This window comes from Triticum aestivum, chromosome 6B (assembly GCF_018294505.1).
Source record: "Triticum aestivum cultivar Chinese Spring chromosome 6B, IWGSC CS RefSeq v2.1, whole genome shotgun sequence".
Taxonomy (NCBI): domain Eukaryota; kingdom Viridiplantae; phylum Streptophyta; class Magnoliopsida; order Poales; family Poaceae; genus Triticum; species Triticum aestivum.
Window position 1 is genome coordinate 170,595,342 of NC_057810.1, and position 72,089 is coordinate 170,667,430.

The following is a 72,089-nucleotide window of genomic DNA, read 5'->3' on the forward strand; positions in this document are numbered from 1 at the left end:
CTATTTCATTGTCCGCATTTGAGTGAACTTGATTCATTGTCAACATCGGTCAAGGTACATTGGTATAAGTTCTTCTCTTTCTCCCACTCATATTTGCTCGAGTCTTGTGATGGATAGGCAAGGCATTTCCTCTCCGGTCCTTGACAACAACGATGATGTGAACAACTACATCACCAAAGCGTCTATCTTCGATCTACAACAACAAGTGCAAGGCGCACAATCAAGATTGCGAGAGCACATCGAGAAGAAGCTTGCCGCACATAAAGAGGAGCAAGATGCAAGGATGGAGGAGATTCGGACCTTGATCAAGTCTTCTTCCCCTTCGTCATCTTCAAGGCGGCGACATTCAAGCCACAAGTCTTCGGAGCGTGAAAAAGATGCAAGTGCAAGTCGTCCTCGTCTACCTCTAAATGGCGACCACCATCACGTTCGTGATCAGCATCGTCATGAAGGGCAAGTCACCTCCAAGCATCATGTGCATGACGACGATGAACGACATCTACTACGAGCTCAAGCACGATAACGACACCATCATCATGAAGATGCTCCACAAGCGCAAATGTACAAGTCGAAGCTTCATGAGCACAAAAGGAGACCGTGAGACGACCACCACCAAGACGGCACTACGGCTACAACAACCACTTTGGCATCTTCGCCAAGTGCTATCAAGGCATCTTCGCCTTTGGACGTACGACATTTTCGCCTACTTCCCACGAGTACACCTACAACGACTTCATCAAGTCCAAGGCGACTACATACGAGCGAGGGCGACACTTCCATCTTCGGAAGCCCCTCAAGGAAGATGGCCGAGCATGGGAAATTCCCTTCAGTCATGGAGACGAGCTACGAGGTGCCACATCATATGGGCCTCCAACAACAAGACGGCGACAATACGGTCGAGCAAGGGCCATCCCCTTCGACCATGGTGACGAACGCGAACCTCTTCAACACCATGAAGACAGCGCCCATATTGGACTCATCCTCCGAGTCAAGCTACGCGACCGCACATGGAGACATTTGCACCTACACCTCTCCGACACCCACATATGTTGAGATGCCCCAAGTGCCATGTGAGGAGAGCCACTACCACATGAGTGACATGAGTGACTCCACCATACGTGACATTGAGAGCATTTCCTTTGAGAGGATGAGTGTGACCACCACTAGCCCCACACATGAGAGCATGCCACACATCCTATGTGAGGTTGAGCGCCATTTGAGTGACTCCACAAACCATATGAGTGAGAGCATCCTTGAGGGAGTGAGTGAGACACAACACTTAGCGAGTGAGATAGTTGACACGACATGTGAGGCCACTTTGATTTCTAATGACTTAACCTCTACTCCTAGTGTGTTTTCTTCTCTGGTGCTAGGCCTCCTACATGACAACATGCCTATCCTTGACGAGTCCATCCCTCTTTTGGAGACGATGATGGCCATGGTGGACGATGATGCACCCCCACATGGTTCCATCAAGATGAAGATGACAACGAGTGGATCTTCAACACCTCACCTACAACACATGATCTACGCTCCGAAGGTAACATAGGTGACGGTGCTCCTCTTGTCCCACTAGTGGGCTCTCTTGACATCGATTGCTCCCATGATGTTGACCCACCTATTCACATGCTTCATGCTAGTGAGACTTCTTCATGCCTTGACTTACCTATTTATGATGAATATGATGATGAGCATGTTGAGTTGCCTAGTTGTGATGCTATGCTTCATAGGATATCATGTGAAAATTCTTTTGGTCACGTCATGTTTGACAATCCATTGAACTCGTCATATGCTATGAGTGAGATCTCCCATATAGCATCATTACAATCTCAACATAGTAACTATGCATGCCCCATTAGAATCAATCCCATTTGCACTTATGGCATAGATGACGAGATGATGGTCATTGGCTTTTGTTTTTCATGTGATGATATTGCCATACTTCCTTTACATGATTTGCGCAATTCATCTACTATGCCACGCCATGATCACATTGAACCGAATATGCATTGTTTTGGATGTTGTCAATGTTCTCCATGTGATGTTTCCATTAATGCTCATGAGGAGACCCCCATAGTTTCCTCATACATATTAGGAGATTTTGATGCATTCCAGATTTTGCATGATTCCCATGATAGTGTACACCATATGCATTCCATGAATAATAATGCTCTAGATATTTCTCATGATGCATTACATCCTTTGAGTCTCCATTATGACATACATCATAACAAATCTCTCATGATGGATGACATGTTTCTATATCGCACATCTCATTTATTTGAGTATTGGATATTTTGTGCTAACCGACACAAGCACGTGCGCATAATGATGGATGATGTGTACATATACCATGCACACACAATTTTCTCTTTGTCTTTGTTTTGTGTAGGTACTTATGAACACTCGTCAACCTCACAATCCCATGAGTTGACGAAACGAGCTCTTGAGAGCAACGATAACTTGGGATCCCGTAGACTATCCTTACCACCGTTCCCTTCGCGCAAGGACTACGCGCATCTCTTTTACTTGTCTCTCACACGGCTATGGGCTATTTACCACTTGTCACCTTATGCTCATTTTCCCATGTTCACTTTGAATGTTATCCTTGCTTCTATGCCTTTGCCATGCAATGGTGACCCTTGCTTGCATCTACCCATGATTCACCATTATGATACTCCTATGTGTATTTGCATGCTTGGTGGAGATCATTGTTGCTTTTGCCATGTTTATCATGTGCCCTATGCTATTGATGCTTGTTGTGTTGGGAGAGTCATGATGCCCCATTGCTATTTACATATGGTCTCTCGTCAATACATTGATGATAATTTTCTCATATCTTGCTTTCATGCTTGTGCTATGCCATGTGAATTATTCATGCCCACTATTTGCACACATGACATGATTGCCACGATTCCTTCTAGTATGTTGCATCTTCACACTACTAGCTTGCTTGACTTGATTGCTATAATTGCTTGCTTGGTTGCATCACCCATGTTCCACTATCACTTGCTTTCTTGGGTTGATGACATATATGCTCATGCCTCTCACATGATATATCTTGATCATTGTGTCTTGTGTCCATTAGTTGCCTCTCTCATATCCACTTGTATTGAGTGCAACCATACTATGCTTATTGATCTTGGAGACTTTGACATATTACTTGTGATGCATGCTTGTTTAATTGAGCCTATTGCATTTGGTTGTTCTTGCATCATATGCCTCCATACTATGAAATACTCCCTTGTCCTCTCTTATGATGAGCATGATGCATACACTTGTTGGGTATCTTACCACTTGAATGATAGGTTTTGCATTTCCGCTAACCTCATTTGTTTCTCCGAGTGTTTATCATGTTCTTTCATTTTGGAGGATTCACAAGGCGGTGCCGTTATGCGACATATTGGTTATGTGAAGGCATATATGAGGTACGACTCCAACATCTTTGGGAACTTTCTTGAGGTGAACTCCTTTCCTTTGAGCCATCCTCAAATACGCATATTGGATGGGTCATTCTTTCATTGTTGTTTCCTTCTTGTTGTCTACATGATACATCTCACAAACGGAGGAGCGACATTGGAAATTGGCTCTATGGACCTTTACATTGAGGAGCGCTCGGACTTCTTGGATGTACCTTCGGATTTCCACTCATGCCACGACATCGAGCATTGGTACATCAACACTCCTTTGGCACGTTGCACTCACACCTACATATTTGTTGATTGTGCTCCCACATGTCATGCTCGATGGACATATCATACTTACCACAAGTTTGCACCTCATGCATGGATTGACTCACATTATGATTGCCTTGTTGCATCTTGTATTCTCATGTCATCCATGATATATGAGCTTGTGCATTTCCTTAGCAAATTTGTTGTGATCTACCTTGATGGCATATTCATACATCATGACCATATTGCCGACCATCAATTGCATGATAATATCCACATGTTGAGCATCCATTGCCATGTTCATGCATTTGATAAACCATCCCATTATGACATCATTTTGCATCGTGGTTGCATTGCTCATATTCATAACACATTTGTGCACACAATGATTGCTTTTCCTCCCATGAATGCTTTGCATCTCATTCTAGATCAACTTGATAAGCTTCATGCGCTTTGTCACGATCAATCTTGCCGCACGGACTCATTCTCACATGATGGACACTCTGTGTGCGCTAACCATTGTATTTCCGAGTGTTGCTTGTGTTTGCTCTTTTTGCGTGTCTCTCACTCCGGCGACACCTTGGACTACTTGGATTGCGCCATGTCTTCAACTTCGTCCAACTACAAGTGCATCCACGACAACCGTTTCCATGGTGATGAGGATCACGATCCGAGGTCGGATCTTTCCCAAGGGGGAGGGAGATGATGCGGAGCATCCCACGTCCATCCCCATGTACACTCCGACTACTCTCCAAGCCCCAAGGATACATACGACGAGACCTCAAACATACGCCATTGGACACAAGGTGAACTCGCTCCTCTTCGAACCGTCACTTTCCACATGTGAGACATGGCTACTACCTCATGCATGGACCTTTCATACACTCAGGTACAACCGAAACGACCATGGAGGATCCAAGGACCAAGGCCAAGCATGGAAGAGGAGAAGGAAGAAGAAGCCGGGAGCAAGCGGTACTACCGCCCAGGCCCAGCGGTACTACCGCTTATCATCACAAGCGGCACTACCGCTCTACATCCGCTCCACTTCCGCAAAGTCCGACAAACTTTGGAGATCGAACGGCTCCAGAGCGGTACTACCGCCCATCATAGCGGTACTACCGCTTGCGCGCCTCAAGCGGTACTACCGCCCGAAGGACCGGTACTACCGCCCTGTCTGTGCACACTGTATTGGGCCAAGCCCATGTACCCCTTCGCCCTCACTTACCCCTTCATGGCTCTAGACTATATATACTCCTCCACCTCCTCCTAGCTAGGGTTAGCGTTGATTTAGCTCAAGTTAGAGATAGAGCTTCGCTCATCCATCGGATCTCCTCCCCGTGAGAGACAGCGGCCTCCTCGGAGAAGATCCAATCGGATTCAAGACCCCCTCGTGGGAAGATCCCCTCGCGGATTCAAGACCTCCTCACGGAGAAGATCGGTTACCTATGTATCCTTACCTTTGTTGACTTTGGATCTCGTGTATCTCTTTGTGTTCTTTGATCTAGCACTTGTGTGACCGATTCCTTGTTGGTTGAGTGTTTTCCCTCGTTCGTCCCCGTGATTTCCTCGTGTTCTTCCGCGTGTTCTCCGTGATTCCCCCATAGGATCCACTCCAAACGTGAAAGATCGTCACCATAGGGTTCCGCCCTACATCAGGGAGTTTGGGGCCAGCCGCACAGGCCGGAAGGGCGGCGGAGGGAGTACGCTCGGTGGGGGCGGCAGGAACGGTGGCGGCAACGGCGAGGTCGCTGGGGTCGCGGGAGCAGCCGCCTCCATCACTGTTGTATGACACAGAGAAACAATACTCCTAAAAAAACTGAAACTTGACATCTAAACAGAAAGTTGCCATGCTTCACAACTAAAATTGTCATCCCCAGATAACTAAGTTGCCATAAAAAAGCGTCAGGGCAGAATTTGCTTCATGCCACGCGTGTGACACTTATCAGGGTTTTAGATAAAAATCTCAATTTCCGAAATTCCCATAGGTCAATTTTTCTTTAGCCACCAAATAAAACCAACGACCCTAGAATTCATTGGTCCACATCCCTCTACCCCCGCCGTCCTGCGCCCGTCGAGGCGGTTTCTTCACAGCGGCGCTCCCTCAGCTCCAACAAGCGCAGGCGCAGCTGCCTTGATTTGATCGAGCACCGGCTGCTGAACCTGGCGACACCACACACACGTTCAGATCGCTCCCGGCGTCCACGGGAGTGGTATCATGATCAATGGCCAATGACTCTTTTCGAGCCCCATGCAACCAGATTGCATCCACGGAGAGGCCAGAACAACACCGGCCAGTACGCGGCACGTCCACTCCGAACGGGCCGGCAAACAGGAGATCCAGCGGCCCGATGCATGCATGCAACGGCGGGTGCATCGAGCCTGCGATCGAGCGGCCGGAGACATCCACGCACGTGGAACCGGCAGCCATACGCCCGCCTCCATACGCCCGTACAAGCAGAAGCCGTACGGAACTAGATGATGGCGCAGCCCAGAGTCCGTGTGCTCCACGAGCTCTACGCAACTCCAGTACGTGCATCAGCTTTATCCCCTTGAAAGATCCAGTACGGACATGTATGATGTATCCAGTACGAGATCTAGGTCCTTCCAGTTTCGTGCCATAGATTAGAAACCACATGGACCGGGCCACGACCAATCCGACGGATCGGTGCATAGATCACTGGAGGGCACTACATTAGCATCGGCCACGGGCGTACCGAGCACATTACATCGACGCCATCTGCAGCAGATATTCTTCATCGAGCCGACTGCATCAAGCTGTATGACTACGCCATCTACAAGCCAACATACTTCCTCGACACGACACGGCACCCACATCTCATCGCCGCAGAGGAACGCCTTCAAGCTAAGCATCATCGTGACACGCCACTACAGTGTCAATACTGACACTTTATCGTCAAGGTCTTCGTCAAATGGTCTTCATCAACGTGGTTTTTATCAATAATCTCGTCAACACACCGCCACCGCCTCTACAACCTCATCCACAAGGATGGACACACGTCCTTTGACAGTACTACTGCAAGACGCGAACGACACCGACGAAGGCATTGACCGCGTCAAACGGCTAAGACTGCATCGACACACCGACATCAGTTTTGTGAAAGCCACTACAACACGGTTCTGGCAAAATCATTTTGTGCTCGGTGGGCTTCCTCCAGTCTTGGCAAAACTGGTGGTCTCACCTACAACCGCGTCCCCCAACATCCACAGGACGCCCATGATGGTACCTCTCAAGGTGCAATACGTCGCCCCCGATGGCACCTCTCCAGGTGCAAAAACATCGGCTACATGATTGCACCTCCGTCATACACAACGCGCATTTTGTTGCACCTCCAGGGATTGCGGTTACGCCAACTATGATGAATTCTGCACCGATCACGACTACTTCGACTACGGCTACATCACGATCGGCGACCTCGACATCAACCACACGACTATGTCTACAGGAACACATCGGTAACAACTCCGGTCAACAGCGTCCGCGTCGTCACTAGCGTCCACGCCACACAATTTCCCACATATTCCACCCGATCACACCCATTATGTTGCACAACTTTCTTCCACCCGATCACACCCATTATGTTGCACAACTTTCTTCCACCCTTTCTTCAACATATTGTCTCTGGTTATCCTTGAGAGCAATCCATAAGAAAATCCTGTGCTTGTGTGGGATAAGCTTGTCCCAAACATGTGGAGCCACCGGACATAGCACTCCTCTGAAGGAGGGAGAGAAGCTTGTAGAAAAAAGCAGTAGACAACTTCTCATTGGAAAAGCAGCAGGGCGTCTCGCATCCGTTTTAGTACTATCAGGTTGTGCACTGTCAAGGAGACCGGTAAGTATCCCAAGCTCCTGGGCCTGGGTAGCCGTGGCAGACAAATTGGGGTGCAGCTGAATAATCCATTGACCATCCCTGAACTGAGAAGCGACAGTGCAGTATTTGGATGATGAGAAGGAGAAGTGCGTCGGGAATGACAGCATAAGCCGGCCACAACTCAGCCAGTGGTCAAACCAGAAAGAAATCCTTGAGCCATCCCCAAGGTCACACTTGGTGGATTTCGAAAACCAAATGAAGTGACGACTTGAAACAACTCCAAATAGCAGTGTCACTGCAATGTTTGTCCAAGGAAATAATCTGCCGGCACTGAGCGGATTTAAACCAAGTGTAGCACGGGGCATTGCTATGCTGCAAGATCCTAGCCATAAACTTGCAAATCATCGCCATATTGTGAGCACGAACATCTCTGATTCCAAGCCCACCGTTCATCTGAGGCAATGTGACAACATCCCAAGCAACGAGACACTGTCCCCCTTTTGCAGAATTCTTGCCTTGCCAAAGAAAACCCCTCAGAATTTTCACAAGCTTCTCTAAGGACTGTTTAGGCCTGTAAGACAATAAGTTTTGGGGAACCAGCACAACCCTCTAGGGGTGGCTTATCTCATTATATATAATGGTTGTGTTACAATATGTACCATATACGTACATAGGTAAAGAAGCTATACATAGTCTAACACCCTCCCTCAATCTTAGCCACTTTCTAAAGAACTGAGAAGGGTAAGATTGCGCCTACAAGCCTTAAACTGTGGCAGCGGTAAAGGCTTAGTGAAGATGTCTGCAAGTTGATCCTTAGATGAGATAAACTTGATCTGGAGTTGCTTCTGTGATACACGTTCCCGTACAAAGTGATAGTCAACTTCAATGTGTTTCATTCGGGCATGAAATACTGGATTTGCAGAAAGGTATGTAGCACCGATGTTATCACACCAAAGAGTAGGAGGTTGTGGTTGAGACAAACCCAACTCCTGAAGCAAAGACTGCACCCAAATAATCTCTGCAGTAGCATTAGCCACAGCCTTATACTCAGCTTCAGTACTGCTACGTGACACAGTAGCCTGTTTCCGAGCACTCCAGGCGATCAAATTAGAGCCAAAGAATACTGCATAACCCCCCGTGGATCGCCTGTCATCTGGGCTACCAGCCCAATCTGCATCAGAGAAGGCCGAAAGGACCCGAGAGGAAGTCGGCCGAATATGCATACCAAATGTCAGGGTGAACTGAACATAACGAAGAATGCGTTTAACAGCAGCCCAATGAGTATCTCTGGGAGCCTGAAGATACTGACAAACCCTGTTAACAGCATAAGAGATATCTGGTCTCGTGATCGTCAAGTACTGAAGTCCACCAACAATGCTCCTGTACTCTGTGGCATCCGCAGGAGACAAAAGCTCACCATCAACAGCTGTTATCTTGTCAGTAGACGACATGGGTGTGGTGGTCGGTTTGCACTTCAGCATGCCAGCTCTCTGTAACAACTCCAAGGAGTACTTCTTCTGCGTAAGGACAAGACCAGTAGCACGAGAAGTGACCTCAACTCCAAGAAAGTAGTGAAGCTTCCCAAGATCTTTGACCGCAAAATCAGCACCAAGAGAGCAGACAAGAGCATCAGCAGCATACTGAGAAGAGCTGACAAGGATAATATCATCGACATATACCAAAAGATACATAGTGACTTCTGGCTTCTGTAGAAGAAATAACGAAGTGTCAGCAGTAGACGGCACAAACCCATGAGCACGAAGGGCAGAGGCAAGGCGGGCATGCCAGGCACGAGGAGCTTGCTTCAAACCATATAGTGCTTTGGAAAGACGACAGATATAGTCAGGACGATCAGGATCAGAGAAACCAGGCGGCTGTTTCATATAAACCTCTTCCTCCAAAAATCCATGTAGAAAAGCATTCTGCACATCAAGTTGACGAAGTGACCAACCACGAGAAACAGCAATGGAGAGAAGAAGCCGAATAGTGGTAGGCTTGACGACAGGACTGAAGGTGTCCTCATAGTCAAGACCATGACGCTGCCGAAAACCGCGAGCAACAAGTCGCGCTTTGTAACGCTCAATAGATCCATCCGAATGCTTCTTCACTTTGAATACCCATTTTGAGTCAATAACATTTACCCGTGGTGGTGGAGGAACGAGAGTCCATGTCTTGTTACGAAGAAGAGCATGAAACTCCTGCTCCATAGCCTCTCGCCAATGTGGAATGCGCAGGGCAGCCTGATATGAGCGAGGCTCAGAAGATGGATCCGCAACAGCAGCAGCCAAACAAGCAGCCAACCAAGCAACCGTACCATCCTTACGTTCCTTAGGTTTGAAAATGCCACTGCGACTGCGTGTATGTGGTCGGGACACAGGAACCACCGAGGTCGACGGAGCAGCCTGCAACGGGCTGGAGGACGGCGACGTTGACGAGTCAGCCGGTGACGAGGAGCCAGTCACGGTAGCCTCGGACTCGGTTGGCGAAGAAGGCCGACCCACCGGCGAAACCGGCAGAGCAGACGAAGCAGCTGGCGACTCCGGCATCACAGACCGGGCCGATGGCGAGCTCGGCATAGTGGGCGTGGCGCGGCCGGTGTCGCGGGCCGATCCGCTGATGAAGGCGACGTGAGGACCTGAGCCGCGGGCGAAGACGGCGTGACGGGCCGAGCCGCAGGCGAAGACGGCGTGACGGGCCGAGCCGCGGGCGACTCGGCGGCCGCTGGCGAAACGGACCGAGCAGTGGAGATGCTCGGCGCGACGGGCTCGTTGGGTGACCATGCATGGGCACGCGAATCGATGCCATGCAACATAGGGCGATCGACGTGCCCACCAGAAGACGACGATGATGATGGTGAATCCTCCAACAGCTCCAAACGAGCTCCACGTCCGGTTCCTGCACCATGGTTAGGTAACAGCAAAGGAGAGTATGCAACATCATCAAATTGGTCAGAAGCAACAGAGGATGAATGCAGGGATGGTGGTTCGACAGTGGACACAGGAAGGTTGGCAAAGGGAAAAACATACTCATCAAACACGACGTCCCGAGATATATAGACACGATTAGTGGGAACATGAAGACATTTGTAACCTTTATGAAGAGAGCTATAGCCAAGAAAAACACACTTCTTAGAACGAAACTCAAGCTTGCGCTTGTTATATGGACGAAGATGCGGCCAGCAAGCACACCCAAATACCTTGAGAAAGGTATAATCAGGTTGTTCATTAAGGAGAACCTCAATGGGAGTCTTCATGTTTAAAACACGAGTAGGAGTACGGTTGATGAGAAAGCATGCAGTGGTGAAAGCATCACTCCAAAACCGAAACGGAACAGATGCATGGGCCAAAAGAGTAAGACCAGCTTCAACAATATGACGATGCTTACGTTCGACTGAACCATCCTGCTGATGTGTATGTGGACATGCTAAACGATGAGCTATCCCAAGCGACTGAAAGAAAGAGTTGAGGTTGCGATACTCGCCCCCCCAGTCTGACTGGACATGAACAATTTTGTGCTTGAGAAGACGTTGAACATATTTTTAAAACTGAACAAAAATATCACACACATCAGATTTGCGTTTAATAAGGTAAAGCCAGGTAAAGCGACTATAAGCATCAACGAAACTGATATAGTAATTATGACCACTGTCAGAAGTCTGAGCAGGACCCCATACATCTAAAAACACAAGTTCTAAAGGATGTTTCACCTCACGACTGGACTCCGAAAAAGGAAGTTGATGACTCTTCCCCTGCTGACAAGCATCACACACTGCTACATCTTTATGACTAGACAAACTAGGAAGCTCATGACGACGCAAAATATGACGGACAATAGGTGTGGCCGGGTGACCAAGACGAGCATGCCACTGTGACGGAGAGACCCGAACTCCACTGAAAACACGAGCGACACCAGGATGCTCCAGACGGTAGAGGCCCTGGCACAACCGCCCACTAAGAAGAATGTCCCTCGTGCCCCGATCCTTAATAAAAAGATCAAAAGGGTGAAATTCACAAAGCACATTATTATCACGTGTGAGTTTAGGAACTGAAAGAAGATTACGGGTCACAGATGGAACTCGAAGAACATTGCGAAGCTGAAGACTCCTATTGGCATGTCTAGTGAGAAGAGATGCTTGACCAATATGAGAGATGTGCATACCTGCTCCATTGGCGGTGTGGATCTTGTCGGAGCCATGATAGGGTTCACGAGTGTGAAGCTTCCCCATCTCGCTGGTTAGATGCTCTGTCGCCCCAGAGTCCATGTACCAGTGTGGATCGATGGAGTAGGACTGAGTGTGTCCCTGTTGCTTCTGCGGCGCGGGACGATCAGCCATGGCGACCTGACGGGCATTGTTGCGTGTATCTTTGCCGTCATTGCCAAGACCAAGGAAGCTTCGCTGGAAGCGCTTATGATACTTGGAGGCCCAGTGCCCATCGCGGCCACAAAGCTGACACACACGTGGACCGCCAGCCCCCGGTAAGGTCGCAGTAGGTGGGGGGGCCGAGGCGGGCGACGGTGGCAGCCCCAAGGGAGACCGGGGTGATGAAGAAGAGCGGCCACCCTTGGTGGCGGCGTTGGCCGAGAGGGAGCCAGTGCCCCTGGTGCGGCGAGTCTCGACCCGTTGCTCAGTGAGAAGGAGCCGAGAGAAAACCTCGTGTGCCAGCATGGGTGTCGAGTTGCCCCGCTCGTTGATGATCTCGACTAAGGCATCATACTCCTCATCAAGACCATTGACAATAAACGAGTTGAACTCGGAGTCGGTGAGGGGCTGTCCAATGGAGGCCAATGTGTCGGCGAGGCCCTTGACCTTGTTGTAGAACTCAGTGGCAGTGGAGTCAAGCTTCTGACACTCTCCAAGCTGACGACGGAGTGCAGAGACACGAGCCTGGGACTACGCTGCAAAGGTGCGCTCAAGGATGGTCCAGGCCTCATGAGACGTCTTCGCGAAGACAACAAGGCCGGCAACTGCCGGCGAGAGCGACCCCTGGATGGAGGAGAGGTTCGCCTGGTCCTGCCCCGTCCAGACGCGATGGGCCGGATTGTAGACCGGACCGTGCACGCTGTCTACCAGCGCGGGTGGGCAGGGAAGCGATCCATCGACGTAGCCTAGCAGGTAGTGACTCCCCAAGAGCGGGAGAACCTGCGCACGCCAGAAGATGTAGTTGTCGGCGGAGAGCTTGATGGTGATGAGATGACCGAAGTGAAACGGCGGCGGCGAAGACAATCCCATCGAGGAGGCTGCCTGGGGTGCAAACACCATGGAGGCAGCCGGAGGCACCGAAGCCGATGCGGGAAGAGGCGGGACCGCAGCCAGGGCGGGAGCCGCAAAGCTCGCGGCCGGTGCGGACGCCGCAAGGCCCGCGGCCGGGGCGGGCGCCGCCAACCCCGCCAGCGGGGCAGTGTGATCCGCTTGCGGCAGGAGCGGCGGGACGACGCCTGCGGAGTCCGCAGCGGACGGCGGCGCCGCGGTGTGGACCACGAGGTCACGCCCAAGCGAGGGCGCCGGCGGCGTGGAGAAGACGGAGCCGATGCTCCTTGTCCCGATCGGAGCCGGAACAGAGACGACATCGAGCGGGAGGTTGAGCAGAGCCGCAAGAGAGGCCGGGAGGAAGCCCGCAGCAGTGGAACCGGTGGTGGCGGCGCTCGACATGGCGGCGGCGCGATCGGTGGCGCGGCGGCGGCGGTGAAGGCGGCGGCGGCTGCGGCGGCGGTGCGGGTATTAGGGTTTAGAAGCGGAAGCGATCGTAACCTAGCGTGATACCATGTAAGACAATAAGTTTTGGGGAACCAGCACAACCCTCTAGGGGTGGCTTATCTCATTATATATAATGGTTGTGTTACAATATGTACCATATACGTACATAGGTAAAGAAGCTATACATAATCTAACAAGGCCACAGGAAGCATGCCATGATGTAGCTCACTACCGGAATAACAGCCAATGCCGACGGCTTTTCCTATGCCGACGGCCGGTATATCTCTGTCTATGCCGACGGCAGCCGTAGGATAGGTCGGCCGGCATATCTCCGTCTATACCGACGGCAGCCGTCATTATATATAGGCCGTCGTCGACACATATGTGGGCCTGCCGACCCGGACTCAGACGGCAGGGTGACGCCGTCAAATCTATACCGACGGCCCCGACGGCAGGCCGTCGACATAGATATTATATGTTTTCTTTCTGCAGTGGGCGCCACGTGGCACAATATGGCCGCAAGCACAGCGTTAATCAAAGTAAGCCGCCCCCAGGAGAGGAAGGTTGCAAGCCTTCCAGATAACCGTTTATCCACCTTGCTGATAACTGGCAGTAGGAGACCATGAGTAATTTTGAGAGTGGAGAGCGGGAGGCCAAGATAGATACACTGAAAAAAGGAAACAGGGCACTGAAAAATAGCAGCAACTTCCTAGCAAGTAGCTTGATCCATGCATATAGGAACAAAGGTACTCTTGCTAAAATTAATTCGGAGGCCCGTGAAGCCTGAGAAGACATGAAGCACCCTTTTAATGACCTGGGCTTGTTGAACATCTCCCTGTAACAGCAAGAGCGTATCGTCTGCATATTGTAATACCGGGAAGAAACCATCAACTCCAAGGGGGTGCTTCAGAGCGTCCCCTTGCTTCAAGTCACTCTTGGACGAAATGGTCTCCCCGAGCATCCCGTTGATCATAATTCTAGAGGAACTAGAGTTCAGAAGATCATGAATCCATCGTACCCATCGTTCCCCAAAACCCTAGCACGAGGATTTTAAACAAGGCATCCCAACTTACACTATCGAAGGCCTTTTGGAAATCCAGCTTCAAGACAATCATTGGTTTTTTCCTCTTCTTGGCCTGCTGCACAAGTTCAGCAGCGAGGGCAAAATTCTCAATGATGCAACCTCCAGGCAGGAAGCCTGACTGTAGCGGGTGGACCAGTGTTGGAATTCTGCGCTGTAGCTGCATTGCCAGCACTTTAGTAACGAGCTTGGGCAGGCTGTGCACGAGGCAGATGGGCCTAAAGTCCCTGATGTCCATTGGGGCCTCCTCCTTAGGGATAAGAACAATGTTGGCAGAATTGATAAAAACGCATCAGATCTTCCTTCAGAACATCCTTGAACACCTTATAGAATTCATTAGTGTATCCATCAGGCCCAGGACTACAGTTATTAGGAGATTTGTGAATTATGGCAGCAGTTTCGCCCCAAGAGAAAGGCTCCTCCAAAATGCTCAAGTCTGTTTGATCGTAAAGCAGAGAGATATCCAGTGTAGGTAAAGACATGGAGGGCTGACCGAAAATAGTAGTGAAAAAAATCAGTGGCGATTGCCAACTTGTCCTGATCCCCATAAAATTCAATACCATCCTTTGTCAGTACTCTGATGCTGTTTTTTCCTATGGTGACAATTTGCAGCAGCGTGGAAGAACCTTGTATTTTCATCCCCTAGGTTACAGACTTACAGTCCGGTATTTTTGCCCGGCGCCTCCAAACACTTGTTTTCCACAAAATAACTTGCTGGGCCTTAATATTTGCATGCTTTCTCAGGGAAAACTCCAGCTTGGACAGGCTTCGTTTTTCTTCGACCGCGTCCGGATACTGAATAACATGCTTGCAATTATCAATGACTGACAAGAGAGGTGATCTAGACCTGTCCCACTTTTTAACGGCTGCTCTAAGCCTTCTCAGTTTGAAGCTGAACAGCGATGATGCAGAAGAAAAGGGTCTAGTTCCCTTTTTCCATAGGTTAACAACTAAATCAAGTACATCTGGGATTTCTAACCAGTGGTTCTCAAACATGAAGAACTTACACTTGGGTGGGTCCTTATTGAAATCCACACAGATAGTTACATGATCAGACGTGGTGGCAGTAAAAACCGCAGCAGTGGTGTTCAAGAAACCCAGGCTCCATTCAGCATTAACCAGCACTCGATCCAGCTTAGCGAGAGGCGGTTTCCTTCTTTTATTTGACCATGTAAAGCTCCGGTTGGTGATGTCAATATCATCCAAGGCATTTTCTCTGATCCAACTGTTAAAACTGTCCATTACAGCCCAATTTTTTCTCCCTCGAGATTTCTCATGCTCGAACCTGTACATATTAAAATCCCCTAGAATGATCCAGGGTCCATCGATGATAGCAGCAGTCTGATCCATTTCCATAAAGACCAAAGCAGACGTTGTTGCTGACCGATGGACCCTCGAAAGTAACATGACAAACTGCAGATACAGGAGCCACACTGGCAACAACACACTAACATGAGCCAAAGATGAAGCTAAGCTCAGACTGAAAAGCAGAAGGACCAAGTACACTAATACGATGAAAGTAACATAGACAAACTAGACTAGGATGCATGCAAATGGCAGGATCCTTGAGGTATACACTGTGCGTTTATTTTTCTGCAGGAACCTTTATCACATTTTGTTAGAAAAACAGGGAGCGCTCTCCAGCTCCATTTCATAGAAAGAAGCCTGAACAAACAGGTCCACAAGTCACCTTATTACATTTTGCAGCTGGGATAGACCACCCAACCAAAGCTACAGAACATATACTAATAAAAGAGCAAAAAGCAAAAGAAGTTCCAGCACTGCGCTGCTAAATTTTTATTACAATTACTTTGACATATTACACTTTAAGCAATTTTCTATGAAACTAAGCATCATATGCCACACCAGGGGAGAGCACCTTTGCCGCCTCCAAGATGGAAACTGGCTTCTCTGTTAAGCCAGTTCCCCACTGTGTCTTGCTCCAGAGCTTGTCATCGGTTCCTCTGGTGATCTTCACCCCCACCCAAGCTGGAAGACGACTTCATCTCAGTTTGTTGATAACTGACGGAAGACGATGAAGACATTTCTTCATTGTAGTTGCTGAGAATGGTCTACTTGGTGTCGGTGAGGCCCTCCTTATTTTGAATCCCTGGATATTTTGAACAGCGGCATCCACATCAATGAAGTTCTGGCTCGGAATATCACGTAGCAGCTGCATACAAGAATTAGGATTATGTGGCTATGTTATGGCTACAAATACTAGCATATCGGTGAACTTTAAAGCGAAGTAAACTAGCATCGAACCTGCTTATTATACTGCCATCTTTCTCCGAAGATGCTGCTCAGGTGATGTGGTTGGCCACCGGCTTCTTCCGCGCCTCTATCCAGTGGGAAACACTTCCAAGTTCTTGTGCGCGTCTCCCACTGTGGCCTTGGGATGTCGTTATAAGGATAAATCAAGAGGCATCTCATAGCATCCTCAGCAGTTACAACATCCTCTGTTGGAGGAAATTTCGCCTCACATAAGTCAGCAGGATATCTGAGCCTCATCAAGAAGCAGTGAAGACTGCCTTCACTGAACTTCATCCACCTCTTATTCTTTTTCGATACCAACCAATCCATGTAGGTATTGCCCTCTGATATGAGTGAATCACAATTCAATTTCATTGATGGATTCTGCTTATACCCTTCACAGGCATAATTGACAATTATCCCACACGCTGTTTGAAATTCCAGTGTGGTAGGCATTTCTGCTGTATGCTTTGCGGCAACTTTGATAGCCCACTGAATGGAACGTACGCCAAGTTGCATCTTGGTGTGACCATCTGGTGCCAAGTTCGCATAGTTTCCAGGGAAATCCAACATCATCTCATTTTCTTCTGTCATGTATCGCATATAAGCATGATGGTACTCAAATCGACCATGATCATTTATGATACCATAGGTCCAACCCTCCCTGCCATCAATGGGCACTGTCACCCTGTAGTTTTCGTCATCCTCAGCATCATAGTACTCCATGGTGAGATAAAAGGTTCCCTCAACTGCTGTTGTGGACAGGAAACAATCTTCACCCAATAATTTGCTTACGTCAAGCTGTTTTCCTTTTAGGAAATTCCACATCAACATATTGCCCATGCATTGTTTGTAGCTTTCACAAATCAAGTTCCCTGGACCATTAACACTCCAGGTGCATGTATTCTGCAAGGAAAATCAAAAGTACCAAAGGAAAAGACATAGCTAAGAACTTTGTACGCAGAGATTAGCAAGAATATAAACAGAGAGTAGGAGGTATTCTAGATTCTCACATAAACTTGTGACCCTCCAAACATAAGTGGATCAAGGACTCATTCATATGATATACGTTCCTGCAGAAAAATACCTTAGGAAATTAAAACTGGCTGTCCATTTTCTTTACTACTAATAGAAGAAGTAATGAATTTACCTCGCCATCCATCACTTCAGAGTTAGTATCCTGGCTTTTGCTGCAGCCAATCCAGCTCAAAACTGCACAATAGTAGCAAAAACAGGCAACACAATGAATATTTTGGTTTAAGTTACTGAAAGCAAAAATGTTGTGAATCCAGCAATAGATCATGGAACATCTTTGTTCTGACGTGTTTTTAAAGTAATTTTGAGGATACTACTAAGTCGTATCACAAACTTTTAGTTAAGACTTGAGATTCAAATATATTGGCAGATAAAGGACATCGAAACTGCAATCTATCAGTTTTTGAGCAATTCTACTCTGAACAGCAATCTATCAAGATATTTATCACCATTCTACTCTGAGAGAGCAACAGTAGCATAATTTTGTTCCCATTTAATTAAAACTACGTAACATAGCTTAATAAGTGGGAAGCAGTATTTATTAAGATGGATCGACGTTAAAAACTTGTAATGTAATTATGACATCTTGTCTCAGTAGAAACAACAAAGGATGGTCACTTGTGGCCTTGTGCTGGTAAAAGAATTGCAGTTACCTCTTTTATCTGATAGCGCCGCATCTGCCAATCCTGCAGTTTCGTTCATCTCATCTTCACATGTGTCAGCCTTGAGCATCTCTTCCTCTTTGTTTAATGTCTGTAAGAAATTTGGCCTTGTTAGTGCCCCACACATTAACAATTTTAGGAATTAAAAGTAAGATTAGTGTCAAGGAACCGAAAAATAAAAATCAATGGCACACAAAATACCTCCAGGTTCCTTATCTGTCTGTTGTCACCGTTTTGATGGTCCATATGCTTTGCTTGGGAGTAAATTGAGCTGAAAACAGCATCAATCTTTGCATCACCAATTGTCTTTCCAGGGTCATTCACAGCATGAGCAATATCTCTTTTAATATCTCTCTGCAAAGAAGGTTTTCAATTAGCACACATATAAGTAGTGGAGTAAACAGATGGTATAACTAGAGGAGCCAAGCATTCCAGATTTAAACCAACCCATCGAAATGATCCTGCAAGGGGAAGTATGACTTGACGATAATCCATAACTGAAACTTCAACAAACTTAAGCAGCATCGCTTGTATTTCCAAGCAACAGTCTCCAAACTGCATGATCAACCAAATCAGTAATTAGTATGATAAAACATTATTATAGGCAGACAGTCAGGTAAGGAACACATGCTAAACTGAATCGAGTGTCAAGTGCAAGACCTCAGTGCTAGATGACTCTTCCGGCAGCATCTTCAGTTTCTCTTTCATGGCCTCCAGGATCTGCAAAGCTTCGCTGCATTTCCTCCGTTGCATTCCGGCAACCGACTCTGCTTCAATTCCAACAGATGGCCAACATAGCAAGGATTCAAACACATACTCCATCCTTGGTAAGCGGAAAACGTCATGCTGATGGAGTGAATCCTCACTGAGAGTTACCCCATTCAGCAAGTGATCCTCCTTCAATGAATATGCACGAAGTGCGGTTCCTAACATTGCCTGAAGTTTCTCCCAGTTATCGTCTCGGTGTTTGTTGCACATATGTTGCCAAAGTGAGTGGGGGTTCAGAAACTTCTTGGCATTACAACTCGAATGAGGGCACGTCCAGAACCTCCAAACATTGTGCTTCTTAACAAGGCGTTGCACATCAGTTATGGTATTTGCGGCAGACTTGTCGATCCTCTGATAATGTGCGAGCAACTCGTCAACCCTCAGCGATCTGATGCAGTCCTGCTGCTGCGTGTTTGTCATAGAGCACCAGTAGGTTGCAGCCCCCACTGTGATCTGCTTACGTAAGACATGCAGCTGCTTCTTCATAGATAGTACTCTGGAAGCGTAATCTTCCCCAGAGACAGAAAGAGGAGGGATGGCTTCGTGACTGGGGTCATCTGGGGTAGCAATGCGAAGTGCTCGGAGGCACTCGCTCTCAGCAGCATCAAATTCATCCAAAGCGAACAAGAGCTTGGCGCGGAACAAAGCGATGACGAGTGAGGAATCAAACTTTGCTGCGGCAGGACTAATGATGCGGAGAGTGCGACGCAAGAGCTGCTTCTTGCAGGTTGGCAGATGGAGGGCACGAGCTTGCGCCAAATCGGTGTATGCAGCAAGGAGCTGGGCACGCGCGGAGTAAGGATAGCTGTGGGAGAGGATCCTTGCCTTCTCTCGCGTTGCAGCAGCAGTAATTGCAGGATCCAGCAACTCCTTGGCCTCTCTAGGTACAGTCTCTTGGCAGATGATCTTGGCGAATCGGTCCATAATGGCTTTCCTCTTCCTCGGCTTCTCCATGTCGCGGCACAGCAAGTCGGACGAGTCAACCCGCACGTTGTGAAGAGCAGGGTCGTCGTGGTCGGCGTCGGTGATCGCGAGGGCGCGGAGGAGCTCCTTGTGCGCGTCGCCGTGCCGATGGCAGGCGGCGAGCGCCTCCGCGTGGGCCAATGCTGTGACGATGCAGTTTGGAGCGAGAGTCGCCGCGGCGGAGAAGGACTCAAGCGAGGCGGAGTAGTGCTCGGACGCGGCCTGCTCGTCGCCGAGGGCGCGGCCGGTCGATGCGGCGAGGCCCGCCCGCTTGTGCAGATACCCGGCGAGGTTGTGCGCGAGCGCGGAGCCTGGATGAGCGCCGGCGAGCTCCACGGCGCGGGCCAGCGCCTCCGCGTGGTTGCCCGCGTCGTGGAGCTTTAGCGCCTCCAGGGCCTCGTCGCGGACAGCCGCGGCCTCGGATGCGTCGCGGTCAGCCATTGTTGGGGGCGCGGGGAGGCGAAATGCCGAGTTGCCGCGCGCGCGAAGGTATGGAGACGGGGCGCCCGATGTGTTCGTGGAAATGCCGCCAAGCAGGAGAGGGCGGGAGCTTGGGAGGCTTAGGGTTTGGTGGAAACAGGAGGCGAGGTGTTGCCAAATCGGAGATCGCGACTGGGGTGTTGATGATGAGGAGGGTGTGGTTTGTTTGCTGGTTTGGTGAGGCGGAGATGGGAAGGAGAAGGGGGGATGGCGGTGGGAATCTGGATGACGACAAGTGGGCGATTAATACGGGGAAACGAAACGTCTCTCCGTGGCTTACTGTTTTGAAACGGACCAGACTGCTTTCGTCAGAACAATGTGTGCATAATGTGATGATGGGCGATCTGCGTGAGTATATAGTTTTAGAATGTGGAAGCTTCAGTACGAGCATATCATATTATATATATGTCAGTTCATTTCACTAGCATATCAGATCATATCAGTTCATTTTGGACTATTGGAAGCTTCAGTATGAGCAGTGAAAGGAGAAAGCTTGTGATAATTGCTATTTACTTTTTTTTTTGAAAAATTAGATTAAACTCCCTTTATTAATTATTCAACAAAGGTACCACAAGAACGTACATCAAGCCACCTGAAGCCACCACTCGCACCTACAAACTCAATAATATGGAGTGCTCTCACTCCTCATATCTAAAACCGGTGTCGTCGCCGATCCATCCGCATAACGTGTCGGAACCAACACCCGATGCAGCAAACCTAAAGCGTACACCACATGCACACGTTTTAGAAGTTGCCATCATCATCGAATCGCACTCATCTTCAGGAAAGAGATCCGCATCATCCTTACCAGTCCGGCCATCCGTCAACGCCACCACGCGCACAACGACACCAGCTCCCTAGCTACGTGCAGACTTCTGAGCACGTTGCGGTCGCCGCCGGTACACCGCAGTACCATGCCGCCAAGTACCACCAGCGAATACAACTTGGAGTCTCTGGAAGATGTGTCGCACGTAGCACCTGTCGAACAGGCATGACACAGCGTAGGACCTGTCAGCCAGGCATGATTTGACATCTTCACTGAAGCTCCGTACAAGACGAAGCCGCTCCATCTCCTTCCTCTATTTTTCAGTGCTGCTCCACGAACGATGCTCCCAAGAGAGAAATGACACCGCAGTGCCGCCATCGTCTGATCTGAAAGACCAGATCCTAGGGTTTCCCCCGGAGCAGCATGAGTGGGTCGTCAGTAGTTACACGATGATGCCTTCATCAACGTAACGGAGAATGCCGCCATCGCCCGCCGCCGGCTCGGTTTTCACCGGTAACTATGTCTCCCCGACTCACAGCTAGGACTAGATGACGGATCTCGAGATCTCACCACCTAGCCTAAGGCCGACCACCTCCAACGGAGATGACCACCACCACCAATCCCATTGTCGCCGCCCCAAGCGTCCGCATGATGTAGATCAAGACCCGGAGCGTCATCACGATCCGAAGCTGAACCGGAGGTTGAGCGGCTGCAGGATGGCCGCCGGCGCCGCCACCTGCTGCTACGGCTATAGACCTGTCGCCACACTCCAACCGTCGTTGTTCACCATCACCGTCGAGGAGATCAAGACCGAAACTGCCGCAACGATCTTAAGCAGCCGAAGCGCAAGAAGAAGGCCGCCGCCGGCGGCGTGGCACGAGAGCGGGGGTAGGGTCCCTGTCGCCGCCTGGAGATTAAAGGGATGGGTCATAATTGCTATTTACTGAGCTACGGAGTAGGAGTATTTGGTTGGCCAGGAGTAGGAAGTTTTTGGACAACATTGTGCAGTGACGGTATGTGACTACGGTGAGACTTTGGATTCGGCTTTGTGAGTTCGTGCAAGTAAACCCTATGAACCCCTAACCCAACATTGCATATTTCCATCGGGAATCTTCACAAAGATCAAAGAAACTTAGAAAAAGATGGACACATATAGTAGCTAACAAAGAGCAGGAGCTTCATCAGATAGCCTGTGTTTTCTCTCAAGATTCTGTTTACACATAATGTTGCGTTGGATCCATCTTATATTTCTTAACTTTTGCAAAAAAGAGTAGATGAAGGCATGAATGCTTCTCCATGCAAACCTTCCTCTCGTGAGGAAATTAGTACTGCTTTATTTCATATTGCTCCCCTAAAAGCTCCAGACCCCGGCCGGATGGCGGTCCGTATTCTAATGCCCACCGGAGAGCCAACCATGCCCCAACACCGAATTTTCCCCAAAGCAATCGTCCATAAGCTTCTGATGACCGACTTTAATTTCTTACTCCGGCCAAGTACTATATGCCTAGGCTCTGAACCTCCCCACTTCGGTTTCTGGTTTATCATAATGTCCACAACGCGATCACTATTAGTAAAAACCTTATACACAGAATCTTATCAGTAGTGCGGTCTAAAATAAGGCAATACTGCTGCTTAGCAGTAGCGCGTGGGCAGAGACCGCGCTACTGATATCAACGTAGCAGTAGCGCGTTAGAAAAAAACAGCGCTACTACTAATATTGCCACAACGTAGCCGCCAGACTAGGAATAGTAGTAACGCTTGTTTTGTAAACGCGCTGCTGCTATTAAACTTAGCAGCAATGCTTTTCGCCAACACTCGCTGCTGCTAACTTTAGTCCACTCGTTGCAACTAAGTTTAGTCTCACCTAGCTCCGTGAACAGGGTGTACCTAGCTCCGTGAACAGGGTGTTTAGCACCTTAAATATGTTACTTCTCAAACCATCACAATCACTTGATCTTCATTGAACTCTATGTGTAGGATTTGTGGTCGCAATCTACACAAAAAGATCAATGATTACCAATGTATTTTTGATTTTTTTACATGCTTAGCCTTAGCTTATCAGTAGCGCGTTTTGCTGAATGCGCTAGGTATAGCAGTAGCACGTTTCTAGTTAAAAGCGTTACTGTTATGGAGTTTAGTAGTAGCGCTTTATCCTAACATGCGCTACTGCTAAACGCGACCTATCTCCCCCAACCGGCCGCTCCCACTCTCCCTCTCCACTCTCACTCCCCCCCCCCCCCGGCACCCCCTGTCGTCCGCCAGCGTTCCCCGACCACCGTCATCGCCCGCTGCCGCCGCCGCTCCTACTCCTCCTACATTGAGGTAGTCCCTCCTACCATCCTCCTCCTCTCTCCTCCCTCCTCCCTACCATGCCCCTCCCTCCTCCTCCGACCGCCCCCTCCTCCCTCCTCCTCCGGCCAAGCCCTCCGCCGGCATCCCTCCCCCCCCTCCTCCTCTCTCCTCCCTCCTCCCCTCCTCCTCCTCCGGCCTGCCCCTCCTCCCTCCTCCCCCTCCTCCTCCCTCCTCCGGCCCGCCCCTCCTCCCTCCTCTCTCTCCTCCTCTCTCCTCCCTCCTCCCCCTCCTCCTCCTCCTCCGGCCTGCCCCTCCTCCCTCCTCCCCTTCCTCCTCCCTCCTCCGGCCCGCCCCTCCTCCCTCCTCTCCCTCCTCCTCTCTCCTACCTCCTCCCACCCCTCCTCCCTCCTCCTCCGGCCCGCCCCCTCCTCCCTCCTCCCTCCCAACTAGTTAAAATTTTATTACTGTTCTTAGTTGAATTAGTAAGTGCTTAGTTGAATTAGTAAGAAAATTAATTATTTTTATTTATAGTAAGTGCTTAGTTGAACTAGTTGAATTAATAGAACTAGTTTATTTTTAGTAAGAAAATTTAGGTATATGAGATTTGATTATCTAATTAAAATTTTACTATAGACCTAGTTTATTTTTAGTAAGAAAATTAATAGAACTAGTTTATTTTTAGTAAGTGCTTAGTTGAATTAGTTGAATTAATAGAACTAGTTGAATTAATATCATTATCACTTTTTCATCAAAGAATGCTATATGAGATTTGATGATCTAGTTAAAAATTTACTCGGTGGAATATGCAGGTTTTGTAGAGTCGTGTCTCCTTGGAGTGATCGTCATCCGAGCTACCTCTACTTTCTCTACACCCGAGTAGGTGAGCTAAAAGTTCACCTCCTCCTTCTCCACTCCTCGGTGTTGAATAGAGTAGAACTAGGGTATTTAGTTATGCTTCTTAACCAAATGAAATGTTTGGAATATAAGATATATTGAAATGTTCAGATTATAAGATATATTGAAATGTTCGGATTATAAGATATATTGAAACGTTTTTGTCCATATTGAACCATTGAAATGCAATGAGCACCAGTTTATGCTCATGTGCGAAGTGTTGATTCATTTCCGAGTGACCTATGTTTTGCCGGAGTGTTGATTCATTTTCGTTCCGGCAAATTTCAGGCTCTCGATATGTCCTATTTTAGCAAAGGTCATGCCGGATTTTTCCGTGAATTTAAGCATGACTTGTGCTAGAATATGTAGGAAATATCGAGTGCCCCGGATTTGCTAGAAAGAGAATTAAACGACATTTCAAGTTGACTTTAGGTCTGTTGGGGCTCCATACATGACAATAAAAAAATCGGTGAGGGAGAGTCTCCACCATATATGAGAGAAGAAGAATGCTGACTGTTGTCGTGGGGGTTGCTTCTCCTTCTTCTCTTTGTGCTAGACCTTTGTTATGCACTAGGGGAAGAAGGAGTAGCGACCATCATCGACGGTCGAAAAATCGGTGAGGGAGTGTCCACCATATATGAGAGAAGAATAATGCCGACTATTGTCGTGGGGGTCGCTTCTCCTTCTTTTCCTTGTGTTAGATATTTGTAATGCACTAGGGAAAGGAGGAGTAGTGACCATCACCGATGGTAGCAATATCAGAGAGGGAGTGCCCACCACATATGAGAATTTAGGAAGGAAGACTCGACAGACCTAAAGTCAACCCGTTGCATATTGAGTAATAGTGATCTGTGTGTTGAGTTTCCTGGTAGTTGCCTTCGATCGATTTTTAATTAATGTTTCAACTATGAACATAGGAAATGTCTGACGACCAAAAGGAATACGGTATGTGTGAATACTGCAAAGACGAGCACAGACTGTGCGACATGCCTCACCTAGTTGGTGGTAGGCGCTTCAGCATCAAGCTGATGAGACCTTCGAAGTGGATGCAGTAAATCACAATGACAAGTCTTTTTCGTAATTAAGCATGACTTCTGCTTCTTTAGCTTCAACTTATAATTTTAATTTTATACTATTCTACTAGCGTATCCCCTGCCATGCAAGAATGTATGTCTTGGATAAGGTTGGTTTCAGTACTATGGAAACTATGGAGGTAAAGAGAGCTAACTTGAGGACCGAGCATGGTTATACTTTTGCCGCAAAATTATACAATGCAGACACCACTAGTAGAAAAACGACCTTATGTTTAACTCTTTAGTCCCGGTTTGTAATATAACCGGCACTAATGTGACCATTAGTGCGAGTTCCAACGGCTAGGCGGGCGGCTTTCATTAGTACCGGTTCATGGCGAACCTTTAGTACCGGTTCGTGCCATGAACCGGTACTAAAGAGGTGGTGGCAGGCTTGTGTCAGGCTGCGGCCCCATCATGACCTATAGTACCGGTTCATGCCACCAACCGGTACTAGATTTTTATAGTTCATTCTTTTTGCAACAGTTTTTTAGTCCCACCTCGCTCCGCTAGCAAGGTTTTTACCACCTCAAATATGTTACTTCTCAAACTATCACGAGCACTTGGTTTTCATTGAACTCTATGTGTAGGATATGTGGCCGCTTAACCGGTGAAGATTCCTATTGACAATTCAGATTCTACACAAAAAGATCATTGATGATCATTGTATTTTTATGTATATTTTTACATGTTTACACATAGCAGTAGCGCGTTTTGGCTGAAAGGCGCTACTGATCAATGTATTTTTGATATATATTTTTACATTTTACACAATCTCTTTTGAAGTATCAGGGTTTTGGACGAAAACTCATCTGTTACAAAGGCATTTCATTTTTTTAAACTTATTATAACTCCAGACTTTTTCTGCATTTAGTATGCACCATTCAAAGCCACGTCATCAACTTTCAACCCTTTCTGCCTTCATTTTCTATTTTTATGCATATACTGATTTTTTGAGCTAAATGACCCTGATATTGAAAAACACTACAAATGAACTTTGAAGAGGTTGAAAGTTGGCATGGTATCATCATTTCACCCACATAGCATGTGCAAAAAAGTTGAGAGGGTTACGGCAAAAACTGGATGCACTTCGTGTACAAACTGGACAATCTCTTTCGAAGTATCGGGGTTTTGGACGAAAACTCATCTGTTACAATTAATTACAACTCCAGACTTTTTGCGCGTTCAGTATACACCATTTAAAGCCACGTCATCAACTTTCAACCCTTTCTACCTTCATTTTCTATTTTTCATGCATATACTGATTTTTTTGAGCTAAATGACCCTGATATTGAAAAGCATTACAAATGAACTCTGAAAAGGTTGAAAGTTGGCATGGTATCATCATTTCACCCACATAGCATGTGCAAAAAAGTTGAGAGGGTTACGGCAAAAACTGGATGCACTTCGTGTACAAACTGGACAATCTCTTTCCAAGTTTTAGGGTTTCGAACGAAAACTCATATGTTACAATGGCACTTCATTTTTTTAAACTTATTACGACTCCAAACTTTTTGTGCATTCAGTATGCACCATTCAAAGCCACGTCATCAACTTTCAACCCTTTCTGCCTTCATTTTCTATTTTTCATGCATATACAGATTTTTTTGTGCTAAATGACCCTGATATTGAAAAGCACTACAATGAACTCTGAAAAGGTTGAAAGTTGGCATGGTGTCATCATTTCACCCACATAACATGTGCAAAAAAGTTGAGAGGGTTACGAAAAAAACTGGATGCACTTCGTGTACAAACTGGACAATCTCTTTCGAAGTATGAGGGTTTCGGACGAAAACTCATCTGTTACAAAGCTACTTCATTTTTTAAACGTATTACAACTCCAGACTTTTTGTGCGTTCAATATGCACCATTCAAAGCCACTTCATCAACTTTCAACCCTTTCTGCCTTTATTTTCTATTTTTCATGCATATACTGATTTTTTGAGCTAAATGACCCTGATATTGAAAAGCACTACAAATGAACTCTGAAAAGGTTGAAAGTTGGCATGGTATCATTATTTCACCCACATAGCATGTGCAAAAAAGTTGAGAAGGTTATGACAAAAATTGGATGCACTTCGTGTACAAACTGGACAATCTCTTTCGAAGTATCAGGGTTTCAGACGAAAACTCATCTATTACAAAGCCACTTCATTTTTAAAACTTATTACAACTCCAGACTTTTTGTGCGTTTAGTATGCACCATTCAAAGCCACATCATCAACTTTCAACCCTTTCTACCTTCATTTTCTATTTTGGATGAATATACCGATTTTTTGAGCTAAATGACCCTGATATTGAAAAGCACCACAAATGAACTCTGAAAAGGTTGAAGTTGGCATGGTATCATCATTTCACCCACATAGCATGTGCAAAAAAGTTGAGAGGGTTACGGCAAAAAATGGAAGCACTTCATGTAGAAACTGGACAATCTCTTTCGAAGTATCAGGGTTTCGGACAAAAACTCATCTGTTACAAAGACACTTCATTTTTAAAACTTATGACAACTCCAGACTTTTTGTGCGTTCAGTATGCACCACTCAAAGCCACGTCATCAATTTTCAACCCTTTCTGCCTTCATTTTCTATCTTTCATGCATATACTATTTTTCTTGAGCTAATTGACCCAGACATTGAAAAGCACTACAAATGAACTCTGTAAAGGTTGAAAATTGGCATGGTATCATCATTTCACCCACATAGTATGTGCAAAAAAATTGAGAGGGTTACGGCAAAAACTGGATGCACTTCATGTACAAACTGGACAATCTCTTTCGAAGTATCAGGGTTTCAGACGAAAAATCATCTGTTACAAAGGCACTTCATTTTTTAAACTTATTACAACTCCAGACTTTTTGTGCGTTCGGTATGCACCATTCAAAGCCAATTCATCAACTTTCAACCCTTTCTGCCTTCATTTTCTATTTTTCATGCATATACTACTTTTTTGAGCTAAATGACCCTGATACTGAAAAGCACTACAAATGAACGCTGAAAAGGTTGAAAGTTGGCAGGGTATCATCATTCTACCCACATAGCATGTGCAAAAAAGTTGAGAGGGTTACGGCAAAAACTGGATGCACATCGTGTACAAACTGGACAATCTCTTTCGAAGTATCAGGGTTTCGGACGAAATCTCATCTGTTACAAAGCCACTTCATTTTTTAAAACTTATTACAACTCCAGAATTTTTGTGCGTTCAGTGTGCACCATTCAAAGCCACGTCATCAACTTTCAACCCTTTTTGCCTTCATTTTCTATTTTTCATGCATATACTGATTTTTTTGAGCTAAATGACCCTGATAATGAAAAGCACTACAAATGAACTCTGAAAAGGTTGAAAGTTGGCATGGTGTCATCATTTCACCCACATAGCATGTCCCAAAAAGTTAAGAGGGTTAAGGCAAAAAATGGATGCACTTCGTGTATAAACTGAACAATCTCTTTCGAAGTATCAGGGTTTCGGACGAAAACTCATCTGTTACATAGCCACTTTGTTTTTTAAACTTATTACAACTCCAGACTTTTTGTGCATTCAGTATGCACCATTCAAAGCCAATTCATCAACTTTCAACCCTTTCTGCCTTCATTTTCTACTTTTCATGCATATATACTGATTTTTTGAGCTAAATGACCCGGATACTGAAAAGCACTACAAATGAACTCTGAAAAGGTTGAAAGTTGGCATGGTATCATCATTTTACCCACATAGCATGTGCAAAAAAGTTGAGAGGGTTACGGCAAAAACTGGATGCACTTCGTGTACAACTGGACAATCTCTTTCGAAGTATCAGGGTTTCGAACGAAAACTCATCTGTTACAAAGGCACTTCATTTTATGAAACTTATTACAAGTCCAGACTTTTTGTGCGTTCATTATGCACCATTCAAAGCCACGTCATCAACTTTCAACCCTTTCTGCCTTCATTTTCTATTTTTCATGCATATACTACTTTTTTGAGCTAAATGACCTCGATATTGAAAAACACTACAAATGAACTGTGAAAAGGTTGAAAGTTGGCATGGTATCATCATTTCAGCCACATAGCATGTGCAAAAAGTTGAGAGGGTTACGGCAAAAACTGGATCTACTTCATGTACAATCTGGACAATCTCTTTCGAAGTATCAGGGTTTCAGACGAAAACTCATCTGTTATAAAGCCACTTCATTTTTAAAACTTATTACAACTCCAGACTTTTTGTGCGTTCAGTATGGACCATTGAAAGCCACATCATCAACTCTCAACCCTTTCTTCCTTCATTTTCTATTTTTCATGCATATACTATTTTTCTCGAGCTAAATGACCGACATATTGAAAAGCACTACAAATGAACTCTGAAAAGGTTGAAAGGTGGCATGGAATCATCATTTCACCCACATAGCATGTGCAAAAAAGTTGAGAGGGTTACGACAAAAACTGGATGCACTTCGTGTACAAACTGGACAATCTCTTTTGAAGTATCAGGGTTTCAGACGAACACTCATCTGTTACAAAGGCACTTCATTTTTCGAAACTTATTACAACTCCAGACTTTTTGTGCGTTCAGTATGCACCATTCAAAGGCACCTCATCAACTTTCAACCCTTTCTGCCTTCATTCTCTATTTTTAATGCATATACTACGTTTTTGAGCTAAATGACCCTGATATTGAAAATCACTACAAATGAACTCTAAAAAGGTTGAAAGTTGGCACGGTATCATCCTTTCACCCACATAGCATGTGCAAAAAAGTTGAGAGGGTTACGGCAAAAACTGGATGCACTTCGTGTACAATCTGGACTATCTCTTTCGAAGTATCAGGGTTTCGGACGAAAACTCATCTGTTACAAAGCCACTTCATTTTTTTAAACTTATTACAACTCTAGACTTTTTGTGCATTCAGTATGCACCATTCAAAGCAATTTCATTAACTTTCAACCCTTTCTGCCTTCATTTTCTACTTTTCATGCATATATATATATGTTGATTTTTTTGAGCTAAATGACCCTGATATTGAAAAGCACTACAAATGAACTCTGAAAAGGTTGAAAGTTGGCATGGTATCATCGTTTCACCAAATAGCATGTGCAAAAAAGTTGAGAGGGTTACGACAAAAACCACATCCACTTCATTTCAAATTGGACAATCTCGTTCGAGGTATCAGGGTTTCGGACGAAAACTCATCTCTTACAAAGCCACTTCATTTATTAAACTTATTACAACTCCGGACTTTTTGTGCGTTCAGTATGCACCATTCAAAGCTACTCATCAACTTTCAACCCTTTCCGCCTCCATTTTTTATTTTTCATGTATATATACTGATTTCTTGAGCTAAATGACCCAGATATTGAAAAGCACTAAAATGAACTTTGAAAACGTTGAAAGGTGGCATGGAATCATCATTTCACCCACATAGCATGTGTAAAAAAGTTGAGAGGGTTACGGGAAAAACTGGATGCACTTCGTGTACAAACTGGACAATCTCTTTTGAAGTATCATGGTTTCGGACGAAAACTCATCTGTTACAAAGGCACTTCATTTTTCGAAACTTATTACAACTCCAGACTTTTTGTGTGTTTAGTATGCACCATTCAAAGCCACCTCATCAACTTTCAGCCCTTTCTGCCTTCTTTCTCTATTTTTCATGCATATACTACTTTTTTGAGCTAAATGACCCTGATATTGAAAATAACTACAAATGAACTCTGAAAAGGTTTAAAGTTGGCATGGTATCATCATTTCACCCACATAGCATGTGCAAAAAAGTTGAGAGGGTTACGGCAAAAATTTGATGCACTTCGTGTACAATCTAGACAATCTCTTTCGAAGTATCAGGGTTTCGGACGAAAACCATCTGTTACAAAGCCACTTCATTTTTTTTAAACTTATTACAACTCCAAACTTTTTGTGCGTTCAGTATGCACCATTCAAAGCAATTTCATCAACTTTCAACCCTTTATGCCTTCATTTTCTACTTTTCATGCATATATATATTGATTGTTTTGAGCTAAATGACCCTGATATTGAAAAGCACTACAAATGAACTCTGAAAAGGTTGAAAATTGGCATGGTATCATCATTTCACCCACATAGCATGTGCAAAAACGTTGAGAGGGTTACGGAAAAAACTAGATCCACTTCATGTTCAAACTGAACAATCTCTTTCGAAGTATCAGGGTTTGGACGAAAACTCATCTGTTACATAGCCACTTTGTTTTTTAAACTTATTACAACTCCAGACTTTTTGTGCATTCAGTATGCACCATTCAAACCAATTCATCAACTTTCAACCCTTTCTGCCTTCATTTTCTACTTTTCATGCATATATACTGATTTTTTGAGCTAAATGACCCAGATATTGAAAATCACTACAAATGAACTCTGAAAAGGTTGAAAGTTGGCATGGTATCATCATTTCACCCACATAGCATGTGCAAAAAAGTTGAGAGGGTTATGGCAAAAAACTGGATGCACTTCGTGTACAACTGGACAATCTCTTTCGAAGTATCAGGGTTTCGAACGAAAACTCATCTGTTACAAAGGCACTTCATTTTTGGAAACTTATTACAACTCCAGACTTTTTGTGCGTTCATTATGCACCATTCAAAGGCACGTCATCAACTTTCAACCCTTTCTGCCTTCATTTTCTATTTTTCATGCATATACTACTTTTTTGAGCTAAATGACCCCGATATTGAAAAACACTACAAATGAACTGTGAAAAGGTTGAAAGTTGGCATGGTATCATCATTTTAGCCACATAGCATGTGCAAAAAGTTGAGAGGGTTACGACAAAAACTGGATCTACTTCATGTATAATCTGGACAATCTCTTTCGAAGTATCAGGGTTTCAGACGAAAACTCATCTTTTATGAAGCCACTTCATTTTTAAAACTTATTACAACTCTAGACTTTTTGTGCGGTCAGTATGGACCATTGAAAGCCACATCATCAACTTTCAACCCTTTCTTCCTTCATTTTCTATTTTTCATGCATATACTATTTTTCTCGAGCTAAATGACCCAGATATTGAAAAGCACTATAAATGAACTCTGAAAAGGTTGAAAGGTGTCATGGAATCATCATTTCACCCACATAGCATGTGCAAAAAAGTTGAGAGGGTTACGGCAAAAACTGGATGCACTTCGTGTACAAACTGGACAATCTCTTTTGAAGTATGAGGGTTTCGGACGAAAACTCATCTGTTACAAAGGCACTTCATTTTTTAAAACTTATTACAACTCCAGACTTTTTGTGCGTTCAGTATGCACCATTCAAAGGCACCTCATCAACTTTCAACCCTTTCTGCCTTCATTCTCTATTTTTCATGCATATACTACTTTTGAGCTAAATGACCCTGATATTGAAAATCACTACAAATGAACTCTGAAAAGGTTGAAAGTTGGCATGGTATCATCCTTTCACCCACATAGCATGTGCAAAAAAGTTGAGAGGGTTAAGGCAAAAACTGGATGCACTTCGTGTACAATCTGGACAATCTCGTTCGAAATATCAGGGTTTCAGACGAAAACTCATATGTTACAAAGCCACTTCATTTTTTTAAACTTATTTCAACTCCAGACTTTTTGTGCGTTCAATATGCACCATTCAAAGCAATTTCATCAACTTTCAACCCTTTCTGCCTTCATTTTCTACTTTTCATGCATATATATATATAATGATTTTTTTGAGCTAAATGACCCTGATATTGAAAAGCACTACAAATGAACTCTGAAAAGGATGAAAGTTGGCATGGTATCATCGTTTCACCCACATAGCATGTGCAAAAAAGTTGAGAGGGTTACGACAAAAACTAGATCCACTTCGTGTTCAAACTGGACAATCTCTTTCGAAGTATCAGGGTTTCGAACGAAAACTCATCTCTTACAAAGCCACTTTGTTTCTTAAATTATTACAACTCCGGACTTTTTGTGCGTTCAGTATGCACCATTCAAAGCTACTCATCAACTTTCAACCCTTTCTGCCTCCATTTTCTATTTTTCATGCATATATACTGATTTCTTGAGCTAAATGACCCAGATATTGAAAAGCACTACAAATGAACTATGAAAAGGTTGAAAGTTGGCATGGTATCATCATTTCACCCACATAGCATGTGCAAAAAAGTTGAGGGGGTTATGGCAAAAAACTGGATGCACTTCGTGTAAAAACTGGACAATCTCTTTCGAAATATGAGGGTTTCGGACGAAAACTCATCTGTTACAAAGCCACTTCATTTTTTGAAACTTATTACAACTCCAGACTTGTTGTGCGTTCAGTATGCACCATTCAAAGCCACCTCATCAACTTTCAAACCTATATGCCTTCATTTTCTATTTTTCATGCATATACTATTTTTCTCGAGCTAAATGACCCAGATATTGAAAAGCACTACAAATGAACTCTGAAAAGGTTGAAAGGTGACATGGTATCATCATTTCACCCACATAGCAAGTGCAAAACAGTTGAAAGGGTTACGGCAAAAACTGGATGCACTTCGTGTACAAACTGGACAATCTCTTTCGAAGTATCAGGGTTTCGAACGAAAACTCATCTGTTACAAAGGCACTTCATTTTTTGAAACTTATTACAACTCCAGACTTTTTGTGCGTTCAGTATGCACCATTCAAAGCCACGTCATCAACTTTAACCCTGTATGCCTTTATTTTCTATTTTTCATGCATATACTATTTTTCTTGAGCTAAATGACCCAGATATTGAAAAGCACTACAAATGAACTCTGAAAAGGTTGAAAGGTGGCTTGGTATCATCATTTCACCCACATAGCATGTGCAAAAAAGTTGAAAGGGTTACGGCAAAAACTGGATGCACTTCGTGTACAAACTAGACAATCTCTTTCGAAGTATCAGGGTTTCGAACAAAAACTCATCTGTTACAAAGGCACTTCATTTTCTGAAACTTATTACAACTCCAGACTTTTTGTGCGTTCATTATGCACCATTCAAAGCCACGCCATCAACTTTCAACCCTTTCTGCCTTCATTTTCTATTTTTCATGCATATACTACTTTTTTGAGCTAAATGACCCTGATATTGAAAAGCACTACAAATGAACTATGAAAAGGTTGAAAGTTGGCATGATATCATCATTTCACCCACATAGCATGTGCAAAAAATTTGAGAGGGTAACGGCAAAAACTGGATCTTCTTCGTGTACAATCTCTTTCGAAGTATCAGGGTTTTGGATGAAAACTAATCTGTTACAAAGCCACTTCATTTTTTAAACTTATTACAACTCCAGACTTTTTGTGCGTTCAGTATGCACCATTAAAAGCCACGCCATGAACTTTCAACCCTTTCTGCCATCATTTTCTATTTTTCATGCATATACTATTTTTCTCGAGCTAAATGACCCAGATATTGAAAAGCACTACAAATGAACTCTGAAAAGGTTGAAAGGTGGCATGGTATAATCATTTTGCCCACATAGCATGTGCAAAAAAGTTGAGAGGGTTACGGCAAAAACTGGATGCACTTCGTGTACAAACTGGACAATCTCTTTCGAAGTATCAGGGTTTCAGACGAAAACTCATCTGTTACAAAGGCACTTAATATTTTAAACTTATTATAACTCGAGACATTTTGTGCATTCACTATACACCATTCAAAGCCACCTCATCAACTTTCAACCCTTTCTGCCATCATTCTCTATTTTTCATGCATATACTACTTTTTTGAGCTAAATGACCCTGATATTGAAAAGCACTACAAATGAACTCTGAAAAGGTTGAAAATTGGCATGGTATCATCATTTCACCCACATAGCATGTGCAAAAAAGTTGAGAGGGTTACGGCAAAAACTGGATGCACTTCATGTACAATGTGGACAATCTCTTTCGAAGTATCAAGGTTTCGGACGAAAACTCATCTGGTACAAAGGCACTTCATTTTTTTAAATTTATTACAACTCCAGACTTTTTGTGCATTCAGTATGCTCCATTCAAAGCCGCGTCATCAACTTTCAACCCTTTCTGCCTTCATTTTCTATTTTTCATGCATATACTAATTTTTTGGAGCTAAATGACCCTGATAGTGAAAAGCACTACAAATGAACTCTGAAAAGGTTGAAAGTTGGCATGGTATCATCATTCACCCACATAGCATGTGCAAAAAAGTTGAGAGGGTTACGGAAAAAACTGGATGCACTTCATGTACAAACTGGACAATCTCTCTCGAAGTATCAGGGTTAAAGACAAAATCTCATCTGTTACATAGCCGCTTCTTTTTTTAAAAGTATTACAACTCTAGAGTTTTTGTGTGTTCAGTATGCACCATTCAAAGCCACGTCATCAACTTTCATCCCTTTCTGCCTTCATTTTTTATTTTTCATGCCTATACTGTTATTTTGAGCTAAATGACTCTGATATTGAAAAGCACTACAAATGAACTCTGAATAGGTTGAAGTTGGCATGGTATCATCATTTCACCCAGATAGCATGTGAAAAAAAGTTGAGAGGGTTACAGCAAAAACGGGATGCACTTCATGTACAAACTGGACAATCTCTTTCGAAGTATCAGGGTTTCGGATGAAAACTCATCTGGTAAAAATGCACTTTATTTTTTAAACTTGTTACAAGTCCAGACTTTTTGCGCGTTCAGTATGCACCATTCAAAGCCACCTCGTCAACTTTCAACCCGTTCTGCCTTCATTTTCTATTTTTAATACATATACTAATTTTTTGTGTTAAATGACCCTGATTATTGAAATGCACTACAAATGAACTCTGAAAAGGTTGAAAGTTAGCATGGCATCATCATTTCACCCACATAGCATGTGCAAAAAAGTTGAGAGGGTTACGTCAAAAACTGGATGCACTTAATGTACAAACTGGACAATCTCTTTCGAAGTATCAGGGTTTCGGACAAATCTCATCTGTTACATAGCCACTTCATTTTTTAAACTTATTACAACTCCAGACTTTTTGTGTGTTCAGTATGCACCATTCAAAGCCACATCATCAACTTTCATCCCTTTCTGCCTTCATTTTCTATTTTTCATGCATATACTGTTTTTTGAGCTAAATGACTCTGATATTGAAAAGCACTACAAATGAACATTGAATAGGTTGAAGTTGGCATGGTATCATCATTTCACCCACATAGCATGTGCAAAAAAGTTGAGAGGGTTACGACAAAAACTGGATGCACTTCGTGTACAAACTGCACAATCTCTTTCGAAGTGTGAGGGTTTCAGACGAAAACTCATCTTGTACAAAGGCACTTTATTTTTTTTAAACTTATTACAACTCCAGACTTTTTGTGCGCTCAGTATGCACCATTCAAAGCCATCTCATCAACTTTCAACCCTTTCTGCCTTCATTTTCTATTTTAATGCATATACTAATTTTTTGAGCTAAATGACCCTGATTATTGAAATGCACTATAAATGAACTCTGAAAAGGTTGAAAGTTGGCATGGTATCATCATTTCACCCACATACCATGTGCAAAAAAGTTGACAGGGTTACGTCAAAAACTGGATGCACTTCATGTACAAACTGGACAATCTCTTTCGAAGTATCAGGGTTTCGGACAAAATCTCATCTGTTACATAGCCACGTCATTTTTTAAAACTTATTACAACTCTAGACTTTTTGTGCGTTCAGTATGCACCATTCAAAGCCACTTCATCAACTTTCAACCCTTTCTGCCTTTATTTTCTATTTTTCATGCATATACTGATTTTTTGAGCTAAATGACCCTGATATTGAAAAGCACTACAAATGAACTCTGAAAAGGTTGAAAGTTGGCATGGTATCATTATTTCACCCACATAGCATGTGCAAAAAAGTTGAGAAGGTTATGGCAAAAATTGGATGCACTTCGTGTACAAACTGGACAATCTCTTTCGAAGTATCAGGGTTTCAGACGAAAACTCATCTATTACAAAGCCACTTCATTTTTAAAACTTATTACAACTCCAGACTTTTTGTGCGTTTAGTATGCACCATTCAAAGCCACATCATCAACTTTCAACCCTTTCTACCTTCATTTTCTATTTTGGATGAATATACCGATTTTTTGAGCTAAATGACCCTGATATTGAAAAGCACCACAAATGAACTCTGAAAAGGTTGAAAGTTGGCATGGTATCATCATTTCACCCACATAGCATGTGCAAAAACGTTGAGAGGGTTACGGCAAAAACTAGATCCACTTCATGTTCAAACTGAACAATCTCTTTCGAAGTATCAGGGTTTGGACGAAAACTCATCTGTTACATAGCCACTTTGTTTTTTAAACTTATTACAACTCCAGACTTTTCGTGCATTCAATATGCACCATTCAAAGCCACCTCGTCAACTTTCAACCTGTTCTGCCTTCATTTTCTTATTTTAATACATATACTAATTTTTTGAGTTAAATGACCCTGATTATTGAAATGCACTACAAATGAACTCTGAAAAGGTTGAAAGTTAGCATGGTATCATCATTTCACCCACATAGCATGTGCAAAAAAGTTGAGAGGGTTACGTCAAAAACTGGATGCACTTAATGTACAAACTGGACAATCTCTTTCGAAGTATCAGGGTTTCGGACAAATCTCATCTGTTACATAGCCACTTCATTTTTTAAACTTATTACAACTCCAGACTTTTTGTGTGTTCAGTATGCACCATTCAAAGCCACATCATCAACTTTCATCCCTTTCTGCCTTCATTTTCTATTTTTCATGCATATACTGTTTTTTGAGCTAAATGACTCTGATATTGAAAAGCACTACAAATGAACATTGAATAGGTTGAAGTTGGCATGGTGTCATCATTTCACCCACATAGCATGTGCAAAAAAGTTGAGAGGGTTACGACAAAAACTGGATGCACTTCGTGTACAAACTGCACAATCTCTTTCGAAGTGTGAGGGTTTCAGACGAAAACTCATCTTGTACAAAGGCAGTTTATTTTTTTTAAACTTATTACAACTCCAAACTTTTTGTGCGCTCAGTATGCACCATTCAAAGCCATCTCATCAACTTTCAACCCTTTCTGCCTTCATTTTCTATTTTAATGCATATACTAATTTTTTGAGCTAAATGACCCTAATTATTGAAATGCACTATAAATGAACTCTGAAAAGGTTGAAAGTTGGCATGGTATCATCATTTCACCCACATACCATGTGCAAAAAAGTTGAGAGGGTTACGTCAAAAACTGGATGCACTTCATGTACAAACTGGATAATCTCTTTCGAAGTATCAGGGTTTCGGAGAAAATCTCATCTGTTACATAGCCACGTCATTTTTTAAAACTTATTACAACTCTAGACTTTTTCTGCGTTCAGTATGCACCATTCAAAGCCACTTCATCAACTTTCATCCCTTTCTGCCTTCATTTTCTATTTTTTCATGCATATACTGTTTTTTGAGCTAAATGACCCTGATATTAAAAAGCACTACAAATGAACTCTGAATAGGTTGAAGTTGGCATGGTATCATCATTTCAATCATATAGCATGTGAAAAAACTTGAGAGGGTTACGGCAAAAACTGGATGCACTTCGTGTACAAACTGGATAATCTCTTTTGAAGTATCAGGGTTTCGGACGAAAACTCATTTGTTACAAAGGCACTTTATTTTTTTTAACTTATTACAACTCCAGACTTTTTGTGCATTCAGTATGCACCATTGCAAGCCACGTCATCAACTTTCAACCCTTTCTGCCTTCTTTTTCTATTTTTATGCATATATTAATTGTTTTGAGCTAAATGACCCTGATATTGAAAAGCACTACAAATGAACTGTGAAAAGGTTGAAAGTTGGCATGGTATCATAATTTCACCCACATAGCATGTGCAAAAAAGTTGAGAGGGTTACGGCAAAAACTGGATGCACTTCATGTACAAAGTGGACAATCTCTTTCGAAGTATTAGGGTTTCGGACGAAAACTCATCTGTTACAAAGCCACCTCATTTTTTAAACTTATTACAACTCCACAATTTTTGTGCGTTCAGTATGCACCATTCAAAGCCACTTCATCAACTTTCAACCCTTTCTGCCTTCATTTTCTATTTTTCATGCATATACTAATTTTTTTGTTCTAAATGACCCTAATATTGAAAAGCACTACAAATGAACTCTAAAAAGGTTGAAAGTTTGCATGGTATCATCATTTCACCCACATAGCACGTGCAAAAAAGTTGAGAGGGTTACGACAAAAACTGGATGCACTTCGTGTACAAACTGGACAATCTCTTTCGAAGTATCAGGGTTTCGGACGAAAACCATCTGTTACAAAGCCACTTCATTTTTTAAAACTTATTACAACTCCAGACTTTTTGTGCGTTCAGTATGCACCATTCAAAGCCACGTCGTCAACTTTCAACCCTTTCAGCCTACATTTTCTATTTTTCATGCATATACTGTTTTTTTGAGCTAAATGACCCTGATATTGAAAAGCACTACAAATTAACTCGAAAAGGGTTGAAAGTTGGCATAGTATCATCATTTAACCCACATAGCATGTGCAAAAAAGTTGAGAGGGTTACGGCAAAAACTGAATGCACTTCGTGTACAAACTGGAGAATCTCTTTCGAAGTATCAGGGTTTCGGACGAAAACTCATTTGTTACAAAGGCATTTCATTTTTTTAAACTTATTAGAACTCCAGACTTTTTGTGCTTTCAGTATGCACTATTCCAAGCCACGCCATCAAATTTGAACCCTTTCTACCTTCATTTTCTATTTTTCATGCATATACTGATTTTTTTGAGCTAAATGACCCTGATATTGAAAAGCACTACAAATGAACTCTGAAAAGGTTGAAAGTTGGCATGGTATCATCATTTAACCCACATAGCATGTGCAAAAAAGTTGAGAGGGTTACGGCAAAAACTAAATGCACTTCGTGTACAAACTGGAGAATCTCTTTCGAAGTATCAGGGTTTCGGACGAAAACTCATTTGTTACAAAGGCATTTCATTTTTTTAAACTTATTACAACTCCAGACTTTTTGTGCTTTCAGTATGCACTATTCCAAGCCACGCCATCAAATTTCAACCCTTTCTACCTTCATTTTCTATTTTTCATGCATATACTGAATTTTTTGAGCTAAATGACCCTGATATTGAAAAGCACTACAAATGAACTCTGAAAAGGTTGAAAGTTGGCATGGTATCATCATTTCACCCACATAGCATGTGCAAGAAAGTTGAGAGGGTTACAGCATAAACTGGATGCACTTCATGTACAAATTGGACAGTCTCTTTCAAAGTATCAGGGTTTCGGACGAAAACTCATCTGTTACAAAGCCACGACATCAACTTTCAACCCTTTCTGCCTTTATTTTCTCTTTTTCATGCAGCACACCCCCTTTAGTACCGGTTCGTGGCTCTGAAAAGATGAATTGGATATATTGATTTTTTTACCTAAAGCAAAAATATTCACAAAGAAACTCTAAATACAGCATAAAACAACTCAAAAATAAATACAAGAAAATAAATAAAGTAGAAAAGAAAAAAACTACATAAAAAAACTCTGCGCTGCCCAGTGGACCTTCTTGGCCTTGGGCTAGGATTTAGGCCCAGCAGGCCCACAGGGCAGCGCGACAAAGTTAGGCCCAGAAGTCTGCTATAGAGAGGAGCTCGAGAGAGCTACCGCACTGGGGCTTATAAACCAGTGCGGACGCCCCTCGCCTAGCGAGGTGGGACTAAACTTACCGCACCGGACCTACGCCAGTGCACCCCTTTAGTATCGGGTCGTGGCTCCAACCGGTACTAAAGGGGTGGTCTTTAGTACCAGTTGGAGCCACGACCAGGTACTAAAGGGGGTCGCTTCCCGCCATTTGGTCTGGCCAAATTTGACCTTTAGTACCGGTTGGTACCCCAACCGGTGCTAAAGGCCCCCCTATATATAGCACTTATGAAAATTTCAGTTAGTTTCTTCTTCATCTGCTTCGTCTTCGTGCCCGTCCCCGCCGCCGCCCCCGTCCCCGTCGTCGTTGCCGTCCCCGTCGCGCGCGCTCGTCCGCGCCCCTATCGCCGCATGCGCCCGTCCCCGTCGTCGATCGCGCGCGCGCGCGCCGCCCCCGGCCTGCCCGTCGCTGCCCCCATCGCCTCGCATCACCGGCCGTCGCCCCACTGTAAGACCGCCCCCTGCTGCGTGCACCATGGCGGCCCTCACACACACACTAGTACACACACAGTACACACACAGAGAGACATATTTTTCTTAATTACTTTCTGTTTTCTGTTTTTAATTTTTTATACTTTTAGTTTATATAAATGTTAGATTAATGTCAATTGTTAGATGATTATATATATATATATATATATATATATATATATAGAAATATTAGATATTAATGTCAAATGTTAGATGAATTAGATAGAAAATGTAGATATATTAATGTCAAATATTGTTAGATGAATAATTAGATGGATTAGCTAGATATTAGTGTTAGATGAGTTAGTTTTTTATACTTTTAGTTATAGATGAATTAGATATATTAATGTTATATGAATTAGATATATTAAATTTAGGTATATGAGATTTGATAATATAATAATTAATTAAAATTTTACTATGGAACTAGTTTATTTTTAGTAAGAAGCTTAATAAAACTAGTTTATTTTTAGTAAATGCTTAGTTGAATTAATAGAACTAGTTGAATTAATAGAACTAGTTGAATTAATATAACTAGTTGAATTACTTGAATTAATAGAACTAGTAAGTGTTTATCAATTAATGTTTCAACTATGAACATAGGAAATGTCTAACGACGAAAATGATTTCGTTATGTGCGAATACTGCGAAGGCGAGCGCGGCCTGTGCGACAGAAATTTCCTAGTTGATGGTAGGCGCTTCATCATCAAGCTGGATGAGACCTTTGAAGTGGATACAGTAAATCACAACAACAAGTCTTTTTCGTAATTAAGCATATGCTTCATTTGCTTCAACTTATAATTTTAACTTTTTACTACTCTACTAGAGTATCCCCTGCCATGCAAGAATTTTTGTCTTGGTTAAGATAGGTTTCAGTCCTATGAAAACTATGGAGGTAAAGAGAGTTTATTTGAAGACCGAACATGGTTATAGTTTCTACGCAAAATTATACAATGCAGACACCTACACCTATTTTGAATGCAAAACTTGGCAAGCACTAATACGTCTCCAACGTATCTATAATTTTTTATTGTTCCATGCTATTATATTACCCGTTTTGGATGTTTATGGGCTTTACTTTACACTTTTATATCATTTTTGGGACTAACCTACTAACCGGAGGCCTAGTCTGAAATGCTGTTTTTTGGCCTATTTCAGTGTTTCGAAGAAAAGGAATATCGAATGGAGTGCAAACGGAATGAAACCTTCGGGAGCGATCTTTTTGGAACAAATGCAATCCAGGAGACTTGGAGTGGACGTCAAGAAGAAGCCGAGGCGGCCAGGAGGGTGCAAGGCACGCCCTAGGGGGGTGGGCGCGCCCGCCACCCTCGTGGCTCCCCTGACCTACCTCCTTCGCCTATATATATCTACGTACCCCGGAAACATCCAGGAGCACCATGAAAACCTATTTCCACCGCCGCAACCTTCTGTATCCGCGAGATCCCATCTTGGAGCCTTCGTCGGCGCTCCGCCGGAGGGGGAATCGATCATGGAGGGCTTCTACATCAACACCATAGCCTCTCCGATGAGTTGTGAGTAGTTTACCACAGACCTTCGGGTCCATAGTTATTAGCTAGATGGATTCTTCTCTCTCTTTGAATCTCAATACAAAGTTCTCCTTGATCTACTTGGAGATCTATTCGTGTAATTCTTTTTGCGGTGTGTTTGTCGAGATCCGATGAATTGTGGGTTTATGATCAAGTTTATCTATGAGAAATATTTGAATCTCCTCTGAATTATTTTATGTATGATTGGTTATCTTTGCAAGTCTCTTCAAATTATCAGTTTGGTTTGGCCTACTAGATTGATCTTTCTTGCAATGGGAGAAGTGCTTAGCTTTGGGTTCAATCTTGTGGTGTCCTTTCCCAGTGACAGCAGGGGCAGCAAGGCACGTATTGTATTGTTGCCATCGAGGATAAAAAGATGGGGTTTACATCATATTGCTTGAGTTTATCCCTCTACATCATGTCATCTTGCCTAATGCGTTACTCTGTTCATATGAACTTAATACTCTAGATGCATGCTGGATAGCGGTCGATGTGTGGAGTAATAGTAGTAGATGCAGAATCGTTTCGATCTACTTGTCGTGGACGTGATGCCTATATACATGATCATGCCTAGATATCTCATAATTATGCACTTTTCTATCAATTGTTCGACAGTAATTTTTTCACCCACCATAATACTTATGCTATCTTGAGAGAAGACACTAGTGAAACCTATGGCCCCCGGGTCTATCTTCCATCATATAAGTTTCCTATCTAATTTATTTCTTTACTTTCCCATCTATATCATAAAAATACCAAAAAAACATTTATCTTATCTTATTATCTCTATCAGATCTCACTTTTGCAAGTGGCCGTGAAGGGATTGACAACCCCTTTATTGCGTTGGTTGCGAGGTTCTTGTTTGTTTGTGTAGGTAATAGGGACTTGTGAGGAGCCTCCTACTGGATTGATACCTTGGTTATCAAAAACCGAGGGAAATACTTATGCTACTTTGCTGCATCACCCTTTCCTCTTCAAGGGAAAACCAACACACTGCTCAAGAGGTATCAAGCACTATGCAAGGCTTATGCATTTGAGCCTGATATGGCTATCACCTTTGATATTCGTCCGGAACACGATATTGAAGGTAATATCGACATGTGGGTCGATGTGCAGACGCCTCTAGTTCTACCATTATGTGAGTTTCTCAACCATATTTATGTCTTTGATATTGTTTATTCAAAAATAGTTGACAACTAATTTCTATTGACAGCTTATTTCCATTCAAGCAAACATGTCCTACGCTTGGTAGAAAGGACCGCCCACTATCTCGGGGCTGAACTAAACTGCGAGGAGATAAGTCATTATGTTTCATGGCTTGAGGATCTTGATGCTGTCAAGAGAAATTATTTTCCTAGACTTGAAAATCCTAGTACTCAAAACATGCGACCAATAGTGTTCGTATTGAACTACGGTCACATCTATTTAGGAAAGATGGTAAGATTTTTACTATTTGTCCTTAGTGCATCTTTTGCATACATTATTTTTAAGCTAAACTTCATTGTTAAGTATGTTACTATACGATGTTCTTTAACAGGGACTCCCGATGATAGTTGTGCCTCAGTGGATCGAGACTAACGGTCGCATGTCAATGGTTAGCTTACGGCCAACATCCTACATTGCACATGAGTGCATTCAGGATTTCTAAAACCGAGGAATGCTTAACAGTGAAAGACTGGAGCAACATTGTGAAGGATTGCAAAGAAGTACTAGGGGGCAACAATCAGAAGCGCAACCCATGATTAGGAGACAGGTTCATCTGCATGCTCCAATATGATGAATCAGGAGAGATACACATGTTCTATGCTATTTTACCTGAGAGAGAGAGAGAGAGCAGCAGGAGTGATTAGCTAGTTCCCGCTCTTAGTATTTGTCTTCTCATGTCCATGTTCTTCGTCCTGAACTTAATCTCTCAAAGTGATTTGCTTTTGTGGTCTTAATTATGAACGCTTATAATCTCATGACCATGTTGAACTCGATGATATCTTTGCTTTTTGTACAAGTGAATGTTTCTTCTTTAAGCTAGTGTTGGTGGTGATTAGATAATGATGATTAAAATAGCGGTAATGACTATATATATACGATGATTATTAGCTAGTGTTGTTGGTGGTGATGATATGATGCAAGAGTTTTTATATTAATATGATGATGATGATGATGATGATGATGATGATGATGATGATGATGATAGTTATTATATAATTTATAAAAGGGAAAATAAATGGAAAACAATCTCTAAATTTAATGGAAAACACAAAATTAAAGGGAAAATAAATAATAAAACCAAAACCCCTAAACCTTTTAGTGCCGGTTGGTGTTACAAACCGGCACTAAAGGTCTCCCCGCCCCCGACGCTGGCTCGTGCCACGTGGTGGCCCTTTAGTGCTGGTTCGCGCTGGATTGGGACTAAAGGGGGGGGGGCTTTAGTCCCCACACTTTAGTGCTGGTTGTAGAACCAGCACTAAAGGCCCCTACGAACCGGTAATATAGCTATGTTCTCTACTAGTGCACCTACACCTATTTTGAATGCAAAAAATGGAGAGCGCTATGCAAGGCTTATGCATTTGAGCCTAATATGCTTATCACCTTTGATATTTGTCCGGAAGATGATATTGAAGTTAATATCGACATCTGGGTCGATGTGTAGACGCCTCCAGTTCTACCCTTATGTGAGTTTCTCAACCATATTTATGTCTTGGATATTGTTTATTCAAAAATAGTTGACAACGAATTTCTATTGACAGCTTATTTCCATTCAAGCAAACATGTGCGTTGCTTGGTAGACACGACCTACTATTGTCCCGGGGCTGAACTAAATTGCGAGGAGATAAGTCACTATGTTTCATGGCATGAGGATCTTGATACTATCAAGACAAATTATTTTCCTGGACTTGAAAATCTTAGTACTCAAAATGTGCGACCAATAGTGTTCGTATTGAACTCTGGTCACATCTATTTAGGAAAGATGGTAAGATTTTTACTATTTGTCCACAGTGCATCTTTTGCATACATTATTTTTTAAGCTAAACTTCATTGCTAAGTATGTTACTACGATGTCCTTCAACAGGGACTCCCGATGATAATTGTGCCTCATTGGATCGAGGCTAAAGGTCGCATGTCCATGGTTAGCTTACGGCCAAGACATCCTACATTGCACATGAGTGCATTTAGGATTTCTAAAAGTGAGCAAGTCTTAATAGTCAAAGACTAGAGCAAAATTGTGAAGGATCGTAGAGAAGTACTAGGAGGTAGCAATCAGAAGCGCATCCCACAATTAGGAGACAGGTTCATCTGCATGCTCCAATATGATGAATCAGGAGTGCTATACATCTTCTATGCTATTTTACCTGAGAGAGAGCAGTAGGAGTGATTAGCTAGTTAGAATGAGCGTTAGTGGTGATGTCTATGATGATTATTATTAGCTAGTGTTGGTGGTGATTAGATAGTTACACTATGACTGATGATTAAATAGTGTTGGTGGTAATGACTATGATGATTATTAGCTAGTGTTGTTGGTGATGATATGATGCAAGAGTTTTTATATTAATATGATGATGATGATGAGTTATTATATCATTGGGTGAAATAACCGCGGATTAGTTTCAAGTGGATTGATCCTAAGTGATCAAGTCCTGGATTATCGTGATAATCCATGACTTGGTCACTTAGGATCCATTCATTTGAAACTAATCCGTGATAATCCATAACTTGGTCACTTAGGATCCATCCATTTGAAACTAATCTGTGGTTCTTTCACCTAGTGATTTAATAACTCATTATAATGTAAAAACAATCTCTAAATTGCTACTGTATGAAAACTTGTATAAAGGTGTATGAATATGACATAAAACAAAAAAGAAATAGAATACGGAATAATAGTAGTAGCGCGGGCAGTGAGAGGCGCTACTAGTAATTACCAGTAGCGGTTGTTGTAGCACGCGCTACTACTAAGTAGATATAGCAGTAGCGCGTGTCAACAAACACTACTGCTAACCTTTAGCTATAGCGCCGTATCAGTAGCGCGGTTACCCGCGCTATTGATAGGCCAAAAACCCGCGCTACTGCTAGGCTTTTCCCTAGTAGTGAATAGTCATTTCAAGTTCTTCATTCTCATCCAAGCTTGAGTCCTCGAAAAATAACTCAATGAACACCTTGAGGACAAAAGGAAACGAAGACTTGTCCAGCAAGATCCAGCGTGGGGAGGTGGAGCCAAGGGAGGCAAGGGCCCGCTCTAGTCGGTGACAGGGGCAGTGCGGTGCGGCATGCTGGAATCGAGCCTCAGGAGGCAGGCCGGTACGGGGAGGGGAGGTCCAGCCGCTACATGGGGCCGCAAGGTCCGGTGCATCGGTTATACGCCTCAAACGTATCTATAATTTTTACATATTTCATGTTATAATTATATCATTTTGGCATAGTTTTGGTACCAATTTATATGATTTTTCTGGAGTAACCTATTACCTCATTGCCCAGTTATTTTTTATGCATGTTTTTCGACTTTGAGGAAAAATAATTTTACAAAGCTCCAAAAAGCATGAAAATTATTTTACATCGTGAAGCTTCCGAGAATCACCGACATAGGCCAGGGGTGGCCCACAACCTCCAGGTGCCCCCACAACGTGTCCAAGGGCGCGTGGTGGGCGGTGGGCCCCTTGGTGTTCCTTTGCACCGCCTCTTAGTTCCTATATTTATCTTATGCCTAGAAAACCCTAAATATATTGGAGTTCTTTTGTTTCTGTTGCCACACCTCTCTGTTCCATGATGATCCCATCAGAGGCCTTTTCTGGTACTATGTCGAAAGGGAAATCATCACGGTGGCCATATCCATCAACTTGAAAGGTGGTTGTGTATTATTCTTTCTCCGTCCAAGTTTTCCAAAAGGGGGTTGTGTATTATAGTTGGGTTCAAGCAAGTAATCTACCGCACTGACAGAAAGTGGAAAAGGCTTCCATTGTGTTGTTGCAGCTAGGGATAAAATGATGGTTGTGTAGTTATCCTTTCAACACAGGTGAAAACAATATATCATCCACTTCATCATCATACTTAATGCAACTCTATTTCATTTAATACTTTGAGATGCATGTTGGATAGCGCTTTTGGGGTGGAGTATTAGCTATAGATGTAGTTGGATAACAATCTATAGATATTGGGACGTGATGCTCATATGTTAATTATGCCATGGATACTTAGACTCATAAACATTGCAATTTAATTGATGGTGAACTGTAATTTGTTAAACCCCACCATGCTATCTTTTGGAGAGAAACCACTAGTGAACCTATGGATCCCGCTCCATCTTCTTCTTATAATCTTTTCATCGCAATTTACACTTTCATTTTACTTTCTTGCTGCAATAAAATCTTTCATGCACTTGTGGTTTTAGTCCCTTGTAGTATTGTATCTGTGTATGCAACTGTTGATCATTAGTTGTGTACTCAAACTCCTATTGGTTCGATAAGCCTTAACGCCACTTGAGGGAAACTGCTGCTTACTGTAAATCCTTACACTTGGGGCTCAACACCTACCAAATTGAGAGGAAACAAGCCTTTTTTCAGCGTCATTGCCGGGGAGTTTGGAGAAGGTATACATATCATTAATTTGTCATTGAAGGTAAAAAAGTTCTAACAAATTGTTGGGGAGTCTACTGCACAGTTATAGGTCCTACATGCCTTTATTTTACCTTGTTATCTACCTTGCTTAGTTACTTTTGTTCCTTGTTATTTTGCTTTTCTGCTTTCTAAAAACTCTAAAAACATAGAAATATTTAAATTCCAGCAAGTAGTTACTTTGGTTTAAGGCTTGGAAACATGTCTACTCAGTTCAGAATACCGAACTTTATGATATCACAAGCAGTGATCATAATGATTTCATCAGTACGCCAATTGTTTCATGAGCCACCAGTGCCGAAGCTTATGAAATTAAACCTGCTTTTTTGAATGAGAGAATTCCTTATTTGACTGTGACGCCCCCGATTCAATCGTACACTAATCATAAATGCAAGTGTGCATGATCAAGATCAGGGACTCACGGGAAGATATCACAACACTGTTGGGGAACACAGTAATTTCAAAAATTTCCTACGATCACGCAAGATCTATCTAGGTGATGCATAGCAACGAGAGGGAAGACTGTGTCCACGTACCCTCGTAGACCGAAAGCGGAAGTGTTTCAATAACACGGTTGATGTAGTCAAATTTCTTCGATCCAACTGATCAAGTACTGAACGTACGGCATCGCCGCATTCAGCATGTTCAGCTCGATGACATCCCTCGTGCGCTTGATCCAGTTGAGGACAAGGGTGTTTCCGTCAGCACGATGGCGTGGCGATGGTGATGATGATGCTACCAGCGCAGGGCTTCGCCTAAGCACTACGATGGTATGATCAAGCTGTGTAACTGTGGAGGGAGGCACTTCAAATGGTTAAGAGAAACTTGTGTGTCTTTGGGGTGACCCTTTCCCGCGTATATAAAGGGGGAGGGAGGGAGGCCGGCCCCCTAGGTGTGCGCCTAGAGTATGGAGTCCTACTAGGACTTCCATGTCCTAGTAGGAATCCCTTTCCCTTTTGGAGTAGGAGAGAAGGAAAGAGGGAAAGAGAGAGGGAGTAGGAAAGGGCAAAGAGGGCGCAACCCTCTTCTCCTAGCCCAATTCGGACCCATGGGGGGCGCCACCTCCCCTTTGGACTGCCTCCTCCTTTCCCGTATGGCCCAATAAGGCCCATTACTTCTCCCGGTGAATTCCTGTAACTCCCTGGTACTCTGAAAAATACCTAAATCACTCGGAACCTTTCCGATGTCCGAATATAGCCTTCCAATATATGAATCTTTACGTCTCAACCATTTAGAGACTCCTCGTCACGTCTGTGATCTCATCCGGGACTCCAAACAAATTTTGGTCATCAAAACACATAACTCATAATACAAATCATCATTGAACGTTAAGCGTGCGGACCCTATGGGTTCGAGAACTATGTAGACATGACCGAGACACATCCCCAGTCAATAACCAATAGCGGAACCTAGATGCTCATATTGGCTCCTACATATTCTACGAAGATCTTTATCGGTCAAACCGCATAACAACATACGTTGTTCCCTTTGTCATCGGTATGTTACTTGCCCGAGATTCGATCGTCGTATCATCATACCTAGTTCAATTTCATTACCGGCAAGTTTCTTTACTCGTTCCATAATGCTTCATCCCGCAAATAACTCATTAATCACATTGCTTGCAAGGCTTATAGTGATGAGCATTACCGAGAGGGCCCAGAGATACCTCTCCGATACACGGAGTGACAAATCCTAATCTCGATCTATGACAACCCAACAAACACCTTCGGAGACACCTGTAGAGCATCTTTATAATCATCCAGTTATGTTGTGACATTTGATAGCACACAAGGTGTTCCTCCGGTATTCGGGAGTGGCATAATCTCATAATCCGAGGAACGTGTATAAGTCATGAAGAAAGCAGTAGCAATGAAACTGTAACGATCATAATGCTAAGCTAATGGATGGGTCATGTCCATCACATCATTCTCCTAATGATGTGATATCGTTCATCAAATGACAACACATGTCTATGGTTAGGAAACATAACCAGCTTTGATTAACGAGCTAGTCTAGTAGAGGCATACTAGGGACACCTTGTTTTGTCTATGTATTCACACATGTATCAAGTTTCTGGTTAATACAATTCTAGCATGAATAATAGATATTTATCATGACATAAGGAAATATAAATAACAACTTTATTATTGCCTCTAGGGCATATTTCCTTCAGTCTCCCACTTGCACTAGAGTCAATAATCTAGTTCACATCGTCATGTGATTTAACATCAATAGTTCACATATGTATGTGATTAACACCCATAGTTCACATCGCCATGTGACCAACACCCAAAGGGTTTACTAGAGTCAATAATCTAGTTCACATTGCTATGTGATTAACACCCAAAGAGTACTAAGGTGTGATCATGTTTTGCTTATGAGAGAAGTTTAGTCAACGGGTCTGTCACATTCAGAGTCGTCTGGATCGGTGTAAAAGCTTGCATCAATGTAACTCTTTACGATGAACTCTTTATCACCCCCATCACCGAGAAACATTTCCTTAGTCCTCACTAAGGATAATTTTCACCGCTGTCCAGTGATCTACTCTTAGATCACTATTGTACCCTGAGGGAGTCCTGGACTAGGGGGTGTCCGGATAGCCGAACTATCATCATCGGCCGGACTCCAAGACTATGAAGATACAAGATTGAAGACTTCGTCCCGTGTCCAGATGGGACTTTCCTTGGCGTGGAAGGCAAGCTTGGCGATACGAATATGTAGATCTCCTACCATTGTAACCGACTCTATGTAACCCTAGCCCTCTCCGGTGTCTATATAAACCGGATGGCTTTAGTCCGTAGGACGAACAACAATCATACCATAGGCTAGCTTCTAGGGTTTAGCCTCCTTGATCTCGTGGTAGATCTACTCTTGTAATACCCACATCATCAATATCAATCAAGCAGGACGTAGGGTTTTACCTCCATCAAGAGGGCCCGAACCTGGGTAAAACATCGTGTCCCTTGTCTCCTATTACCATCCGCCTAGACCACAGTTCGGGACCCCCTACCCGAGATCCGCCGGTTTTGACACCGACATTGGTGCTTTCATTGAGAGTTCCTTTGTGCCGTCGCAATCAGGAGGGATGCCTTTTCCCGTATTTAAAGACGACACCGTCGTTAAGGGAGCTTTGGCCCCCGGCCAAACTATCCGGCTAGGCGGTTTTCTTATGACCGCCTGTTCGGCCGCCGCTCCAACAATGACCTCTCGAGTCATCAAAAGCGATCTTCACGTCGTCTCGGAATTCGCCGAGCAGCTAGATCCGATGGAGCTCTCCTCCGTAAATAAGCTCTTGGATCGCATCGCCGCCCTGGGAGTCGCCACGGACTACAATCAGATTGGGCTTAAAACCGATCTGAGAGAAATTAACTCTCCCCAGGCTACCCACCATGTTGTCGTGGTAGAGGAACAACGCGGCGACTCTTCCTCTATGTTAAAGACCAGTTATGTCCGGATTCCCGATCCCTTCATGCCGGATTGCCGCGGAGGGACGGATGTCAATCAAGTACTGAACCTAAAGTCAGGCATCGGACCAGATTTGTTGGATAACATCCAGCAATCCAAGCTTCCAAATCTGGAAACTTCTCGGCCTTTGAGCCTCAGATCGGGCGGGGTTCCAAATTTAATTCCGCCCGCCCACCCAAACATAAGTGATCTATCTCAAATACGGCAAGAGCCCGATGAAAAAGTACATCACTGCTGGGCCAGATTCCTCCTAGTCATGGACATGATAAAAGGCTGCCGTGAGGAAAGCGCAATCTCAATTTTCTGCAACAATTGCACGGACAAGGGAATCATGAACGCCATAAGTTGTCGCGAAGTTACACGCTTCACCGATCTGGCGACCATAGTACAAAAATACTGTGCGATGGAGAGTGCCTGGAAAACCGAAACCAGGTTTTGGGACAATCCAGCCCTGAATACAACCCTAGTTCGAAATAAAAGGGTGCGTCATACTCAAGCACCTGGGTTAAAAACCAAAAAGCAAAAACCTCCTAAAGGGCATGGAACCGTACTGGAGGGATGGATGAACGGACCCTGTAAAATCCACAGTACGGAGGGCTCCACTCCAACACATAGCCTTCGAGCATGTTGGATATTACGGCAGGTGGCCAAAAGTGGTGAAGGCTTTCTAGCCCCGGGCAACCAGCCCAACAATACCAGTACGGTATTAACAGTCTTCGAGACTTTCGCATCAAATAACATGCGGAAACGAACAATCCGCAGCCTCGTCGAAGTCTACCAAGTAGCAACAACAAATCCATGGAGCGACACGGCTATCACCTTCAATGCCAGCGACGAACCTAAATTCCGAATAGCTCGAGCACCAGCCGCATTGGTCCTTAGTCCGATAGTGGACGACTTTCGTCTTACCAAGGTACTCATGGATGGCGGCAGCGGATTAAACCTCATCTACGAGGAAACCCTCCAAAAAATGGAAATTGACTGGAGCCGCATTGAGCGAAGTAGCACAACCTTCAGAGGAATAATCCCTAGTCGAGAAGTACGCTGCAGAGGAAAAATCACACTAGCCATAGTGTTCGGCTTGCCGGACAATTATAGGTCCGAAGAGGTCACGTTCCAAGTGGCCCCATTCGGCAGTGGATATCACGCCTTGTTAGGGCGAGAGGCATTCACAATCTTCCAAGCTATACCCCATTACGGGTACATGAAGCTCAAAATGCCCGGGCCCAATGGAATAATCACTCTTGTCAGTGATCCAGATATAGCACTCCGCGCTGAAAATAAGACAGCCGCACTGGCCCTAGAGGCATTATCCGAAGCCCTAGCGGCAGAGGAACTCACTGCGCTGCACTCCATGGTGGATAGGGACGATGTGATACTCGATAAGAGGTCTAAGTCCACCTCTTTTAAACCAGCAGACGAAATAGTCAAATTCCAGGTCCATCCAACGGACCCTACAAAGACAGCCTCCATTGGGGCACAATTACATCCTGATGTAGAAGCCGCACTATGAGAATTCCTTCGGGAAAATTGGGACATTTTTGCCTGGCACCCTTCAGACATGCCAGGAATCCCACGCAGGCTGGCAGAACACAGCCTAAATATCCTAAAAGGATTCAAGCCAGTCAAACAGGCTCTTCGGCGATTCTCCGAACCCAAAAGACAGGCAATGGGAGAGGAGCTAGCCAAACTCTTAGAAGCCGGATTCATCAGGGATATAAAACATCCGGACTGGCTAGCCAACCTGGTAATGGTACCAAAAAAGGACAAATCCTGGCGCCTTTGTGTCGATTTCAAAGACCTTAACAAGGCCTATCCAAAGGACCCTTTCCCTCTCCCTCGCATCGACCAAATCATCGACGCCACCGCAGGGCACGATTCATTGTGCTTCCTCGATGCATACTCCGGATACCATCAAATCAAGATGGCGGAAAAAGACCAGGCCGCAACGGCATTCATTACTCCGTACGGACCATTCTGCTTCAACACAATGCCCTTCGGACTCAAAAACGCCGGCGCAACATATCAGCGCATGATTCAGACATGTCTGGCCACCCAGATAGGCAAAATAGTGGAGGCGTACGTAGACGATGTGGTCGTTAAGACCAAACACGTTGAAACTCTAATAGACGATTTGAGGCTTACATTCGACAACCTCCGAGCATATGACATTAAGCTCAACCCGGAAAAATGTGTTTTCGGCGTACCAGCCGGAAAGCTCTTGGGCTTCATTGTATCCGGTAGAGGAATTGAAGCAAGCCCAGCCAAGATCCGGGCTCTGTCACAATTGGATATCCCAAAAGACCTCAAACAAATACAAAAATTGACGGGATGCGTGGCGGCTCTAAGCCGCTTCATCTCCCGTTTGGGAGAAAAGGCGCTGCCCCTCTATCGCCTCCTCCGGCGCACCGAACACTTTGAATGGACGGATGCCGCCACGGCCGGACTCGAAGAAATTAAGGCCATATTGGCAACAAATCCGGTCCTGGCCGCGCCCAACTTGGGCGAACCTATGTTATTATATATCGCGGCAACACATCAAGTTGTCAGCGCCGTACTCGTCGTCGAACGAGAAACAGAAGGGCAAAAATTTTCCCTCTTCAAAAACCAGTGTACTACGTATCCACTGTCTTAACTCCATGCAAGTCCCGGTACCCACATTATCAAAAGATAGCGTACGCGGTGTTCATGGCATCCCGGAAGCTGCGACACTACTTTCAAGAGTGTTCCATAACGGTGGCCTCCGAAGTACCTCTCAACGATATTATAAATAATCGTGACGCGACGGGCAGGATTGCAAAATGGGCCATTGAGCTCTTACCATTTGACATAACCTACAAACCATGGCGAGCTATAAAGTCGCAAGTTTTGGCTGACTTCATCGCCGAATGGACCGAAGCTGAACTCCCTAAAGAGTACGGCGCATACTCCAATTGGATCATGCATTTCGACGGCTCCAAAATGTTGGCTGGCTTGGGGGCTGGCATCGTCTTGACGTCCCCAACCGGAGACACAGTCCAATACGTACTTCAAATAATGTACACGGACTCCAACAATGCAGCCGAATATGAGGCCCTTCCACATGGCCTCCGGATGGCAATCTCCATGGGTATTCAACGCCTAGAGGTGCGCGGGGATTCAAACCTCGCAATATCCCAAGTAAATGGAGACTTTGACGCCAAGGATCCGAAAATGGCAGCCTACCGTAACGCCGTCCTAAAAATGTCAGCCCGGTTCGAAGGACTTGAATTCCACCATGGAGCCCGGGATAATAACCAGGCAGCAGACGTGTTGGCACGCATCGGCGCAAAACGCGACGCCGTCCCTCCAAACATCTTCCTGGATCGGCTCTTTAAGCCATCCATATTATGGGAAGAGGAGCCCGGAAATAACAACCCGGAACCAACTGCACCACCCAACACAGAACATTCTGACACAATCGGTGGCTCAGCCAATGAAATAACACCTTCAGCCCACGAAATAATGGCAGTAATTGCCCCGTGGACGGAACCATTCCTAGCCTACTTAATCAGGCAGGAACTTCCCGAAGACCAAAATGAGGCGCGCTGCATAGTTCGGCGATCTAAAAGCCTACAAGGTCCATGAGGGAGAACTTTATAAGAAAAGCACAACCGGAGTCCTTCAAAGGTGTATCTCCGAAGAGGAAGGGCGAAATCTCCTGGCTGAAATACACGCCGGACTCGGCGGGCACCACGCTGCAGCCCGGGCCCTTGTAGGCAAGGCCTTCCGTACAGGATTTTATTGGCCGACAGCCCGGGCAGATGCTCAGGACTTAGTCCAACGATGCATTGGTTGCCAGCTCTTTGCTAATCAAAGCCACATGCCACCCACCGCCCTCAAAACTATACCCATCACTTGGCCGTTCGCGGTCTGGGGGCTTGACATGGTTGGACCCCTTAAAGGGGGAACCCACAAGCACAAATACTTATTGGTCATGGTGGACAAATTCACCAAATGAATAGAGGCCAAGCCGGTTAAAACGGCAGAATCCGGACCTGTGATAGACTTCATATCCGGGGTAGTACACCGTTTTGGCGTCCCCCACAGCATCATCACTGATAACGACACGAATTTCACGGCCGACGAGGTTAAACTCTAGTGCAAAACCATGGGCATCAAGCTCGACTACGCTTCAGTCTACCACCCTCAAACTAACGGTCAAGTGGAACGAGCAAATGGTCTAATCATGAGCGGCATTAAACCCATATTAGTGCGGTCCCTCACGGAATCTAACACGCACTGGGTAGAGGAGCTCGACTCCGTACTCTGGGGGCTGCGGACCACGCCAAACCGCACCACCGGATTCACACCATTTTTTATGGTATACGGCGCCGAGGCAGTTTTGCCCCGCGATATAATTCATGACTCACCTCGCGTGCGCATGTACAAAGAAAGAGAAGCCGAGTTGGATCGGCAGGACAGTTTGGACGCCTTAGAGGAGGAGCGCGACGTGGCAAAATCCCGTTCCACATTCTATCAGCAGCAGGCTCGAAGATATCAAAGAAGAGAAGTACGGGCCAAAACTTACAATGTTGGCGAGCTAGTTCTACGCCTGCTGGACAAGAAAAAGGACAAACTTAAGCCCAAGAGGGAAGGTACCTTCATCATCGACCAAGTCCTTACCGGCGGTGCATACCGTCTACGTAACGCATCTAACAACCGACTCGAGCCAAACCCATGGAACGCAGCCCGTCTCCGAAGATTCTACGCCTAGCGCCGGACTCAGAGTTCGTCTCCTTCCTCCGTCCACCTTTCATATTCTTTCGCTGTCTTTGTTTTCCCTCCTTTTTCCTCCCTCTTTCAGTACAAGCCTCTTGAGGGCTGATCTGCGCTTTGTTCGCACTCACTCGATGTGCTACTCGCACTCGTTATACCTGGGGGCTTCTTTAACAGAAGCTTATTTATATGGGCTTCATGCCCAACACATGTGTCATACTTCCGCATGTACCTTTTACTCACCATTATATGCATCGATATGACTTAAGTTTTGGCCAAGCCGGGTTGCCTGGCTCCTGTGCTTACCCCTATGTTCCCGTTTGTTCGGCTAGGAGGTAAAGGGAGCACCTCTGCGATTGTTACTGCCGGGTCAGCCGAATGTGTACCTCAGACTGGGTGAAGCCGAAGGCTAGCGTTCTTAAGGGAATATTCGGTCGGTGACCTGAAAGATGATTTATTACTTATTTATTTATCTGCCCCCAGATGCTTTTTCTGCTCTTTTCGCAGTCCGGTCATGCACTTTAGGGCATGCCTCCCAGGGAAAGGAACCCCTAACGGAACTACTCTCCCTGGAAGATGTTTCTTACTAACCATGTAATGTAACATAGCTAGTTGGGCACTTGTCTGATAAAGCACTTATGACCCCTACGCCTTGTCTCCATGCATGCCCCAGTTTTTTTATAACCGTAAGGGTATTCGGACACAGTCCGGACTGTTGGGTCCCGAGGTTGAAGCGAAAAGGTCCGCAAAGACAAACGATCTACAATCCGGCTAGAAGGCATTTTACATGTCATTTTAAATTACATCGTCAAACTGACTGATTGTACTCCTCTTCAATCCCATCTAATAGGCTGTCTAATTTACAGTCCTGTTGGGAATATTTTGCGGCCAACTCTACTTGGCCGTACATCAGGCTCACAGGGATCTCCTTCCCATCGGGCCCCGCAGGTCCGACCTCGGCCATCTGGTTTGGATCAGCCTTCGGGTACCGCGTCTTCACCATGGCCCAGGCCTCCCTGGCGCCTTGACGGCAGGCTGATATCTTCCACAGACGAAGACGCCGCCGTACTCCCTGAAGCTTCTCAGCAAGCCCTCCAAGACCCTCCGGTAGGGAGACGGAAGGCCATAAGGCCTGAACGACGCTGCTCATCGCCTGCCGAACACGTTCGTGCAGTTGCAGCAGCTCGGGAAGAGGGTCTCCCATGGAACCAGGCATCTCCTCCGTCGGACGACCCATGAGCACACCTACAGACACATTTCTGTCAATCGACTTCCTCGCCAAACTCTTCTTTTCAAAAGAGTTTGCTCAAGCACTTACTATAAATGCCGCAATGAAGCCGCCGATTCTCCTTTACGGAGTTAGATAGCTGGACCCGAACATCTTTTAGTTCTTCGCCCAGCTGGGTGTTGGCATCTTGGAGTTTGTTCCTCTCCTGCAGCACCCTCATAAGCACCTTCTCGCCGGCCTTCAGCTGGCACAACAGATGTTGCTTGTCCGGATCTAGTCCGGCACCCTCTGCAATATTATTGTCATACTATACACACGCCGCACTTCATAAACTATTTCTCTTTTCGAAATATGAATTACTAGAGGGGGTCTCTGTGGCTCCCCCGGCAGCGGCTAGTGCGGCCTCAAGTTGGGCCTTGCATTCTTGAAGCTCCTGGGACAGGTGGCTATTCTTCTCTGTTAGATCCTGCATAACAAATGATCCTTAAATCAGTTAGTTTAACTATTTTAAGTCTCGGGGGCTACTGGCATATATAACTATTAAAATTCCTCACCCGTATGTCTTTTACATACTGCTTCGTGGCTCTGGTTAAACCATCTTGAGCAGCACGGAGGTGCGCATCTCCCGCATTAAAGGCATTCAACGCCTCTGGGGAGAAACACGCATCATGAAGAACTGTCCGACGGCGCCTGTGATTCATGGCGCTCTCCACCTCAGACCTGGTGGCGGACAACCTGTCGGCGTCCTTTGTTGGAGGAGCATCCGGCTCGCGCCTTGCGCTCGCCTCCCTCTCCGGACCAGGCGTTGGAGCTTGGCTGGCGGAGGCTTGGTTGGCAACCTCTCCAGACTCAGTCTGGCAAGCGCTCTTTCTCCTGGAAGAATCACGAGCATTAATATACCTCCCAGGAGTCTTTCCCTTAAAGGACAATGGTGCACCATACCTTTGCGGCGACATTTCGATTCGCGCCGCACTCCTCTTCCGCCTGCTGGGCCGCACTGACCTTGGTTGGTCGGTCGCCGTGGGCTCGGCTTCCCACCGTAAAGGCACCTCCTGCGAAGCACCGTTGGTACACGGTGGTCAGAAATAAGCATTAAAAAGGTAACAGTGTCAGGACTTCGGTTGTACTCACCTGGGAAGCCGAGGATAAACCGGGGTAGTCAGCCGTAATGGCGACTAGAGCATTGTCTATGCTGAGCTGGTGGAACACCCCGTCAATCAGTTCCACCATTATGTCCGGATCCTCTTCGGCGGCCGGATCAAGGGATCTTCCCGGATCCTCGGGTTGTGGAGTCGGGCTTTCTATGCCCTCCACATCCCGACGCAGTTCCTGCGTCGAAATCATAAAGTAAGACACTTATCTTTGAAAGCACGGATTAGATATATAAACGTCCGCTTACCCATCTCCGAGGGTTATTCATGGAGAATCCATTCAATGGACTCGTGCGGAGGAAGTCCTCCTTCTCCCCCTTGTACAAGCCGGACAGGATCTTCACCAGATCAGCGGCCGATCCCGGCCCCTTGCGGCCATGACAGGTGGCATCATTCTCCCCGTTGAAATCCCACATGGGGTGGCCCCTATATTGGAGTGGCTGCACCCCTCGCGTAATGCATGTGGCCATGACTCCAATCATGGTTAATCCGGAATGGGCCAGTAACCGTATCCGGCCCATCAAATAGTGGACGCTCCTATCATCTTCCCGTTGAGGGCTCCGCGGGCGCCAACTCAGGCGTTTCTTCAGAGGAGCGTTGCTAAACTCCGGGAGGCCGATCCGAACTGGATCCGGCAGCGGGGCGTCTTCCATATAGAACCACTCCGAAGGCCAGTCTTTGGACGCCTTCTTCGGGGTTCCGGATAGATATCTGGTCCCGGCGATGCGCCATATTTCGGCTCCGCCCACTTGATATATCGACCCCTCGTTAGAACGGGGTACGAGGCAAAACAGTCTCTTCCATAATGCAAAATGGGGCTCGATGCCCAAGAACAGCTCGCAAACAGCTACAAAGCTCGCGATGTGCAAAATGGAGGCAGGTGTGAGGTGGTGAAGTTGGAGTGCGTAGAACTCCAGGAGCCCCCGGAGAAACGGATGTATGGGAAATCCGAGTCCCCTTATTAAGTAGGGGACGAAGCATATCCGCTCTCCTTTGGAGGGATTGGGGATGCTCTCCGCCTGCTTCCCACCCTTGTAGGTGGCCAGTCTGGCTCGAACCGGAACCATAAAGGCTGGGGGAAGGTATCCCTCTGCTTGGAGCGTCACTAACTCGCTATGCGGGACTGAGCATCTCCTCCAATCTCCTGACTGAGGACTGGGAGCGCGAAAAGAGGAGCCGCGTCGACTATCCATGTTGGAATGGATTCTTGTCAGATGCGCTTCAATGAATACTCGCGGAAGGAGGATGGTGTGATTCGGATCTGGATCCACGCCTCTCTTATAGGCGGCTTATTCGCGCAGCTAGGGGGGTAAAACATAAAAATACCCTGGCTTTTCGCATTCATAGAACACGTGGAAGAGGGCCATTATTGGACGTGGAAGCCAAGGAGCGCAACATTTATGAAGAAACCGGACACTATTTGGCTAACACATGGAACATGGAGGAGAACCCGCCTTGCAAACGCCGAAGACAACATACGCGCAGGACTCTTCATCATTGAAGCCTGGTTCGGGGGCTACTGAGGGAGTCCTGGACTAGGGGGTGTCCGGATAGACGAACTATCATCATCGGCCAGACTCCAAAACTATGAAGATAGAAGATTGAAGACTTCGTCCCGTGTCCGGATGGGACTTTTCTTGGCGTGGAAGGCAAGCTTGGCGATACGAATATGTAGATCTCCTACCATTGTAACCGACTCTATGTAACCCTAGCCCTCTCCAGTGTCTATATAAATCGGATGGCTTTAGTCCGTAGGACGAACAACAATCATACCATAGGCTAGCTTCTAGGGTTTAGCCTCCTTGATCTCGTGGTAGATCTACTCTTGTAATACCCACATCATCAATATCAATCAAGCAGGACGCAGGGTTTTACCTCCATCAAGAGGGCCCGAACCTGGGTAAAACATCGTGTCCCTTGTCTCCTGTTACCATCCGCCTAGACGCACAGTTCGGGACCCCCTACCCGAGATCCGCCGGTTTTGACACCGACATACCCCCTTGCCAAACTCATGGCAAGGTACACAATAGGTCTGGTACACATCACAACATACTTTATAGAACCTATGACTGTGGCATAGGGAATGACTTTCATTCTCTTTCTATTTTCTATCGTGGTCGGGCTTTGGGTCTTACTCAACTTTACACCTTGTAATACAGACAAGAACTCCTTCTTTGACTGATCCATTTTGAACTCTTTCAAAAACTTGTCAAGGTATTTACTCATTGAAAAATCTTATCAAGCGTCTTGATCTATCTCTATAGATCTTGATGCCCAATATGTAAGCAGCTTCACCAAGGTCTTTCATTGAAAAACTCTTATTCAAGTATCCCTTTATGCTATCCAGAAATTCTATATCATTTCCTATCAACAATATGTCATCCACATATAATATTAGAAATGCTACAGAGCTCCCACTCACTTTCTTGTAAATACAGGCTTCTCCAAAATTCTGTATAAAACCATATGCTTTGATCGCACTATCAAAGTGTTTATTCCAACTCCGAGAGGCTTGCACCAGTCCATAAATGGATCGTTGGAGCTTGCACACTTTGTTAGCACCCTTTGGATCGACAAAACCTTCTGGTTGCATCATATACAACTCTTCTTCTTTTTTGAACAGTTAAAACAGCAGGAGAGGCTCCTACTGTTGCTTTATTGAAAATAAAAGGAGAGCTTACAATTTACATTTTATACATAGCCCAAGGCTAGAGGGGGAAGATATACAAAAGTACCCTAGAGTAGTGACAAGTTTTGGATCAGCCCCTTTATGAATGTAACCACCTCCCCCTGAGTCCTAAAGATTAGGATTTCTAAGTCATTCTTGAGCATCCTCAACCAGTCAGCATGAGATGGCACCTCCCCATCAAACACCACTTTGTTTCTTTGTTTGCAAATGTTCCATGCTGCTAGTATACTAATTTCTTTGAATGCAGGTTTGTGCCAAGCTATAATTGAGGTGTCAAACATTATGTGGATATCATCATTTGTCCCCCAATCCACTCCAATTAGCTCCCAACATCTCTTGGCAAATTGACACTCATAAAAAAGATGTTTGTTTGTTTCTAGATCAGTAGTGTTACACATCCAGCATGAGTGGTCCTCTCCGATGTTAAAGTGCCTTCTAAGAAGCAAATCTCTTGTGTTGACCCTATCCATCAGCATTAACCAAGCAAACACTTTGTGTCTCATGATGCATTTTGACTTCCAAATTGAGGTTATAAAACTAGGAGCTGACACATTTCTGAAAAGAAACCTATAGAACTTTTTTGGTTTATATTCTTATCACCCCAACAGAGAATCCATTCATCGATCTCTAGATGATTTAGTGTCATGGAGTTAACCACAGGCATGATATCATCTAGTTCAGCTTTAGCCTCAACGGACAGTGGTAGATGAAACAAAGATCACACTGTTGAATTTGAATGAAGTTGAGCCGGAGACAAATCCTCATCTTTTTTGGTTTATACAACTCTTCTTCCAGAAATCCATTCAGGAATGCAGTTTTGACATCCATCTGCCAAATTTCATAATCATAAAATGTAGCAATTGCTAACATGATTCGGACAGACTTAAGCATCGCTACGGGTGAGAAACTCTCTTCGTATTCAACTCTTTGAAGTTGTCGAAAACTTTTCGCAACAAGTCGAGCTTTGTAGATAGTAACATTACCGTCAGCGTTAGTCTTCTTCTTGAAGATCCATTTATTTCTATGGCTTGCCGATCGTCGAGCAAATCCACCAAAGTCCACACTTTGTTCTCATACATGGATCCCATCTCAGATTTCATGGCCTCAAGCCATTTCACGGAATCTGGGCTCATCATTGCTTCCTCATAGTTCGTAGGTTCATAATGGTCTAGTAACATGACTTCTAGAATAGGATTACCATACCACTCTGGTGCGGACCGTACTTACGAGGTTTTGTAGTAACATGATCTGAAGTTTCATGATCATCATCATTAGCTTCCTCACAAATTGGTATAGGAATCACTGGAACTGATTTCTGTGATGAACTACTTTCCAATAAGGGAGAAGGTACAATTACCTCATCAAGTTCTACTTTCCTCCCACTCACTTCTTTCGAGAGAAACTCCTTCTCTAGAAAGGATCCATTTTTAGCAACAAATATCTTGCCTTTGGATCTGTGATAGAAGGTGTACTGATGACCCACAAGTGTAGGGGATCTATCATAGTCCTTTCGATAAGTAAGAGTGTTGAACCCAACGAGGAGCAGAAGGAAATGACAATCGGTTTTTAGTAAGGTATTCTCTGCAAGCACTGAAATTGTAGGTAACAGATAGTTTTGTGATAAGATAATTTGTAACGGGTAACAAGAAATGAAAGTAAATAAGGTGCAGCAAGGTGGCCTAATCCTTTTTGTAGCAAAGGACAAGCCTGGACAAGTTCTTATAATGAGAAAAGCACTCCCGAGGACACATGGGAATTATCGTCGAGCTAGTTTTCATCACGTTCATATGATTCGCGTTTGTTACTTTGATAATTTGATATGTGGGTGGACCGGTGCTTGGGTACTGCCCTTTCTTGGACAAGCATCCACTTATGATTAACCCCTATGGCAAGCATCCACAACTACAAAAGAAGTATTAAGGTAAACCTAACCATAGCATGAAGCATATGGATCCAAATCAGCCCCTTACGAAGCAACTTATAAACTAGGGTTTAAGCTTCTGTCACTCTAGCAACCCATCATCTACTTATTACTTCCCAATGCTTTCCTCTAGGCCCAAATAATGGTGAAGTGTCATGTAGTCGACGTTCACATAACACCACTAGAGGAGAGACAACATACATCTCATCAAAATATCGAAGAATACCAAATTCACATGACTAGACTACAAAAAAATACACTTCCGTGATAATACGTGTTTGTCACAGTAGGTCGCATTTTTTGTCATGCATGTACATCCATGACAAATTTATGACAGAATCAAGATAGTCATACCTGTGCTGTCGTAGAAGTGTTCCATGACATTACCAAAATTATCATCACGGAAGTGTCCACTTCCATGACGATAAATCAAGCGTCACAGAATTGCTTTCGTCAAGGGTGACCGACACGTGGCATCCACCGTAACGGAACGTTGTTAAGCTATCGGGTCGGGTTTTGGATCCGATAACCCGTTAACAACCCCGACCAATGGGGATTTTCCACGTGTAAAATCATCATTGGCTGGAGGAAACACGTGTCGGCTCACCGTTGGGACAGATGTCATCCACTCATTGGACAGAAGGCGCCTATGATACGTCGACACGTGGCACGGCCCAACAGAGGCCCATTCCTGTGAAAAGGCCGGCCCATTTGACTTGGTCAAAAGGTGGCGGGCCGGCCCATGTAAAGCCTGTTAACGGCCTGTTCGCATATAGCCCATTTACAGCCCGCTAACCCAAGGCCCGTTACGCCCTATCCGAATTAGGCCCAGTAGCGTCATCTGGGCCACCCAATATGATTCCAGCCCGTTTTCACTTCTGGCCCATGTATGGCCCATGACGTCTTTCGGCCCATATGAGGCCCTATGTAACTCTTGGCCTATTAACGGCCCGTGGTGAAACTGGCCCGTAATGAACAGTGTATTACTTTACACCCATTAACGGCCCATGGTGAAACTGGCCCGTAATGAACAGTGTATCACTTTATACCCATTAAGGGCCCGTTATTCCGTTGGGCCATTTCCAGCCCATGTTATCTTTCGGCCTTCTCAGAGCCCATTTATTCTTGGGCTCATTTCCAGCATTCGTTTACTTACGGCCTATTACTGTCATTTTCTGCTTATGGGCCAAATTCAGCCCGCAGTTACAGTCGGCCCGTTTGTGGTCCGTTAACACGTTGGGCCGTTTTCATAGCGTCATGAAATATGGCCTATTAACGATGGCCCATTATGGTCGGTCCATGAACAGACGATTCCAACTCTAGCCTGTTTACGGCCATAATGCGGCCTGTTATTGGCCCATGTTTAGCCAATCGATCATACTGCCCGTATAAGGCCCATTGATGATACGGCCCGTAGAAGGCCCATTGTTTCTGCGGCCCGTAGAAGGCCCATTGTTTCTACGGCCCGTGGAAGGCCCACTGTTTCTACGGCCCGTAGAAGGCCCACTGTTTCTACGGCCCGTAGGTGCAGTGTCACTACAGTAAATATTAGCCCATGGTTATTGTGGCCTAGTTTTAAAAAATAGGTTGTTGCAGCCACTAGCAAACCGCAGAAAAAGAACTGCACTGACTACAAGCAAACAAATAAACAAGACAACAAGGAAATAAATAAGCAAGCAACTTACACTAGGCTATCACGGCTATTACACATATTACATCCACTGGGCATCAAAGTTCGCCACCAGTGCAAATATAGGGAACACAGCAGCATATAAACGCCGCAGCAAAACAAGTCCAGAACTGAAACCACTTCAGAAGAGCTCAAGAAACAATATCCTGGGTACCCATAATGCTGGCAAGATGCTTAGCAAGCTTATTAACTTTCTCTTGTTTGGCGCTTAAGTCCTCCAGCGCTTGCTGTTGCACCAGAAAGTATGCATCTGAATTCTGCAGGGACTTCCTCAGTCCTTCGGCTTCCTGTCGCATAACATCTGATCGATGTCTTTCAACTTGAAGTTGAGACTCAAGAAGCCGAACTGATTCAGGCAACGAGTTCGAAGAGCTGGTGCCAGCAGTGGTAGCCAGTAACTCGAACACTACATCAAGACAGGACTTTGGGGTTGTCTCAGTGTCCTCAATATAGTTTTTATCAGCTTTCTTGGAGACCAACAGGGATGTCTCACTATCTTGAACCTTATCTGCATTACTTCCTTTACCATTGCATAACAGGGTACTCTTCTCCAATATTTTATCCGCGTTCTAAAAGAGAAACAAACAAACACATCTCAGGTTTACAATGTAGTATATGAAACTCATTTTGGTAAACCAGTTCAGTAGTAAGGTGGACAGGATAACAGCATGAAACAAACATATATCTATGTAGTATGGTCACTGTATGGTCTATATCATTCTAGTTTATGTTGCCAAATCAAGATAGATACAGTTCGAATCATATCTATTTAAGACAAAGCAGCATAGACAGAATATAAGTGTGGGAAACTACACAGCAATAACAACACTTGTAATGTGCATGGCATGAGAACATAACTGTTTATTCAATTGAAACTGAAATCAACATAGAGCAAGTTACAACAGCAAACAGCCAAACACGTTGAAGAAACAGGTTTAAAACATACCTGTTGCGCCATTGGAGTTTCAATTGCATCCTTCAAATTTGAAATTGGTTGGTATCAGTAAATACAGTGATGCAAGAGCAAAGTAGTATGAACCATAGCTACGGAACCTGACCTGAGAACAATTCTTCTTCTGCTTTAAGCGTTGACTTCGGGTTCGGAGTGGTGGTCCTCGTGATTTGGGCACTGCAGTTGCCTTACTAACTGCTCGTGTTTGGGTGCTCTGTGGTGGAGACGGTGTTGTGTCAACGGGAACTGGGTGTCTATCTGCTGGGGTTGGGGTTAGAAGGGGTGTAGCTGGTTCTCTGTCCAACTGGGTAGGGGTACAATCTGCATGAGTGTGGGTTATGTGTGGTGGGGCTGATTCTTGGGCAAGTACAACCGTGGTTCTATCTGCATCGACAGGTAGCACGATCTTTTCTGAAGACCGTGTTTTTACTCCCACAGATACTGCCATCACTCCCTCCAATTGAAATGGCTGATAAACAAGAAAAGTAATTGAATGTACAGACATTGTAAGATAGACAGGTGCAATGGATAGTAGGGAAGAAAACAGGGCATGAAATAATTCACATTTATGTTGTCTAAGCAAACAGAATAGCAGGACATAATTTCACATATATGATGGCTAATTAAACAGGATAGCATGACACAATTTCACATGTATGATGGCTAACTAAACAGGATAGAATGACATACTTCAAAATATGATGACTATGTAAACAGGATGACATGATATAACTATACGATGTGTCTATTAAAGTGGTTGGCATGCCATAAATCACAAACATGCCGTCGATGGAAACATGATGGCATGATATAATTCACGGATAGAATGACATAATTTAAAATATGATGACTATGTAAACAGGATGAGATGATATAACTATATTATGTCTTTAGAAAATGGGTTGGCATGCCATAATTCAGATACATGCTGTCTATGTAAACATCATGGCATGACATAATTCAAATATATGATTTATATACTAAGGAAGTGAGCAGAGGGCAATCGCATATATGATGTGTCAACTAAGGAGATGGCATTCAATATTGTGTATATGATGTAAAAACTAAGCATTGCAATACAACATATGCATTATATGAGTAATATAACCCTGCCAAGTTTGAGCATACACCTCAGGGGGATAATAGGACTGGTCATCTGCCTCTGAATCCTCCTCTGAAGAGCTATCTGTAACCAGCAAGATATCTGCTTCAGCAGGTAGCATTGTCTGCTCTGAAGACCTTGTTTTCACTCCAGATTTCTCCATCACCAATTCAAATGGCTGATGCACAGGAAGAGCAGTTGAATATACAAACATTGTCGACAAAAGCAATGAGAAATACAAAAAAAGGACGGCATGATATAATTCACATATATGACGCTTGCCTAAACAGCATGGCATTGCATAATTCACATACATAATGCCTTGCAACAAGATAACATTGCATAATTCACATATATAATGTCTTGCAACAAGATGGCATTGCATAATTCACATATATGGTAATTAGACACTAAACAGGTGGCATTCACACAAAGCATGTCTAAACTAAGCAAATGACATAGCAATGCAAGATACCATACGCACGATATGAGTAACATAACCCTGCCAAGTTAGGGCATGCACCTCAGGGGGGGAAATATGACTGGTCATCTGTCTCTGAATCCTCCTCTGAGGAGCTATCGGTAACCAGCAAGACATGCGCTTCGTCAGATAGCATTGTCTGCTCTGAAGACCTTGTTTCCACTCCAGATTTTTCCATGACCGTGCCGAATGGCTGATGCACAGGAAGAGTAATTGAATGTACTAAAATTGTTGACAAATTTAACACATAATAAAAAATGATGGCATGATATAATTCACATATAAGATGACTGGCTAACCAGGGTGGCATTGCAAAATTCACATATATGATGCCTGGCTAGACAAGATGGCATTGCATGATTCACATATACGATAAAGAAACTAAACAGATGGCATTGACACAAAGCATGTCTAAACTAAGCAGATGACATCTTTAATGTATACAGTAAGCAATGCAAGGCACCATATGCATGATATTACCAACATCAGCATGCCAAGTTAGAGCGAAGACCTCATGGGGTAAATAGGAGTGGTCTTCTCCTTCTGAATCCCCCTCAGAACAGTTATCTTCCTCTTGATTACGATCCGAAATGGGTGGAGGGGGGCTGCCTTTGCGCCCACCATGGAACGACGTCTGCATGAAATTTTATTGCCACGCAAGGCTCGTCTCTTTTGCTCTACATGATCAGTTCCATTGTGTACAATAACTGGCATGCATAGGAATAAAACATAGTGAGATTATGTAAGGAGTGCATGCACAAATCCAGAGTGATGGTAGCAAACTGTGGATAGACCCAAAACCAATGATAGCAGGCAGATAATAGCTTTAGTTAAAAAATACAGATAATGGCTCCTTTAATGTTTGTTTGCACCCAACATGAAACTCATAGTAGACACCGGAGATTAACCAGATAGTAGACAGATAGTACTGATTGCTGCCCCAATATGTACCCCACAACCATTTAAAAACTCAAGTTTCAGCATTAGTTTGGACCTGACTCGGAGTCTAATAGGTGAACACGACGATAATGTAGCATGTCATCATATTAAGCGACGCATAACGTAAGCAGACACGGAAGAGTGCGACCTCTCTTGCGGACCCGTGTAGTCCTCAAGGTCATCTGCTCAGTTGATGATGGTAATGCAGTTGTCGTGGCTGCCGGCGGCAGGGAAGAAGATCTGAGGCGGCGAAAGACAGTCTGGAGAGCGGATCACAGCGCCGCAGGAGCAGGACAAACCACACACGGTTTTCTTTGACACATATCTGTAACAGAAGTAATTGAGTAAGGGCTTGTTTGAATTTGAGGATTCTAACAATGCAGGGATAGGAAATAGACAGGAATAGGATAGGAATGCACGTGCAAAACAGAGAATTTAAAAACACAGGATTTCTGCCAATCTGGGTGTTTGATTCACAACAATTGGAAGATCACAGGATGCAAAAAAGCATGGTGAGATTAAGTCAAACCACAAGAAAATGTACGGTTATAATGCTATTATGCTACAATCTCTTAGTCTTGTGCTTGATGAATAGGAATATGAAAAGGAGGAGAAGTGGAAATTAGAATTCCTACGGTTTTTCTTTCAAGGAGACACTAAAGGAACAAATCCTACAGTTTTCCTTTGCTCCATTCCTTTGCACCAAATTCATGAAAAGTAGTACCATAGGAAACTTTCCAATTCCTATGTTTTTCATTCACTTTTCCTTTCAAGCACTGGCGATTCTAGTAGGCAGGCTTGAGCAAGGAAAATCCTACACTAAAAAAATGTTTTTGTGCTACTTCTATTACTTTGGACCCAGGCCACTGCCATACTAGCTCAACTCCCAGGCCCATCGACAAATGCACAGCTCAAACGCGCAGAGATAAATAATGATGGCGTTCAAGAGAGTCCATCACGGATAGCTAAGTTGCCTGGTACCTCACTGCTTGTCATATAGTAGGATAAAATAATCGTATTTCCCGTTACTACGAGTGCTCAGTGGACAATATATATAACATGTAGAGTAAAAAAGAGATGCAACAAGTGTACAACCTCTTTGGCGAAGCCATGTCGATCTCAGCGTGATTGGGTTGGCCGGTGAGGATGCTCCGGCTGACTTTGCTGTCGGAGGAGGGGAAGAAGATCTTAGGCGTCTGGAGATGGAGCCCGAGGTACTGCTCCGCTGTGATGGAGGGTTTCGTCGTTGGAGCAGCTCCGGTGCATTGTACGACGCCGAGGCTGAAGCAGGACAAGAGAGACAACAAACAACGTTAACCTGAGTGGAATTCTAATAGCATCTCCAATACATGACGTAAAATACATAACCACAAAATGCTAGATGTAAAATACATCAGCCGCTCATCTCTGAACTTAACTGTCGAAACTGAACTTAACTGTCGAAACTGAACCTAACTGTCGAAACTGAATTTTGCTGTCGAAACTGAATTTTGTTGTCGAAACTGAACGCACTAGCAAGGTGAGGCTACACGTCGGTCGACTGACTTTTTCATCTCTAGTCAGTCGATTTTGCAGCCATTGGATACGAAATCAAGGGCCTGCGGTTCATCTTCAATCTCCACCCCCCTGAGCCGCCAGCCACCACCGGCCAAACAGCAGCCCCCCGCCGCCCGTGGCCGGCGGTGCGCCGCCCCGCCCGCCCGCCCCCGAAAACACTCCCCACCGCCGGTCTGCCGCCGCCCCGGCCATCCCTCTAGGCCCCCCGTGCCGAGCTTTTTCTCCGGCAATCCCCACGCCACCGCCCCGCCAACGCCCCGCCACCGCTAGCGACCACCGCCCCCATCCTGAACCCTAAGATAGATAGTGGGGTACCTCTCTGACGAGCCCCCCTCCCTGCTGCAGCTGGTTCTTCCTTCACCCCAGCGAGCCCACCCCTTGGAAATCGACTGACCCAAAAGTCGATTCAGTCGACTAAAGTGTAGCCAAATCGAAGCAACATCGCAAGCAAGAGCAAGAGCGAGAGCAGCAGCACGAGCAAGAGCAATAGCAAGAGCAGACCAGGCAGGGGACCGAAAGCAAGAACAGAGCAGCAGCGCGAGCGAGAGCTAAAGCAGCAGCAGCTCCTACTGATGTGGACGTCGACACCGAGGGAGCGACACCGTGGAGGAAGTGGCCGGCGACGCCGCCGTGGATGGAGCCGCGCCGTGTCGGCTCGGGACTGAGCGTCGGCAGCTCCATGAGATCGAATCAAGAAGAAAATGCGGTGATTAATGTACAACCTCTTTGGTGGTGCCGATTAGGCCGCAACTTCATCCAAGGAAACGGTGATGATGATGCTCTTCCGGTGGTGCAGGTGAAGACGGCGGTGTGGGAATGGAGGTGGCGCGAAAGACGAGGGGAACATCGGGGTAGCTCCTTGGAGGTGGAGGACGGGGTGGCTGAACCGGCGGGACGATGAGATCGATGACGGATCCTCATCCGGTACAGTGGATGAGAGACGTCGAGGTGTTGCTGTGGACGACGTCGTCGGGGAAGAAGCTCCGGCTGGGTGGCGGACGGAGCAGGGTGTGGGGTTTCGTCGCGGGTTTTCGCGGCCTCGGTGTACGAATGGGTGGGCGGATGGGATGGCAGTGGGGAACCATGGCTTAGAGACGCGCTTGTCCGAAATGTGGGGTAAGTTACGAAAGTACCCCCCACCGATTTGAGGCGGTTCTTTCGGTTCAGGGGTACCACGGGCATTTCGCGTGTCGGGATTTCACAGGAGGTGGGAGTTTTCGCGCGCGTTGTAATTTCGGAATAGCAAGGCGCGGGTTGAGATGGAGGGAGTTGTCGGAGCACAACGAGACAAAGATATATCTTAAATATTTCGGGCTAACAAGGCGCGGGTTGAAGAGGCGGGAGTTTCGCAGCACGATAGACAGAGACGCTAGCTTCAATTTTCGGCATAACAAGGCGCGGCTTGAAATTTCGGAAGAACAAGCTTAACGTGTACCCAAAAAAAGACAATTTGCACCTCAACACGCAC

General features: G+C 44.7%; 1 protein-coding gene across 2 annotated transcripts; it reads right to left on the reverse strand.

The window, feature by feature from the left end:
• Nucleotides 1–15,920: 15,920 nt before the first annotated feature.
• LOC123133879 (uncharacterized) lies at nucleotides 15,921–18,778 on the reverse strand. Of its 2 annotated transcripts, none has more exons than XM_044553270.1 (7): nucleotides 18,678–18,778; nucleotides 18,432–18,584; nucleotides 18,222–18,321; nucleotides 17,684–17,745; nucleotides 17,547–17,606; nucleotides 16,546–17,439; nucleotides 15,921–16,453 (listed from the first exon to the last, which is right to left on the reverse strand). In XM_044553270.1, the coding sequence occupies exons 5-7, from the start codon at nucleotides 17,568–17,570 to the stop codon at nucleotides 16,283–16,285; spliced, it is 1,089 nt and encodes a 362-aa protein (XP_044409205.1). In that variant the 5' UTR covers nucleotides 17,571–17,606; nucleotides 17,684–17,745; nucleotides 18,222–18,321; nucleotides 18,432–18,584; nucleotides 18,678–18,778; the 3' UTR covers nucleotides 15,921–16,282. The 2 variants fall into 2 exon arrangements, with proteins under 2 accessions (XP_044409205.1, XP_044409206.1); XM_044553271.1 differs by having other exon boundaries at nucleotides 18,678–18,772.
• Nucleotides 18,779–72,089: the final 53,311 nt, after the last annotated feature.

What these genes read in the sequence shown, in the direction of transcription:
- LOC123133879 (XM_044553270.1), bottom strand. Translation starts at nt 17,570, where the DNA reads ATGTTTGGAGGGTCACAAGTTTAT. An exon ending in TTGGAGGGTCACAAGTTTAT is followed by an intron (nt 17,440 to 17,546) that starts GTGAGAATCTAG and finishes TTTTCCTTGCAG; the next exon opens with AATACATGCACCTGGAGTGT. An exon ending in GATGGCAGTATAATAAGCAG is followed by an intron (nt 16,454 to 16,545) that starts GTTCGATGCTAG and finishes TCTTGTATGCAG; the next exon opens with CTGCTACGTGATATTCCGAG.